The sequence below is a fragment of the Coptis chinensis genome, unplaced genomic scaffold (genome assembly GCF_015680905.1).
Source record: "Coptis chinensis isolate HL-2020 unplaced genomic scaffold, ASM1568090v1 utg6399_pilon_pilon, whole genome shotgun sequence".
NCBI classification, from domain to species: Eukaryota; Viridiplantae; Streptophyta; class Magnoliopsida; order Ranunculales; family Ranunculaceae; genus Coptis; species Coptis chinensis.
The window spans coordinates 35,161-107,249 of NW_028238176.1; the positions used below are offsets into that span (position 1 = coordinate 35,161).

Sequence of the window (72,089 nt, forward strand, 5' to 3'; positions counted from 1 at the left end):
AGCTCTAATAGAACTTGGAAATACACAGTGAGGACATAACTCAGTTCTCTCAGATCGAACTAGCCTAACTGCCGCAGCGGTCCCTTGCTACCATTGAGTGCAACTATTAGACAGTATTGAGCTCAGAGACAAAAATCAATCGCAATTACTATAATACAATTGCAATTACATACTTATCATGTGAATAACAACCCCAAAAGCTATACTCTGACCATCTTTTCACCTATCACTGAAGGTTGAGTCACCCCCTTTGAATTCCTATAATACAATTGCAATTATATATTTATCCATTTTATCGTGTGAATAACAACCCCAAAAGCTATACTCTGACTATCTTTTCACCTATCGCTGAAGGCAAACCCTTAAGGTTTAGTGGACCATGATTTAATATACTAACACCCTATAACATAAAGTTCATAGAAACAGAGATCAATGTGAAACTTAATCGAAATGGTGCCCGCATTGAAGTTGGTTCCTGATATTGAGAAACGCAGTACCTGGATGTCTTGCTTTCTAAACCGAGCTCCTTTACGAACAATCTATTCTAATAAGAAACCGTTTTTGGTTCAACAAGTTAGGATAAAAAAAAATCAACTATATTATCTAAATTCAAGGGGCGCTTAATATTTTCTCTCAAACGACATAGTTGCACCCTTCCAAATAAGCCAAGTTTCTACATTAATCACTACTGCCTATTGAGTGCTTGGTTCAATTCTACTATTATTATTATTATTATTATTATTATTATTATTGTATATTCGAATTTTTCCCGTTCAAATCTTTGTTCTGATAATAGTTGTCCGAAATAGATCTATATATTATGGAGATTGTACTTTGAATTTCAGATCATATTGAATGGCTGCACTAAGAATTGGGAATTATATATCTCTTCTGACACACCTTGATCAGAGATTTATTATGTTTTAAAACGTGTTGCACTACATGGTCGGGCAATTAACGTTTAATTTTTATTTATTTTTTAATTTGTACAGTTTTTAGTTGTTCAGATATTTCCTACTTAATTTCTTTGAGTGCGATCACTTTCAGTTTTTGCAGATTTTTTTTGTTTACCAAAATATTATTAAAACCATTACATTTTTCAAAATAATAATAATAATATGTTCATCTAAATCTTTGTTCCCAAACTATAGTTGTGACAATTTTTTTTTTTTTAAGAACTTTGATTGGTTGTAACAGTAGTTTGACTACCTTTAACTTCTCTGTTGTAATAGTCTCCGAACTCTGAGTTTGTATTTGGCAATCAGGCCCCTAATTTGGACAAAACAATCAGGGTCAAGGCATAAATGTGGTTATTATGCGCGTCTTTCTTCAAATGTGAGAAGAGGAGTCAGTTTTTTTTTAATCTGAAGTTATTCTAGGTGTCTATTTTCTATAGTTTCGTCTCATCTGTTAACCGTTTAATCATCTTGAATGCTACTAAACAACACCAATAGTTTTGCTTGACATAGATGAAACCATGGACCAAAATATCGCCGATATATCCGATATATCGCCGATATATATCGGTATTTTGGTACACCGACATCGATATTTCCGACATATATCTACCGAATATAGAACTCTTTTTTCCCGATATATATCGGAATTTCCGATATGAAACTTTATATCGCCGATATAATCGATATTTCCGATATAATCGATATATCGGTTGACTTTTTGACCATTTTAAAATAAAAATCCGATATTTTCAATATATATCCGATATTTCTGATATTATATTTCCGATATTTCCGATATTTTAAATAGTTTGGACTGGTTACAAAAAAAATAGATATATCCGATATATATCGGTTTTTGGGTACACCGATATATTCATCGATATCGATATTTTGGGGCTTGGATGAAACAAACTCACTCTATGATTAGGTTTTGAAATGATTAGTATGTATCTGTAGAGCATCTGTAATAGTGTCTTAGATTGGTAGGTTGAGGTGAATTGCCTTAATCTAAAGGCTAAATCTATGGTCTTGTAGTCGTATGGTGTCTTTGTCAAACCGGGCCACTCATACCAAGGGGTGCGTGTGTATTGGACGGCAGAAGTACTGATCCAAAGGTCTATATCCTCTGCGCACCATACATCTCGTGCACTGAAGAAGTGCTCTAATCTAAAATAGTCAGTACATGCACCTTGAAATAAAATTTACACAGTAGCTTATGAAATCTAATGTCTATGCCCTGTAATATCATAATAGGGATTTGGTTCATTCAGCAACAAATCAATCCATCTTCTGCATTTCATTTTCATTTTTATACACTATTGATTTCTGTTGTTATGCTTTATTTTGTATCAAATTCATACAATAATATGCTTTACTATAGACATTGTATTGTTGCCTATCAATGCTTTCTTAAAATTCAAGTCAAACATCATCATTATCCTGTGAATGTGTAATGAAGATGTAGTCATCAATGAGGATTTTGGTCATACTATGTACACTATATTCTTCCAAGTTAGACTTCATGTCTGAAATAAAAGGTACTTAAGGAGCTCAAGTGTAAGGGTGGAATTTGAGCCGAGGGCTCGGAGCTCGGCTTGGGCTTGGCTCGTTTAAGCTCGGCTCGAGCTCGCTCGTTTACTATATGAGCCGAGCTCGAGCTCAAATTAAAGCTCATGTAACAAATGAGTTTGATGAAGCTCGGCTCGTTTAGCTCAAATAGCATATTTATGGTGTAAAATAACCGAGGGCTCGGAGCTCGGCTTGGGCTTGGCTCATTTAAGCTCGGCTCGAGTTCACTCATTTAATATATGAGCTGAGCTCGAGCTCAATTTAAAGCTCGTGTAATTAGCGAGCCGAGCTTGAGCAAGGTAAAGCTCGGCTTGTTTAGCTCGAATTCCACCCTTACTCAAGTGCAGCCATTATCATCACTTTCTTTTTTTTCCCAAAGAAAATTGTATCTTTTTTAAATCTATTATTTGTGATATTCAATCTTGGTCTTCTTCGTCTAATCACTATGAATTTCGATTTAGGATTAAAACTCAGTATGTTTAGTGGAATAAGCACATTTCCTAATTCCTTAGTAGGGATCCTAATTCCTTATCTCAGTCGTTAGTGCTTAACTCTTGAATCCTGATCTCACCAGTGGTTGGTTTACATTGTTTTCCCAACCATTGGTTCATCACAATGTTTAATTTGGATTTCATTACTAAGTATGAGCAAATTGATGTATGATTTAAATGATGTCTTACTGGAATCAGACTTTGCTATTTGTAAGAATGAAGGAGTACAACGCAGGTAACTACAAAGTTGATTTACTATGTTGAATTGTGTTAAATTCTATGTTAGTGGTGATGCTAGGAGAGTTGTAACATTGATATATTAGAGAAACCATAAATAAGAACAGAGAAGACTAGAGATTGATTAGGGTTGGAGTTTAGAGTCTGAGAGAGAGTTTGTTCTCTATCCAGAGTTATATACTTATACTAACCTAAAATATGATAATAGCAACTACTAGATATGGATGTCCGCACTTATAGAAACATGGGACTTTCCATATTGGACACATACTAATACTAACATATTCTAATATTCCCCCTCAAGCTGTAATTACGCAAACTATGCAAATTACAAGTTGGATTACAAAAAAACAAAAGATAATAATACTGCTCTTTCTTGTGCATAGAACTGTCTTTAATTGAAGAACTTGAACAACTGTTGAGACGTTCTGGAGGTGAAACTATCGGTGTAGGCAATGGCCTAACCTGAATACTGAAGGTGTACCACAGTCACAAACTGAAATCTATAACACCGGTTTAGTGGCGCGCTGTTTGGCTACTACTTACTCCATTATTTGTTATGGTCAGTCATAATATAAAATGAAAACAATAACACCGACTTGATGTGCTTCTTGGGCTACTATCAATGTCACCATTAATGTTAACAAAAATACTATTATGGGTACTCCGAAACATACTTGCGGTTGAGGTTTGATCGCTACCTAAAACATAATGGCAATTGAGGCTTGATCAAGCACGAATATCAAGAAAGACCGAATAGTGGAGATGTCATCTTGAAAGACCGAATAGTGGATATGCCTTGTCATGAAGAGTTCGCTCAAGGCTTGCGGAATATGGAGACATGAGTACTCTTCCTCATAAACGCCTCCATATTCTCCTTCCTCATATACCTTGAATGTCTTCATATCTCCCTATTCCCCCTTTCAAGTTGGAATATACAAGTATGTTGAAACATACAAAGGCTTGTCTATTCCGACTTGAACTTGAAACTTAGAAAACTAAATACCAACTTATACAACCAACCAATGCCCACTTCAAAAATCTATACCTCATACTCCAATTCACAAAAAAAAAATTCTAACAGAACATGCATCAAACAATACTCACTATAGAGGATGAAGGGTGGGTCGCACCTTTTTATGACTGCGAACTTCGGGAACAGTGGAAGATGGAAAGAATAATTCCTCGTGAGATAGAGGTCATGTGCCCTTATAATACTTCAAACAAACAACTTGATCATGTTCTAGAAACTGAGACAAAAGACGACATCAATACCAACTGCGCGGAAGCTAGAAACCCAAACATCCATAACCGCATACAAACAATACTACCCCTCCAATCCTGGATGAGAGTGTAAACTACCTTCCAAAGGCTTGATACTTCTAAAATCTCCAAAACTGAATAGTGGAGGCTAGAGCTAGGCCATCTTGCAAAGGTATATTGAGATGCTGCGTGCCCCTCGATCTTGTTAGTTCGCGAAAACTTTTTTTTCTTTTCTTACGGCATGGTGCCGTCGCCTCTTCTCTCTGGATGAAAAACGAACTATACTGAAAACAACATTTGGCGAAACTGTCCAATACTAACTTCGGAGACTGTGAGATACAAAGAGGTTGTGCCCCTCTTATCAATACTAAGACAAAGAGATTGCGGAAGACGTAGACTGAGGAAGCGAAACAATACTAAGAAACTAATACTGAGAAACTTCGGATCTCTCTCCTAGCATTCTTCAAACAAACTTTAAACACCAGCGGAATCTTAAAAACTTACTTCGAACCATAGAGAATAATGAGACGAGAGATTCCGGAACTCATAATACTTAAACATGACGATGAACAGTACCGTGAGCAGTGCTTGTGAATAGTCACGGTGAATAGTAACTATGAACAGTACCGTAAATAGTGTCGGCAAATAGTAACTATAAATATCAGTACCGATGAATAGTGCTAGTGAACAGTAAATCTATCCAGAGAAAGATTGAAACTTCAATTGAGATATAAGAACTTCGAGAAAGCTCGAAACTTGACTTGAATACTATACTGAAAAACTTAAAAAGACTTTTTTTTTTCTTTTGTTTGTGAGAGATTTCTCTCCTAACATACCACTGAACCTCGGTCTGATACCATGTTAAAATTCTATGTTAGTGGTGATGCTAGGAGAGTTGTAACATTGATATATTAGATAAACCAAGAATAAGAACAGAGAAGACTAGAGATTGATTAGGGTTGGAGTTTAGAGTCTGAAAGAGAGTTTGTTCTCTATCCAGAGTTATATACTTATACTAACCTAAAATATGATAATAGCAACTACTATATATGGATGTCCACACTTATAGAAACATGGGACTTTCCATATTGGACATATACTAAGCTAATACTAACATATTCTAATATATTGAAACGAAAGTAGAGTGCAATGTCAGGATACAACTGACAAAATCATGCAAGAGAACTCTTTTCTGACAAAACTTTTCAAAAATGTCTTCTGTAGCAAACAAAAACCCTCCACCTAGCAAGACTATATGGATTAGTTTCAATGATCGTGTGCAAGCACTTCCTAGATAACTGCAACTTAATATATGGACACATATTCCGAAAATCATTCCTGGTTTAAGTAAGAGTTCATACGCACATAAGAGACGAGCTATGAGAGAAGGTAGGTGATCGAATTGTCAAACATCAACTTGCCCTAGTCTTCAACGTCATAGTGAAAATTCAGTTTTTACGGTTTTCATGTACCAGCCACCTGCTCATCGAGCACAGCTGAGGAGAGTAATCCAGCCATCTGGTTGGGACTCAAAAATTTCCAAGTCTTAGGGATCTAACTTAAAATGACTCACCTTTCTAAAATTTTAGTAAAACTTATTCAAAACCTAAAAAAATTAATTAAATTTTTTCTTCTGATATCTGTACATATTTCCCTACAGCTCCTGTACAGTTCTTTCCATCATCTGTTTTCATCCATTGTTGGATGTGAGTGTATCTTATACCGTTACGTTGCATTTTTTATGTTGATCGTTTTGGTACCTCACGGGTCAAGATCGGACGAGTAATGAAGTGCAGATCGTCTCTTGAAGTTGGCAAGGCACTGAGGACAAGATCGGAATTTCCTGATTACATTTGGGCTTGGGCCAAAATTTCAATTTCATTAAAGAGGCACATGTGAGGCACGTGCCATCAATCTACTTAACCCACGCGACTGCCCAACACCTCATCTTCTTCCTCACAAAATCCCCAACCCTAGCTGCCCACACCAACTCGCGACCATGACCTCACCTCAACACACCACCACTCCAAATTTTTACAGCCTGCTCCATTTTCAACCCCCATTTCAACTTAAAACCCCAATTTTATCAATCCCTACTCTAAATGGCTCGAGTTCTTAAAATAGCGCCTGAGCAAAATTTTCAAAACCTCTTCAATTCCGATCTATTTGAAGTGCACTTCAAAGTTAAGATTAGAAGAAGATGATGGAAACCCTTGGTTTAGTTGAAAGGTGCAGCTTATTCTCCATCTCTTACTCTTTCATTTTATAACTGCATGCTTAGAGGGGAGGATGACCGCATCACGGTTGTCAAGGATGGCCGCTCACTGGAGCTCACCAAGGAGGTGGTGAGTGGAGTTCTGGGGATTCCTCTGAAGACTTATGTTCAGACAAAATAGTCCCCAGACGGTAAGACCATTGACGTGATGATGGTAGAGACACTTTTTAAGGGGGTTAAAAACCCCAAGTCTCACTGCACTTTTTAGAGTTCACTACGAAGAAACCAGCTAGCAGTATCTCAGTGGACAGCCTACAACCTACTAGGCTCAGCCAAGCCTTTGAATATAGGTAAGGCGATGCTTCATCTTTTATGAATTCTTCAAGAGCAGAAGAACAGCTTCTGCATCATCTCCTTTATCTTCGAGCAACTCTACAAGCCAAAGAAGTCAACCGCCCCTCTACCAATGCTGGTCACCAGGATCATGCAGTACATCCGGAAGTTATGGCTTTCGGAAGTTTATGCCCACTGCATCCGGAAGTTATGGCTTCCACCTTAAGCTAGAGCCGCTGAGTAAGCACGCCCGACTGAGAAAGTAATCCACTCGACAGTTCACTCAGCCTATGGGTGGAATTCACTTCCTCCATGGAGGCCAGAGGATTCTACATACGTATCTCCACCAACTCAAGGTAACTTAAGGGAACATTATAGTAGAACAACAGACCATCGAGAGAGCGGCGTTCTTCCAAATGGAGCAAATGACACTTTCAAGATCTGATGTCACTAGAACACTGCAGAGCATCAAAAAGCGCTCCCGCATAGTGATAGACATGCTAGGTCCCGACTTCAGCAAGGAGAAGGATATTCTAGACGTCGAGACGAGTCACACATGGATTCTTACTAGGATTCTCCCTAGTGTCTGTATAGTTGGATTTATTTATTTTTCTATTTCTTTCTTACGTGTATGTCGTAGTATAAGTTTAATTATATGCTTAATATTATTTGTTTGTTTTATTTTGCTTTTCTTGTGGAATTTGGTATATGAGTAGAAGGTAAAACATATACATCATGCCAAAATTTTCCATTTTTCTTTCATGCATTACATATATGTTTTCAAAAAATACAAAAATCCAAAAAGATTTTACAGTAGAATAATTAAATATCACTGGTATAATAAACCATGTATTTCTCGTTCTATATCAAACAACCCACGCCCCAAACTTATTTGGGGGTGGTGTATTTTCATCATGAAGAACATAATACAGGTGTATCGCCGTTTTTGCTCATGTTTCTATAGTAATCTCTTTTCTTATCTCTTCATACTTTGAGGACAAAACATAGTTCTATTTGGTGGTGGTATAATAACATTTTGCAAAAACTAGGCATTTTCTATATAATAGTATATTTATTCATTTCTAAATTTTTTTCGAAAAAGACCAAAAATATTTTTCCATTTAGTATTAAAAAATCTTGTTTCCTTTTTCTATGATGAATAAAAAGTTTGGAAGTTTCATTATAGCAATAGTGTAAAGATTCGTTTTTCGTACTTAGACTAATATATGTACAATAGTTTCTACATCTTTTCATGAATGGCATGCATCAGCATTTGTTTGTATATAGCAGTGAATTTCCGAAGCCAAGGTTAGAACAATTAAGTTCCATATCCTGTGAGAATCTAGCCAAAAGCCTCATCTGAATAATTATTGAGTGATGTCACAAAGGATATGATGTCCGGATAGAAAGACCACACGACCACTTGCTTGATCACCACACCATATCCTAAGAGAGAATTTAGGCCCTTTTTGGATCGATATAGCCAAATAAACATTAAAAACCCAATAAGATGGTTTTCCTCTAGTTATCCCTCTTGAGCCTTCACCCTTTCTAAAAGCCTTTTTATTCTTCACCAAAAATTCCTAACCTGTTACAACACACAATAAAAAGCTTACCCAGCTGACAACTTGAGAACTAGATGAATATCATAAAAAGATAAGAGAAGACCTTGTACAAAAACAGAACAATTATTTTCTTCAAAAAGAAAAGAAAAGAAAGACCAATCAAAAACCAAAACTCCCAAAAAAAATATCATTGGAGTAAAAAAAAATCGAATCTCCCAAAAGTTCAAAATCAAAAGAAGACGATATCAGAAACAAAAGCAAAGTTAAAACTCCCAAAATTCAAAATTGTATGGAGTCACAAAGCCAAAGAGCTAAAAGAATGTATCACAATTCGGAAGCAAAAGAACAAAACAAGGTTCTTCTCTGGTTACAAGTATCTTGAAGACCTAGTTTCTTGATTTATCAGATTTTGTTTTCTCTTCCTTTTTCTTTCTAAACCATCACCCTAGCCCTGTAACTCCTAATAAAAGACCTCTAGCTCTATTAGGAATATGATGGTATGGCAGTAAGTGGCAAGCGTGATCAATCGACCCCGATTTCTTTGGACGTCATTTGAGTATGCGAGGAATATAAATGCCCATTGCACTTGAGAGAACGAACCTTGAGGGAATCTATCAAAGAGTTGTGATTGCAACACACCCCTATGAGAACCCACCTTAAAGACGCTCTCCAAAAGCCTCAAAACAACTCTACTTTTGCATTTCATTGCTCATGTTTTGCACATTTATCTTTATATGACTAAATTATTGTATACATGTTATTCTAAGTTCAAAGGAGGTTGTCCTTATTCACCGCTAATGAGATGTATGAACTTCTGAGAATAAATAAGGAAACAAGACCCTTTGTACTAAATAGAAGAAGTTTGTGAGTACCTTCACTGGAAAACTCTCACGAGGCTTAAAGCTCGTCCACTAGAGAATTCCTAGTGGTTTAAGGCCTTGTTGCATATGGTCGATCAATGCAATCGCACTCTGCGAAACGAGATTAGTATAACTTATAATAAATCACTCATTTGTAGTTTTTTTCTCTCATCCTTGCTTGAGGACAAGCAAGATGCTATTCGGGGGTGGTAATCAACTCCCAAATGTGCATTTTATTACCTATATATTACTGCATTACAACCCTTACGAAAAAAACAACTCATAGCTTTTATTGCCTTTTTCAGGTTTTAGAGTATTTCAGATCACTTATCATAAAAGTTGTGACTTAGCACAAAAAATAGCCTTAATCACGCTTATTATGAAGACCAGAAGCTGCTATGGAAAAGTGTTAAAAAAGTTAAAGTCAAAGGTCAATGGTCAATGGTCAAAGCCCTCAACTTAGAAGACCAGAGATGGAGGCCCTTATCTCAAAATATGACATTCTCCCAAAACCTACCTTGGTTAAAAAGAAATCAAAAAGCAAAAGAAAAAGCAAAAGCAAAAGTGAAGTGTGAGGTGTCTCATTTGTAATGGAGAAGGGCAAATCTGTAAAAGATAAAAGTAAGGGTATATAATCCAAAAGTTAGGGAGAGAGAAAACATCCATTGCCTTAGGATCCAAACCATTTGGTTTGTTTAATTTCTTGTCTAGTTTTTCAATTTAAGTTTTTACTTTATTGTTCTTCATTTCCTTTTAATTAAAACTTGTTATTTTCCTTTAATTTGTTCTTATTTCAATCTTCAATCTTATCTTGTTGTTCTTATTTCAATCTTCAATCAATATTTCTTTCAATGTTTTTATGTCATTTCAATACCAACAACTAAAGCTTTTATATTTTCATTAGCTTAAAACCAATCTAATCTATACCAAGAGTCTACCTTTCTTCTTCACAACTCCCACACTCAAACTCTAAACAATTTATGATGAACCTCACTTCTAAACAAACTCTTTTGAAGTTACACACCACATACACGTACAACTTCAGACCTTCATATAACATGCTTCTAATGAACTTGGATGATCTATCTCTTTCCACCGCCTACACCCAATCCAAATATATATATAGATATAAAACTAAACCTTCCCCCAATAGTTAAGCACATTAGCATAAACAATCCATTACCGAATCAACTACTTCTTAAGGGAAGCTATAACACCTTTTGCTCTTTTGGAGGATAACATATAACTTATTATAGTAAACAAGGATACACTTCAATAAGTAGTCTTGACTTTTAATTGCCTTCCAAATAGCTATATTTTCTAGCAAAATGATATAAATATGACATACACATCTATTTTAATGCACACTAATTTTTCGTTACCTATAGGAACTACTGCAAATGGCACTTCTTCAACACCACTGCATAGCAGACATTAACTCCTTTGATAAAGATTGGAAAATAATTGTTAAGGTTAATAGAATATGGGAAGCTATTAACTACACCTCATATGAAGTAAAAAGTCTAGACATTTTGCTCATTGACAAACATATATGCGTATATAAATCATCTTTTTTTCCCTTAATCGAATTCGATTTATATCACATGATTTGCACTTTTCTCAGGGACATCAAATACATGCCAGAGTTCATAAATCATTGATTAGCAAGTTCAAGCATCACATAGTTGAAAAGAAAATTTACTCTATGGATCGCTTTTCTCTGTTCAAAAGCAGCAACACATATAATGTCACATCTGTAGAATATATTATTAGTTTCAAATGGTACACCAGCATAAAACCAATGAAAACTGAAATTACAGACTTCCCAGAGCATGCATTTTCATATGTCGATTTTGATCAAATGTCATTGAAAATCGACAACAAACATCTCATTGGTAAGTAACTATAAAAATATTTTATTAACTTTTTCTAAAAGGATTCTAATATTTGACAATTTTTTCTTTCTTTACAGATGTAGTTGGGTGCATGGAGCAAACTAAAAAACATAACAAAAACAAAATGGACATGAGACTATAATGAGACACATAGAGCTCTAAAACGAACAGTGAGTTATCTCATTCCAACCAAATGAACAAATTCATATATGCTACCTAATTATTACATTTTTTATGTAGGGGATATGTGTTGAAAATAATATTGTGGAGCTCCTCAGCAACACAGCTCAATGATCAAACAATCAACAATAACTGGAATACAGTAACCCTAATCGTCACTTCTACAAGCGTTAAATATAATGGTATGTTTATTCACACCAAACTTAACATTAATCATATTGTATCATATTGTATTATCATTTAACTTACCCAATGCTTAACATATTATAGATGACTATGTTGAATTTGTTTTGTCATCAACAGCTGCAACAAAACTATATCTTAATTTGGAAATTCCACATGTTGCAAATATCATAAACAGGTACTTTCAACTACAAATGTCCATTTAACACAATGCCCGATTTGCATTTACATGTTATTTTTTTAATCTAAGGAATCATGTGACCTTAAGATGGAGCTCTTCAAAAGTCTTACTGTTAGTTTTTTTTTCTAAAACACTAACAAGTTCTTAAATTCCTTACAAAAATATTGTTATACTTATGCCTATATCATTTGTTCAATAAGAAGGTATATGCAACAATACTCATTGATTGTTTTTTGTGCTCAATTATTCCACCGACTATTCTGTCGCTCTCTAGTCCAGTACATGAGCCTCCTCAAAAATTGTCAAGAATCATTGAACACACATTGTCGCAGAACATAAAAACATTGTCAGATATCATTGCTTCAGTTAATGATCTTTCATCAAGGGTATATCAATCAAATTATATTAATCTACAGCTTTTAGCTCTTACCTATTCCATGTCCTATATATATAACAAACCATGCTACTTGTAGCAAATACATTTTACCTGTGAAGCAACTATTTCCAAAATACTTCATGATTGGGGATGGTCTTACAATGCATGCCCATAGTGCCGAAAAAGAGTTGATAACACTAATAGCAGTTACAAATGCACAAACCATGGCATTGTTAACCTAGAAGAAAAGTAAGTTTTAATCTTAACAACTTCTCTATTGATATGCTATAATTAACTTATATTGCGTAGGTACCATCTAAGAATTAATGGAGATCAAAGACGATACATCTAACGCAAAAGTTATAACATTTGATCGTGAAGCAACAAGAATCCTACAAAAAACTGAACAAGAACTATCTCATATTCATTCATAGGTGGCCGGAAAAAAAAAACTATAGTTTCTCCTACTTTTAACACATGTCTTTAACTGCAATTTAAATTGTGCACATTTGCTAGGTCCAGGAAAATGGCACAGATATTATACTACAACTGTTCCAAGATTTAGTTGGATATAGAGCTATATTTCAAATAAAAATAACCAGCTTCAACAAGCAGCAGAAAAACAACTTCTTCACTCTTTCAAAAGTTGTCTCTCCTATTACGAATGAGTAAACAAGTCATCATGCATGCTCCAAGCCTACTAGGGAACTTCAGTGGCTCTAGCTTTACCTTATCTGTAAACAAGTCATCATGCTCCAAGCTAGCCTGCTAGAGAACTTCAGTGGCTCTAACTTTACTTGCTCTTTATATGTATATATATATATATGATAGTACTCTTTTGTTCAACAACAATCCACTCATTTGCTATTTTGTATCTGTGTCTCTATCTATATATGGTATTTACTCTTTTCTTAGGGCGTGCTTTATGCCTTCTACCTCTGTACTCTGTCTCAATAGCTTTTGTATATAAACTTTTTTTTTTGCATATACTCTTTACTCTAACATTTCCACGTGCTTTTGCACGTGCATATATGCCAGTATTATTAATTAATGTGGGGGCATATATAGTAACACAGGGCTATCAAGAGTGCATACAGTTGTATAAATAACAAAAAGAATTGTATTACATCAAACGAATTTAGTGGAGGCTCCACACTAGAAAAAAATTGGGCCTACTGGGCTATAGAATGAGCCTCCCCACTTCCCCAGTACATGTAGATACCGCCACTTCTTACACCAAGGACGAAATATCGCTAAAATATCGATCATAAATTTTGTCTATTACCCAAAACCCCCCTCTGTCTCTCTTAAACCCTGAAAGAAAAAAAAAAAAACTTTTTCTTCAGCCAAAAAACTCGAAAATGGGAAGCAGAAAGCTAGTTAGAGATATCTTTCTCTCAAAGCAAACAAAAAAGGTTCGTGTTTTTTTATGTGAATGAAATAAAGGTTGGTTCTTGGTGTGAAATACAAGTTTGAGTAATGGGTGTTGTTTGTTTTAGGTTGTGCAATCGAGATTTTCTTCCATTTTGGCCAATAGGGTATTTGTTATTCGTCGTTTTTGTGCTCAGAATGAGTTGCCCAACAAGGTTGAACAAGGGTATGTGGCATTCTGTTCAAATGTCCTTCTTCGTTTTCCTTATATAGTTTTGTATATTGTCTGAGTTTACCTGTTGATTAATGCAGGACAAAGGCGGTTACTGAGAACCTGAGCGAACGTGTAAATGGGGCGTCGAAAGAGTCTGAGGCTTCAGTGAAGAAGGTTAGGCTCTAATCTTTTCAGATTATTTTAATTACTCTTTGAATCATTGTCTGGGTTGCATTTCTACTCTTATGTAAGTTCCATGCGAGAATTATGGTTAGGTTGAACTGTACAAGTCATGCATCGTATTCTGAAGATAAATAAAGGATGAGTCTGAATAGGAAACTGTATGACTATGCTAACACCATTTATATATACTTATAGGGAAGGTTACTGACAGGAGCTACCATAGGATTACTTATAGCTGGAGGAGCTTATGCAAGTATTGTGGATGAAGGAACTTTCTGGTACATTATCTTATATCTTAAGTAATGGGTTTATCTAGGATGAGTTTAGCATTTGTATATCTTAAGTAATGAGTATAGTATATGTAACACCATTTGTAAACTCTTAATAGGTGACTTTCTCTGGACTCTATGGATCTCTTAAATCTAGAAGTTCATGGAACACCTATCCACGTGTACTTTTTCGTATCAATTGAAACTTAACTAGCGGGAAAAAAATGTATTAAGTTTAGCAGTTATCCTAGATCTTGTAATCTTTGAAGCCGCAAATGGGTTTTCTTAGTCCAGTTAATTTGGCGAGGTTGGACATTTAGCAGTATGCCTTACCTTACAGGATAATCGGATCTGTTCCATTTTGCCTTCCCATTTAGAACATGGAGTTCTTGTATATATGTATTTTGTTAAAGATGGGAACAAGGTATTTTGTTTTGTAAAAAAGAATGAAGGTCTGAGTGTTGGTGTTGTTGTAATTAACAAAATTATCTGTATTATGGTATTTTTTTAATTGATAAAAAAGAATATTATTCTTCCATGCTGGCAGTAATTTATAGCTCATATGTATTGCATTCTGCTCATAAATTTAAGGGGGTTATAGCTAGATTGTGAAACATATAGTGGATATGTATGTGAAGATTTTCCTCACTGAAAATCTGCTCAATTGAATATGTCTAACCTTGTCAAAAGAGACAAAAAATTGTAATTAGTTTGATGCAATCCCAAAATTTGAACACAGCATTTTACACGCTTAGACATGTAATTGAGCTAACGTTTTTCCGAGGATGGTCTCCATAGTAGGGAGATCATCTTCTCAAAAATAAAACAGTTCTGAGCCAATACTGTAGGCCCCCTTTTGGGGTGTAGTGTATAATTGACATACATTTTCAATTTTAGCTCTTCTCTATTATTCATTTGTTATTTAAATGTTGTGTTTACTCATTTTGATAAGATTTTCTGTACACATACTGTACGCAGTGGATGGCTATTTTCAGCAACAAAAGTTGTGAACCCTTTCTTTGCCTTTCTTGATGCGGAAAGAGCACACCGTCTAGCTATTAAAGCAGCAGCCCTTGGGTTGGTTCCCAAGGAGAAAAGGCTAGATCCATCAATATTGGGGCTGGAAGTATGGGGTCGGAAGTTCTCAAACCCAATAGGTCTTGCTGCTGGTTTTGATAAAAATGCTGAGGCTATTGAAGGGCTGCTAGGTTTAGGTTTTGGTTTTCTTGAGGTTGGCTCCGTAACTCCAATGCCACAGGGTGGTAATCCAAAGCCTCATTATCTTCAGATTGCCACAAGAGGGGTAAGCATGTTTGTTGTTTTGTTTTTATTTTTTATTTATTTCTTTATTTGTTTCTTTTAATCTTTGCACTGTAGCCCATCATTTTTCATACTATTGAATATCATAGGTTAATTCTGTTTTCTGCATCTCAAATTCTCTATTGTGGAGAGTTGATTATGGATAATTATGTCTCTGTCTATCTGTATACTTACATCAAATGAGATTATGGTTCTTGTCTTGTGAACATTGGTCTTTTCCAGCTTCTGTATCCTAATCCGACAATTTCATGTTCCATTGCAGTGCTATCATCAATCGCTGTGGTTTTAATAGTGAGGGCATCACATCTGTTGCTAAGCGATTAGGTGCCCAGCATGGAAAGCGAAAGCTGTATGAAAGCGCTAACCCACCACCTGCTTCTGATGATGAAGACGAACAACCAGTCAAAGTCCCTGGCGTTCTTGGAATAAATCTTGCCAAGAATAAGACTACTGAAGATGCTGCTGGTGATTTTGTCCAAGGAGTTTATACCTTATCCCCGTATGCCGATTACTTGGTATTTACTCACGTCCTGCTCATAAATGCATTGGTTTTGTCATTTATTATCAGATAGATATGTATGGATCTTATTTTCTTCTAGTCAGTTTTATGCAATACTTATATGTGTCTGCAGGCTATAGGCCTACTGTTATATTGATCTTTAACGGAAAACCATGTACATACTTATATCTTATATGCAGGTTATAAACGTTTCGTCACCTAACACCCCTGGACTTCGGAAACTTCAGGGAAGAAAACAACTGAAGGATCTTATTAGGAAGGTAAATTATTCCAATCAGTTTTCATTTCTGTTTTATTTTTTGGATCGGTAAAGGGTAAATTGTATTAGATCAAAGAAACGTAGGTCGAGATAACCTACACTTACATAATTACATAGTACAAAGAAACAAAAACAACCCAAAAGTAAATCAACCACCCTACTCAAGACTCTATGCATCATATCTTCCTTCTAGCTACAAATTGTTCAAAACGAATGTCTCTTAGGTCCATATAAATTTTACTCCAATAACAAAGAAGCCCCTGATGGCTAGTACAACTTTCTGGATCGCCATAGCTTTGCCCTCAAAGATGCGTCTATTACGTTCCAACCAAATACCCCACATAATTGGGTAGCATGTTCCATGTCCTCTGCCCTCCAGATGAAAATGGTCATGTGTGCCACTGAGTAAGGAGATAAACTACCCGACCGGGACAGACCCAAACCAATACAGACTCCCAATGAAAGCAAGACCAAACCATATAAGAAAAAGGACAATAGAAAAGCACATGATTAACCAACTGTGTGCCATTTTCTTTATTACTATTACTATTACTATTATTATAATTTTTTGTGTTATTATCATTAATATTTTTACTATTCTATGTTTGTCCCTTCGTGTGCAATGATTGAGCAGTTGTCATTCCTTTTATCGCTAACTTTGTGTTTTCCCTAAAGGTACTATATGCTCGTGATCAAATGCAATGGGGTGAGGAAGGCCCTCCCCCACTTCTTGTGAAAATTGCTCCTGACTTGTCGAAGCAGGATCTCGAAGATATTGCAGCTGTATGAGCTTGCTTGATTCGTTTTTAGTTATTTCTAGGCTTTTATTTTTTCTTTGTCCTTATTCTTTGTTTATTTATGGTATTTCAGGTTGCTCTTACCCTCCGCTTGGATGGATTGGTATATAAATTTTATCTCTTTAAATTAGTTTGCTTGTTTTTGTTGCTTCCTTTCTCTTTAAGTATCCTTTTTGCATGTAAATTAAGCTTGAAAAATGGATGTTTGGTATAGCTTGTGGGTGGTTTTATCACTAAATAGTATATACCTAACAAAAAAGATGGAAATTGGGTGAAATCTTTGCTGCCATTTTATAACTGTAAAACCTTCACCCATATTTGCATCCTTTTTGGAGGTATTTTGTAGAAGAAACGTAATGTAGTTCTGACTGGCAGAAGCTTCAGTTTAATAGAATCTACACTTTAATTTAAACACAATTCAAAGAAGACCTAAAATCACTCTTTTATTGAATCTCTCAATTACATAAACTTCAACACTGAGGAACCCTAATTACAAACCCTTATTTAAACTAAACCTATAAAGCATAAACCAATAGTAACACGACATGTGTCACAACTAATTAATGGACTCGAACCATGGGCTTGGACTCAATTAAGGGGCTCACGCCCATAACATGTAGAGGGAACATAGGCGCACGCCTATGACACTGACGGACTCGACTAATGTTCTACATCAAAATGCCTCTTAACTATATACAAGATACAACATCCTTATTTCAGGTTCAAATCATCTCTACTTCTTCTAATGTTCTTCATGTTTACATTCAAGCAAGCACAACCATAAATGGGTAGTCTTGCATTCTTCTGAGGCTACTAAATGTGTAACTTCTTCTGACTTGTATGAGTTATTTTCTGATTGGGAGCTCTTGAGAGCGGGCATAGTGACACTTTTAAAGTTTTACTCTAATATCTTACCATTGCAACCATTGCACGCCGAGCATTTGATGCGCGATGGTATGGCGAATGAGGTACAATTAACTGATAAAAATATAAAATTAAGGAGGGTATGGATTGAAACATCTTAGTTACTATATTATAATGTAATGTGTACTGTAAATATCGTTTCTTTCATTCATCTACATATATCCAATATAGGAAAGAGTTTGAAATTGCAGATTTTCATGTAGTAAGATTTGTTGTGAACTTCAAAGTCGTTCCTTGCTTCTAAAGCTTGCATACCTCATCATTCCCCAAATTGTTGGCCTTATATGGATTAGGAGAGCACTCCATGTCCTCTTTCATTTCAAGTAGTCACACTATGTGTCTCTTTATTTCTAGTAGTGGCGTACCAAGATGGACATGCTGAGAGAAGTATAGGACCATCGGAGATTCAAAGACCAGCCCATATGTTAATTGACACCTCCCATAATCCTCCCCATCTAAAGTTCAAACGACTTTACTCTTTGCTGAGTTTATTAAGAATGACAATGCCATCCGAGGCTGCACACCATGCACAAGCAGAAACCTTAGAAGTAAGTTCGAAGGCTAAGTTTTAGAAGAAGGGAAGGATAGGTTTGGAAATAGCTGATCCCCAGGAGTGGAGAGAAGCAATAAGCAGGGAAGCCATCTATTTTGACGTAACAAATCTGCAACTCAGTATTTTATCTATAGGAATTCTCTGAAAATTTTCCATTATGGTATCCAGATTTTCTAAGGCTGAGTCCAATGGCTCTCTATCCCCTTAAAAGTAGAGCTAAAGTCAACAGATTTTACTCTCTATCATTAATTTCCTCTGTATATATACAAAGGATTTTACTCTCTATCTTTATTTTACTCTCTATATATACAGAGTAAAATAAAGATAGAAAATAAATCCTTTTATATATACAGAGGAATTAATGATAGAGAGTAAAATCTGCTACTTTTTAAGGGGAGGGAGCCATTGGACTCAACCTAAGATCATCCTCATCCTCTTTGTCCGTAAGATTCCAAAAAAACCGAATTCCACAATAATTTGCAATGTATTTGTTTCATGTACTAGTTAATAGTACTGACCTTTACAGATTGATATGATAAGATGCCTTTGATGCTTCTATATCTGGAATTAGTAATGATATGCATATTTACGATAAATTATAGTCGAACTGTTTGATTGTATATGGATGTGGTTAAATGTTACGTTTAAATTAAAAATTGTAGCGTAATCTAAATTCAGAAATCTGAATAAATTGAACTTTAAAAACCGAAAGCAATCTTGAATCTTCAGTCATTTACTCATTTTATACTCTTCATCTTACGGTTATTTATATATCTTTTTGGCAAATTTTGTGTACATAAATTCTTCTGCTCTGAAAGCATATACTATTGGATTAACCTGAAATTCTTGTACTCTTCTATAGCTTGCACATTACGTGTGAATGTACTTATTGGTTGTTCTATGATGCTTCCTCAGATTATATCGAATACAACCATCTTAAGACCTGATCCTGTAAGTAGCTATCCAGTTGCTGAAGAACTTGGTGGTCTTAGTGGCAAGCCTCTCTTTACTCCATCCACAAATATTCTTAAGGAGATGTATATTTTGACTAGGGTAAGTTCGGAGTATCTTTGTAATTTTCTTGAAATGCTACTTCTTTGTGCATGCAGTAAGAAGGTTGACAAAATTTCTCCATCACACAATTCCTCTCATTTATTATGGACTAAAGTAACCGCTTCAGATATTGAGCATGCAGTAAGAAGCTTGACATTTAGTATGCTTTGTCATACATCAATAAAGTCTACTTTTCTGAACCCATGGGATGTCCTATGATCCTATCTTGTCAAATATATTTCTTCTGATCGGTAGATAAGTTACAATGTGTCGAGCCATTGGACGCAATACCTTTTGGGGACCATTCCTCAATTTGGTTGTTTATCCTTGCACTGGAACTATGCCAGTCTTCTCTGTCAGATGTTTCCAAAGAAACAGTTGGCTGCAGTGTTATAGAAACTGTATTTTGGATCATCATTTCCCCCGAACAAGGACTAGCTCCACATTGTTAACTATGAGATGACCTGTGAAGCACTCCTCATAAACCGATAAAAGGGGTTGGGTTTAGCTGTGATCTAAGTATAACAATTAGGAAAAAGCGGTGAGTGTGGAAATATATAGTTTGATCTTAAAATACCTGTTTGAATAAAACTAGTTTAATCTTCATTTTTCTCACCCTTTATTTGTAAATGGAAATTATATGGACATTACATGGATGAACTCTAGATAAAAATCCCTTGCTTAAAAAGTTCCTTTCCGACTTTCTGTAAGATTGATTAATGCCATAGGTGGCATGTGAGGCATTGTAAAGAAACTTCTGAGAAAGAAGGCGATAGTTCTAATTCTTGAAACTGATGGTTACATAAACCTGACCTCTAAAAGATCTTTGAGCATAAAGAAAGAGAAATGCACAAGTTGGTGTCAGAAGTCAAGGAGATTCTATTTGATTGGGCTTGTGTTAATCCATTGTTTAAGGATGTAAAGTTTCTAGACTTTATGTGTAATTGGGATGGGATTGTGAGATGAGTGGGTCTTTGTCCATTTGTAAATTTACTTTAAATCTATATTTATAGTGAATTATACAGATCTAAAAAAAAGGAAGGAGATTGAACTTTTCTTTTTCAATCCAAAAACAACATCTCCATTCATTTTGTTTTGATTTAAGGGGCTGTCTCTGCGAACCAATCAGATTGTTTCTGCTACTGGAATATTTCATCCATGCATTCTGTCATCTAATGGTTACTACAAACTCCCAGCTCTTAAGATGGAAGAACGGTGAACTTTTTATCAAAATGAAAGGGGGAAAAATGTTCAATTGATTCTGATTTAAGGGACCCAGGTTACGTTGACTGAACAGATTAATTCTGCTAGAGGATTGTTTCGTCCGTGCCTTCTGTCCTATAATGGTGGGTCCTATTATGATGTGTATATATCCCTGCAGGCAATGCAATGCCCTTGATTTTGTTTGTTATTAAGGACATGTAGTTTGATGATATAAACATGTTGTTTGGCAGGGTAAGATACCTCTTATTGGATGTGGAGGTGTCAGCAGGTACATAAACTAGCTTGCTTCATCTTATCGTGCTCATTGATCATGACCTCTGTTTTCTGTAACTAATATGTGTTGCTTTACAATCTGATCCAGCGGTGAGGATGCATATAAAAAGATAAGAGCTGGAGCAAGCCTTGTGCAGATTTATACAGCTTTCGCCTATGGAGGACCTGCTCTTATTCCCCAGATGAAGGTACTTTCTCAAAATTCTTGAAGTTAGTGCTGAAGGTGTCATGAACTATTTGAGCCTAATTGTTAACTCACATTTGTACAAGAGAAAGAAGAAGGTTATTTTGGTTTCTCCAAATATAAATTTTTCTTGTGATACTTCCTACAAATGTATGCCTAAGGTTCAGATCGTATTAATATTGATGTTGTGTCAGTAAACTAGGTTAGTTTGCTTCTTTGTAATTGATTACAATTCTTCATTTTTATTAAACTTGCTATGCTTAGTTCACAATCTCACATATATTAAAGATAAACTTAAACCTTGTTGTAAACTGAATAATACAAGTATCTATTCGTTTCAAGTCCAAATATTTCTAGATCAATTTGGATTGCAACATCAAAGTTATACAGTTTGGCTATTTGTCTTAAAAAGGATTCTTCATATGCATTTAAAGTGGACGTATCCATCCATCAACCCTCTGCACGCATTTCAAGTGCTACAACCCAAATAAGCTTATTCCTGCCATTTCCTGTTGCATGGTTTTCTTCTCTTTTTCTTTGCTCAGTAAAGTAAAATATCACTGTTAAAGTAGGCTGAGAAGGTCTACATTACAAGTGGGAAAAAAATTTAAAAAAAAAATAGAAAATAACCTATAGAAGGAATAAAACGACCCAAAAAATCCAGAGAAATGCAACCCATTACCCTGTGCCTAAGAACATAACACGATCCCACCTAGCTACAAAAGACTCAAAAAAACATTATATAAGCTCTTTAAAAACTTTGGCATTTGATTCATACTTTCATTACAATTATCCCTAAGAGTGAAGGAATGGAGAGGATCAAAGACTTTCAGCCTATTAGTTTATTGGGTTAATGGGTTCTATGTACAAGATTCTCACCAAGGTGCTTGCTACTAGGTTGAAAGGAGTAATAGGATGTACCATATTTCAATTTCTAAGAGTGAAGGAATGGAGAGGATCAAAGACTTTCGGCCTATTAGTTTATTGGGTTAATGGGTTCTATGTACAAGATTCTCGCCAAGGTGCTTGCTACTAGGTTGAAAGGAGTAATGGGATGTACCATATTTCAATATCTAAACACTTTTTGTTAAAGGAAGGCAACATTCTTGATTGTTGCCTCATTGCAAATGAGATTGTAGATTCCAAGGTGAGGAAGGGGGTGGAGGAATGGTGGTTCAAGTTGATATGATGAAGGCGTACGACCATGTTTCGTGGAATTTTCTTGATCATGTTATGGATAAGATGGGGTTTGGGATCAAATGGAGGAGATGGGTTCTGATTTGTATCTCATATTCCCAATTCCTCTATTCTTGTAATTGGTTCTCCAAGGCTTTTTTAAAAGCTCAAGGGGGATTCGACAAGGTGACCTGCTATCTTCAATTCTTTTTATCATGGTGACGGAGTTTCTTAGCAAGATGACTTCAAGATTGGGGAGAATGGTCTAATAGATGATTTTAAAGCTTCTTCAAGAGAAATGCTATCTCCGAGTCTCACTTGCAATTCGCCGATGTTACCATGTATTTCGTAGGTGCTACGATGGGGAAAGCTCACGCATTGAAGAATCTTCTTCTTTGGTTTGAGATAGATTTCAGACTAAAGATTAAAATGGGGAGGTCTAAAATCTATGGTGTAAGAGAAGTGGAGATTTTTCCGTCGATACTTGGGGCTTCCTTGGGGGAAGTAAGTCGAAACCTATATGGGATAAGATATGTGAGAAGGTGGAAGCCAAGTTGGCGGGGTGGAAAGTTAAATTCTTGTCCGAAGGGAGGAGAGTCACCTTAATGCCATTCTTAACCAAATTCCCAATTATTATTTTTTCTCTTTTCCTATTCCTAAAGGGAATGATTGATCAATTAGAAATGGTGATTAGAAGATTTGTGTGGAGAAGTAGTGAGGATAAGAGGAAGATTCATTGGGTTAGATGAGATAGGCTTTGCCTCAATAAGGAAGAAGGGGGGCATGGGTTTAAGTATTTATTTTTCATGGGGAAAGTATTGCTAGCAAAATGGTTGTGGAGATATGGAGAGCAATAGTGATTAAATACGGGGAAAGGGAAGTGAATGGAAACCAAAGCAAATTCGGCGGCCGTATGGTATTACACTATGGAGGAGCATCATGACAGAGTGGGTCATTTTTTTCCAAAGGGGTTACTCTAATACCAGGTGAGAATAGTTTCATATCTTTTTGGCATGACACATGGCTGGGAGAGAAACCACTTTGTAAGCAATTTGCCACTTTCTATGATCTTGTGGCAAAACAATAATGCTAGTGTAGGAGATTATGCTAGAAGAAGTGTGAATAGGATGGAATGGGAAGCTAAAGGAGGTTAAATGATTGGGAGGTATTTAGTTTCATTAGCTTGTTGGGCAGTATTTATCTAGAGGGGGATAAGTTTTGCGAAGAAGATGGGTGCTTTTGGAAGTGGGATAAAAACAAAGTATTCATGGTGAAAGCTATGTGTGGGGTTCTCGCCGAGAATCATGTGAGAGTATTGAAACCTCAAGAGATTATAGTAGATTTTTCATATAGGAGGATTTGGGTGCCTTCTATTCCTTTTAAAGTGGCATTCTTCACTTGGATGACGTTTCTAAGGAAGGTTCAAACAGTAGACAAGCTAATAATTAAAGGAATGAATATTGATAATAAAGGCTCTTATTGTGGAGGGATTTGGGATACGGGTCATATCTTCATTTGGGTGTTGTTTTGTTGAGAGGATGTGGGAGGTACTTTTTGCTTCATTCAACAAGCCTTGGGACACTGCCGACTATAATTGAGGGTGCACTTGGTGCGGATATCATAAAACATGCTCTATCACCAAAGACAAGGTGGATTGGGGAACGCCTTCCTAGAGCACCTGTTTGGGTTCTATGGATTAAAAGAAATTGGAGAATAATTGAGCAAAAGACCAAGGAAGCATTTAATGTCTTGTTGGAGGATCAAGGAAGTACTTTACAATTGGTCTAGGGTTGTGGCGGATTTGAGGCCTTCAGATTTCTAGACTGTGTAATTGCGAACATTGTAATGGGAACTTGAATGGTGACTTATGTTTGGGGTGTACGTAATCTCATGACTTAGTATCTTGCTAAGTTGGGATTAACCTTTTGTAATTTTTATCATGTCTTCGAATAAATGAATACCTTGTACCGCTAAAAAATATATATATATATAAAAAATAAAACCTTGGATCATCGAAACGAAAAAAATCTATATTGAGGGAATACTCTCCTTATGCATAGTTGAGATGCTTTGCATACATATCCGTGTTTCAAGTACTGGCATTTTTTTTTTTTTTTTTTTGCTCTATCTTCCTGAGATTTTTTTTTAATTGATATTTTCAGTAGGCCATTTTGATGGTTCAAATTCATAGGGTTTGCCTTTTGCTAGTGAAATTGCTATATTCTTACCAGTGGACTATTGAACTACTGGATTACCAATTTCCTATGTTATTTGCAGGCTGAGTTGGCGAAGTGCTTAGAAAGGGATGGTTTCAAGTCTGTCCGTGAAGCAGTTGGTGCAGATTGCAGATAGCTTTATTACATTCATTCAAAATTTATGATCGAAAGAGCCTAATATGCTCCTCATACAACGAAATTGAAAGAGCCTAATGCGCCTTACTTTAAACTTTAAACATAGATGTTAGAGCCGTTTTTGCCTTTTGGTTCCATTGTAATTTATTTTCATCTCATCTTGGCTATAGGGTACCGTTTAGTTAACTTTCAAAAGAGAGAAAAAAATATGAAAATTTAGATCTGAGGTTCCTAATTTCCTTCCTTTTATCTTCAGCCATAGCAAAAACAAAGGATTGAAGTTCCTAATTTCCTTCCTTTTTTATATATATTTTCTGTTATGTTTCTTAGTGATGAAGGATTGAAGCACAAGACATTCTGTTTCCTTTGTTTTTGCTCTTCCCTTCTTTTTGTGGTCTCTGCAGCAGTAACCGTGTAATTCTTCACTTTTCACCTGCTCCCTTATTCTAAAATCTAAACGGGTTGCGGCCCTTCCATTCTAGGTTCTGAGTATGTGGATTACTTTCTGATTCGTTAACCTCAAGGACTAAATACCCCTCCTCAATGTTGGAATGTTGGATAGGAAAAGTTAGTCTTATCTTGTATCACTGCGAGCTGAATTCAGAATACGAAAAATGGTAACATGCTATGTAAACTACATGAGCCTTTACTGAAGACTGGAAGTAACACGGAATTTCACACCGTTTATTGTTCATGCAATGTACATTGTTTTGTGGCGATTCGCCTTACTAGAATATCTGCTCCAAAGTTTAAAATAATTAGAGTATTAATGATTAGGCCAATGAAATTACTCAGTGATCGTCTCAAGCTCATTATAGTTGCAATTTGCATTGGACTTTCACGATTGGTCTGCTACTCTGAATTTGAAATTCGCTGGTACAGCTGATAGCCTGATACATTGCCACTGATACAGCTGTTCTGCAGCGACAGTTTATATATAGCACGATGTTACCTACATAAGTACAAATAGCACACACACTTAACATACACGATACACACGGACACACCATATACTCCACAGAATTACTATAGGTAACATTCCCTTGCGATGAAAATTGAAAAATGGTAAACTTAAATAGATATGTGCTGGCGTGCGGCATATCCAACAATATATCTCTGGGGAGTTAGCAATATTATACCCTGCCATCACTGTTTTCGTCGCTAGATTTACCAGAATGGTTGCCACTTCGTGAAGTTCCGGTTACCTTTTTCTTCCCTTTCTTCCCGTCCTTCGCTTCTTTATGCTGATTAGGTTCAAAATAGTCCATGCTGGTTTCAATATGAACACCAGGATCTTTGCAAGTGTAGCTACCACCAAACATGATTGAATTATTGATAGCTTGAAAGTTGCTGTTCGTATAGGTAGTAAATGCTTTATCCTCTTCAGCATCCGATATCTCTTCCAACTCACCTTGCATGGTAGCGCCAATATTGTTTCCTGCAAGTGTGATGACTGTTACATCCTGTTCATCTTCACTCTCACCGTGACGGGTCGAACTCGACTTGCCAATATGGTGAAGATCATTGAGGTGATGAGTTAATGCTGTGGTCATTTCTCTGATTTCATTGTGAAGTTGTTTTCGGTTGCCACCTTGTGTTGTAGATTGATCATGTTTTTTTAGAACCATGGTTATGACGAGGAGAGGCTCTTTGCTGAAAGAGTGGTTCTTTGTTCTTGCATATGTAGCTCTCTAGGAATGGTTTCATCTTATGAAGGAAATGGAAACGTTACTATTTGAACTTTGGGGAACAAAGGCAATGACTTGCATGCAAAACAAGGTATTTGATGCTGAAAGCAAACAAAAATAAAGAACTATATTCTTTAATTTGCTCTTTGGTATTAAGGGTTGCTTGATGGTTTTCTCTCAGGTTCCTTTTGTCTAGTTAGGGACATATTTTGAGCTGTATAATTTCCCAAGCCTGGAAGATAAGTTTAACGTACATAGCCCTATAAAAATAGAACAAGCCCTTAACCTCGAAAAAGTTGTTACTTAGATGATAGATCCAATGACTAAACAGTGACGTACTTGAGCCTTACACTTGATTTACACTTGATGATTTGTATGTATTTGTGAACTAGTCTATAAATTTAGAGAATCTTCTCGAATAAATTGGATTGCATAGAGCAGTATTTTTATGTACTAATTTGAAACTCGCCGCCATAAATTATGCTTGATTGAATGAGGTTGAGCGATGAAAAATCGACCCGGTGTTTCGTTTCCCGCCGCACTAAGAAATCACACACTATTTAGACTTTCTAAATAATTAGAGAATCAAAATTGAGAGCTTTGGATTGCAGGATTTGCAGGTGTGCTCAGAGTCTCATACCGCCTGAGTGAATTCTTTAAGCATCAAATTCACTGTTCATTACTTCAGTGTTGAGCACCTAATCTGGGCATCTGGCAGCATTATTATGGGTATGACCCGATTATGTACAAATCTGGTCCCTCTTTGTACGTGCTATAAAATGACCATTATACTGGTACTTCTTTCCTGTGTTCAAGGTGCATTTGTGTGCGGATGGTCTGATAAATGATGTTCCAAAGCATTTATTGAGAAATATACGTTTATCCAACCAAAAACAATTCTTAGGGGAGCATGTATTGTCGTGCTAAGGAGTTGCCATTGTTACAGTTAATGATCCTTTGAGACAAGTTTTTAAATATTCCCTTGAGAAACAGGCATTGATAATAACAACTTTGGAAATGCACGTGGCACATTGGTACCATGCCATAAGCGAAGAATAAAAAAAACTGAGCACATAAATAATCACTTCATAAAAGTTTAATTTATTTGCCTAGTTAAAATGCACAACAAGTACAAGAAGTTGCGGGGAACAATTTTGCCTAGTTTTTGCTAGAATGCTTGATGCCACAAGGAGGCAGAGACCAAGATTCTCATTCTCCTGCTACTAACTCGTCCTCTCCTGCCAATCCGGCCTACTCGTAGTTAGGTTGCATTACGCGTGCGTGTCTAACTAGCAATTTGTATTAAGAAGGAAGAATAGAATTACAAGAGATAGATTCTCAATTGTACTGATACTTTAATTCTCATAAACTTGTTACTATCCTCACAAGACACGAAATGCAATCAGCAGGCTCCAAAAAGGCCCACCATCACTGGAGCAACATTTACTCACTTGTGTACCGGACACAACAACCCACATGACTACCCACAACCTTCTTATCTCTAGTGTTCACAGATGCGTACAACTCGTATTAAAAACACCTAACAATAGGAGCCATTCCAGCACTATATATACAGTTATGCGCACAAACACACACCATATTATATATTCAGTGCCATAGAATTATGTCTAAAAGAATATCACTGTAAACACTTCTTTAATTTTAACTTGTACAAGCAATGGAAGCTAAGAAACTCACTGAGAAGAGAATGAAGAAGCATTCGAGACACTACACAGCTACACTAAGCTTTTCAGCGAGTTTGCCCAATGACGTTCAAGGGGTGTATGCTGATAGTATATGTGCAGTGAAGTACACTATGGACCCATTTGTAGATTTGAGAGAATCAATACTAGAGATGATCAAGAATGTGGGCGTTCGGAACTGGGAGGAGATGGAGGAGTTAATTTATTGTTACGTGGTTCTCAATTCGTCCGAAATCCATGGATTTATTGTACAAGCTTTCCTTAGTTTATGTTGTTCTTAATAATTCTTTTAATTTCTTTTCGTGAAATGAATAAGATGTTCTATTAAGTTAACACAGAACTCATTCTAGACTTCTAGTATACGCAGCTGGAAGTTTTTGAATGATTTTTTTTCTTATTCTTTCTGTCCTACACTAATCAAGTAATCATAGTAAACCTTTTGTGCTTCTCTAGCTCTGGCAATTCACTGACAAGAAAGATGTAATTTGAAGCTAGGTTCATTACAGTATTACACCAGGTAGAAAACAACAACCAAAGAGACAAAACACAAGATTTATAGTAGTTCGGTGCTATTGCGGCAACCTAGGTCCACTGGAGAAGAAAGAGATTTATTGCTTGATTGATTTTTAGGGTTCTATTACATAGATATATATAGGCACAACACAAGTGCACAATCGTCTGTGTTGTTTCTAAAAAGAGTGGAGTCTTCCCTTTATAGAAACACACAAATCTATTGAACCATCCGCGAACCGACTAGAGGCGTGCAGCGGCTTCATCTTGCACTGGCCCGAAGGGCACACGCTGTCTCTTTCTTCTCCCACACTCCCCTCAAGTTGGTGCGAAGATATCTAGCGAGCCCAATTTGGAGGAGTATATCATGGAACTTGGAAGCTGGAAGTCCTTGGTAAAATGTTTGCAAGCTGTTGGTCACTACAAACAAAGGAGGTAGTAACAATGTTAGACTATACTTTTCACGCGACAAAATGACAGTCCAACTTCAATATGCTTAGTTCTCTCATGGAACACCAGATTTTTTTTGCGAATGTGCATTGTAACTTGATTATCCGCGGTAAAAGTGTAGTTGGCATATGCAAACCAAAGTATAAATCCTTTAGAAGGGCTCGCTACCATATAATTTCAGCGGTGGTGGAAGCCATAGCCCTAAAGCGAGCCACCACATTCTATTTCTTGCTCTTCCAAGTGACCAAATTACCTCCCACAAAGGTACAATAACCAGAAGTAGACCACCAATCAACTGGACATCATGCCCAATCAACATCTGTATATGTAGTAATAGATGTATGCCCATTTTCTCGCATCCAAATACCTCTACCTGACGACCCTTTCAGATATTGCAATATTCTAGAAACTACATTCATATGTTGAGTCCTTTGAGCTGTGCATAAAGCGACTAACCAAACTTTTATGCATAAAAATATCTGGTCGGGTAATAGTTAAATATATTAGTTTACCAACTAATCGTTGATATTGATCAATGTCAGTAAGAAGATCACCGATGTTGTCCAACTTGGCTCCACTATCAGTTGGAGAATCAGATGGTTTTACCCCCAGCTTTCATACTTCACACAAAAAAATCCAACCGCATACTTTCTTTGATTAAGAAATATGCCCCTCTTTAAATAGGCAATTTTGATCCCAAGAAAGTACTTCATAATACCAAAATCCTTGATGGTGAATTTCTTGTGTAGTATAGGTCCTTGAGCTTAGAGATTTTGATATGGTCATTACATAACTAACTATGTCATCAACATAAATAAAAAACAACAACCAAGCATGACCTCGCTAGACTTAACAAATAATGAAGGATCAACATCACTCCGCTTAAGACTGGTCATGACTATAACAGAACTGAGCTTGGCATACCATGCTCGTGGAGATTGTTTAAGTCCATAGATAGCCTTTTTTAACTTGTATACTAATCCAACCTTAGCCTCCTTTGGATGTCCAGGTGGGATGCTCATATACACTTCTTCTTTAAGATCACCTTATAAGAATGCATTTTTAACATCCATCTGAAATAATTTCCAGTCTTGATTTACAGCTAGAGATACAAGAACTCTAAATGTGTTCATCTTTGCAACTGGTGCAAAAGTCTCCTTGTAGTCCTGACTATATGTTTGGGCGAATCCCCTTGCAATGAGTCGAGCTTTAGGCCTCTCTAAAGAACCATCACTGTTGAACTTGTTTCTGAACACCCAACGACAATCAACTGTCTTCTTTCCGTAAGGTAGCATAACAATCTCCCAAGTTTTTTTCTTGTCTAGAGCCGCGAAGTTCTTCTTGCATTGCCTTTCTCCATCTTGGGCCGAGAATTAGCTTCTCTAAAGTTCTTTGGTTGTTTGCACATCATCGACTAAACTTAAGAAAACATGATGAGATGAAGTGATATTGGCATAGATTATATACTCCTGTAGAGGATATGAAACGTCAAGCAATGAATAAAAATTCTGATGAGTCACTGGAGGATGTCATTCTCTATAGGATTTATAGTAATCCTTGAGAGTTACTGGAGGTCATCTCTCTCCTTCAGATTGTCGAGGAACTGGATGGGCTTGAGAATCAGGTGTAGCGCGCACGTGCCTTAGTTCTTCAGTGGGTGAGGGCGCACGCGCCTTTGTCTGAATAGGCCCAACTATAATAGGCCTAACACGAGAATCAGAATCAAGAACTTTTGCAGTGAGAGGGTGCACGCGCCTTAGTTCTCGATGGGTGAAAGAAGCGCTGCACCTCTATATATGTGCAATGTCTTCTTCAAGACAAAAGCCAATAACTTCAAGGTAGGAACCATACCTTCACCAATCTTTTTGGGAGGTGCCAAATCTGCAAACACTCCCGACCAATTCCCAAACACGCTAGAGCTTGAAAGAAAGCTTGATTCTACAAATCATACATCCGCGAGACAACCAGGTTTTCCTATGGCGGATTGTAACATATGTAACCTTTACGTGTGGTAGAATAACCAAAAAAATACATCGAGTTGCTTTAGCATCAAATTTATCTCAATGAATAGTTTCTGTCGATGTACATAACAAACACACCGAAAACCCACGGATGAGGAGATCCAACGACCTAGACTTGAGAGCACTTCCAATGGTGACTTAAAACCAAGAACCCGACTAGGAAGGCGATTAATCGGATAGGCAGCCAGCTTAAGGCGCCATGAGACCAATATTGCCTAGGAACATTCATGCCTAACATAAGAGCCGCGAGTAGTCTCAAGAAGATGTTTGTTTTTCTTTACCACACCATTCTATTGAGGTGTGCCAACCACGCCTAGTTTGATGAATTATCTCCGGCTATGAAGGTACTCAGAAATGCACCCTTTGCAAAATTCATGCCATCTTCGGATCTAAACATCTTGATTTTTAGCACCAAACTGATTAGTAACCATATTGTGAAAATCTTTGAAAACAATCACAACCTCGTCTCTTGATTTCAACAAATATAACCATGTAGCACGAGATTTATCATCAATAAACAACACAAAATACTTATAGTCATCATAAGAATTAAAGGGAGCAAGTCCCCATTAATCAAAGTTGATTAACTCAAACAAATTATTAGACATAGTATCACGAGTTTGGAAAAGTTAAACGAGTTTGTTTAGAAAATTGACAAACATCACAAACATCATCGAGTTTATAGAAACATCGCGGAAACAAATTTGATAGGATACAAACTAGATGGATGCCCACATCTTTTATGCAAAATTGCAAAGTCGACTTTCAACTAAACCACTAGCTTGACCGCCTTCTTATGAGACTTCAACAAATAGAGCCTTATTGGAATAAATTCCTTCACCAATCGTCCTCTTGACTTTCGATCCTAAAAGACGATAGAGTTAGGAAAAAAATGACATCACAATTTAAAAAAATTTATAATTTTTCCAACGATAGAAGTTGGACAAGGAAGGAAGGAACAACAAAGCGTCACTCTTGAGACTTAAATAAAAAAATCCACTGACCCATTACTTATAATGGGAACGGTGGATCCATTGGCTATGGAAATATTATGTTTTTTGGTTTTGGACACAAAATTATGGACAGAGGTAGGGCAATTAGCCATATGATCAGTAGCCCCCGAATCAATTATCTATGAGTTACTATTTTTTGGCATAGTGAAATAAGTATGTAAATTACCTGACACATGAGTTGAGACATATTGACCTTTGCTAGATGGCATGGACTTAGTGAGTTGTTGGAGAATTTGACTCAACTTATGACTAATATCTGCGTTGGAAATTGATGTCTCAGTTACTGCATCATGATCTTTTTTGGACAGTTCCCTTTTAAGATACGGATGTAATTTCCAATAACGGTCCTTGGTGTGCTAGTTTTTTTCACAATGATCACAGTGAGTCGGTTCCCTTTTTCCCTTACTTTTTTTTGAATCCCTGCGACTTCTTTCGAAAATCGTTTTCTGCCAGTAGTATAGTAGATTCAGAGATTGAAGACTTCAACTCAGAGTTCATGGTTTTCTTCCTTGTTTCCTCTCTCTGAATAGTTGCACAAACAGCAGCACTTGAAGGAAGAGTGCTTTCAATTAGAATATTATTTTCCATATTTTCATATTCTGGTTTAAGACTACAAAATATTGCAAAGATTTTATCCTCTTCAGCCCGTTTCAAAAAGTCTTTAGCATCTCCTGGTGTATGGGCGATATATGTTTAACTCATCCCACAATTTCTTCAGATTCCCAAGGTGTTCTGTAAAAGTCTTCTCATCTTGTTGCAAAACACTGATTGTAAGTTGAAGTTAAAAAACACAGGCAGAATTATTATGGTTTCCGTATAAATCTTCAATTGAATCCTACATCTCTTTTGCAGAATCAGAGAAAGTAAAAATTCCAGCAGTAGTTGACTCCATCGAATTGAGTAACCAAGATCGAACAAGCTGATCATTGGAAATCCAATTCTTATATTCGGCATCATCAATGGCGGGACACACTTTTGCACCAGCAATGAACCCTAGTTTTTCTTTTGCCACCTAGAGATAATGAAATAGCCCTAAGACCAAAATATATAGTTTGTTCCATTCAAAAGAATTGATGGCGTTTTCAACCGGGATTTGATTCGATCTCTGTTATTCTGACAAACTTTGGGTTTGGTTTTGGATTTGTCATAGTTTTTTTTTTTAAGTAAGTTGAGGTTGATTGAGAGAAGAGATTAAACGCTCCGCTCGATACAATATGAAAACAACAACCAATCAAAAAGACAAAACACAAGATTTATAGTGGTTCGGTGCTATTGCGACAACCTACGTCTACTGGAAAATAAAGAAATTTATTGCTTGATTGATTTTTAGGGTTATATTACAGAGATATATATAAACACAACACAAGTGCATTAATTGTCTATGTTGTTTCTAAAAGAGTGGAGTCTTCCTTTTATAACACACAAACCTATCGAAATCTATCGAACTCTCTTTCTTCTCCCCACACACCCAAACATCCACTAATAAGGATGAATAACGAAATGCAAGCACGTACTATGTCAAATTGTCAATTACAAAATGATGGTAAAAGTAAGCTAACTTCTAGTAATTAATGATACTAGTCGTACTTGCTCAGACCACCCAGACCCAATGAGCTACCAGTTACAAAAGCAAATGTTTTCTGCCAGATGTGTTTACGCCTAGATGGCTTAAGTACCAGTTCAGAGTCCGTGACGTGCACAAAAAGACACCGAAAATTTTGACACTGGTACTTTCCTGGCAATTTCAGGGAAAATTGTGGTTTCAGCCCATTGAAACTTCAGCCATTTTCAAGACGTAAATCATTTTTCTCGTTCTTAGTTTGAAAATGCAGGTAACAAATTGGACTCCTCACTCCTCAGCCACTATGGCCAATTGGGCATTGCGTTTTTTTGTCATTGACTGTATTTTCTTCATAAATCCCTTTCGATTGCTTTGCTCTTAGTACAAAGCAGAACACAAGTTTGCTTTAGACCTTTTTAGTCTCTTTTTTTCTCACTATCCACTTTAGACCTTTAGTCACCAAAAGAAGAAACAAACATTTTTCTCAACAAGCAACTTGAATTGGTTTCCTGGGGACAGGTTAGGGAAAATTCATAGACTTGGTCAATTAGAGTCATAAACGAAACTGCTAAAAATATGTGATGCCGCTAATTAGAACTCAATTTAGACACTTCTAACACTTCTAAATAACTATTAGAATTCAATTATATACCGCTAGACCTACTAATCCGACTTACTAATTCATGCCTATTGATTTACATCAAAACACGAGTTCTGCCGTGCATGTCAATGCAAACCGGCCAACATTGCCAGAATGAGATGATTTTAATTTACATAAATAAATAAATTATATAATTAAAGATGGAGAGAAAAATATTTTGTTTTTAACCCACTTTTTCCCTGAATATACTTCTCATTAATTTTTTTTTTTTTCCCCAAACCCTTATACAAATCTCTAAAATCTTCTGTTACACCCACCAGATCACTCATTCTGCAAGTTTGCAACAACTAAAATTACAACTTCCATTTGTATCTTCTATTTTACCCATGAATTGAGATTAAGTACATTTGCCAACAAGGCTTTCGTTGTACCCAAACTTTGTATAAGTTTCTCATCCAAGTATAAAGAAATGTCATCTCTCATCATCGTCTTATAACAAGATATCCACTATTTTTTTTTTTAAATGACAATTAATAGTTCTATAATGATTTTGTTTTTAAAAAATAAGTCATAAAAAATAAGAGTTAAAATGAACAATGATAGAGGAAGAGGAAAAATCATAGTTTTTTTTTTGTTTGGTAAAGATGAAAAAAAGTAGAGAAATATGAGAAGAAAGAAAAACTTACTTAATTGGTTTTACATTTTTCACTTAAGAGAAAATGTAATACCAAGAATCTTACTACTTGGCTCAACAAGCATCAAAAAGTATAAGTTCATAGTTAATTTGATAGATTTGTTACTTGGCACTAGTCATTCCTAAGAATATTAAAATCTAATTTATCACTTAGTTAAAATGTTATAGTTTTTTTTTTTTTTTTTTTAAAAAATAAAAATGTTATTGTTGTTGCACATATAATATTGGCTTGCAAACATGTTCATATTACTTCAAGTTTAACTTACATAATTTATCTAATAGTATACACATCATCATACTTGCCTTAACTTGGTCCACTATGAATGAGTGGCTTGCTGCAGAAAGTGATGATATCAGGTTTCACAAATATAAAACTTAAGAACATTTTTTTTAGCTGAATCACCAACTAACATTAATACAATCTTATATAACTCCGGCTCATTCATAATTATCATTGAACCATGCACATAGCCCTCCCTCTCCTCTCCCCCACACACACACACACACACACACACACACAAAATAATATGGTCAATCCAAGTTGACTTTTCTATTGTATGTACTTGAAAAGAGATCCTAATTTCCCCATCTAGTGGGGAAAAATTCTAATTGGCTCATCTAGATGGGGGTAATACTAGTTAACCCAACAACTTATTGAGTCTTAGTTGAAGAGAAACTGTGAATTATGATCATATTATCTATGGTCATTAGATCTTTATTCAAGAGTGGAATTCAATTAAAGATGGAAACTAACCTAGAATCTCTAATAATTACATAAACAATAAAAAAATGAGAGAAATGATCAATGCTTTTATTTTTAATCTTACTTCTTATTTATTAATTTATTTTAGGAAAATATTGACGGGCCTATAGTGATTCTTCTACCGCCATTAATTGATTCTGATTTATTTCCATTTTGTTTTCTTTCTTTCTTAAATGCCTTTTGTTATTTTCACTTAATTTCTTAAACATTATTGAAGTAATATTGCTATACTAAAGTCTACACCCAAAACGTTATAGATGCCAACTCTCGATGACATGCTCTCCATGATCCCCAATTTCATCTTTTAGCTTCTACTTAAAACACTTTTAGGTAATTTATATATTTTTTTTTTCCGTTACTCACCACATTCGCATATCACCATTTCACCTCTTCCCTAAGCAAATTGAGTTGATTGCAAGTTAAGTCATGTTCCATTAGACAACATATATTCGTTAGAGAAAAAAAACTGTAACTTACGTACCATCTAGTGTTCCAAAAGAGATGAATTAATAAATAAAGGAATTTAGGGGAGTTTTGAGGGGACATATAGTTATTATACAATTTCAATCAATTTTAATAAAACATTCAAATATGTTGAGACTTGAGAGCACCTTAGCTTGAAAGAAAAAGAACAAATTGAATATGAGAATAGAGTAAATTTTTACAATTGGACTATGGAACAAGTTATTGATAGTAAATTGCACAAGAGGCGGCGTTACCTTTTTCATCTCATTGATTGATTAGAACGAATTTGTGGACAAGCTTGTCCACAAACATCAATTTTTCATTGGTCCAATCAATTTTTAGGCAGAAAAACACACTTTTCGGGGCAGCTAAATAGTTTTTTCAGGAAGCAAAACCACCAATCAGCACTTGATGTTTTTGTGGACAACAAACAGTTGCCTTTCCACAAATTTGTTCGGTTGATTGATTGACAAATGTGTATTTGATTCATTAATAATAGAATAGTGGTAGACAATTTTTTTAGTTTATTTATTTTATTTGATTAAAAAAATATCATAATCAACATTATTTCAGCATCACCTAAATTGATAATAATATCTCAAATGAAAAATAATAAAAACATACAAAATATCTTAACCTCGATCAATACGCCCCAAGTAACGTATCACTCTCACGTCTCAACAAGAAATTAAATAAAGTGGTCACCAAAGCAAGATTAGCCGTAAGTAAAAAAAATTAGCGAGATGACATATTTTGTTTTTCTTTGACATGTTTCATAGTAAAACAATGACCTAATAAACAACTTAGGGTTAGTTAGTGATGCCCCCTAGATTAGCCAATTAGGATTCTCTCTCTCTCTCTCTCCCCCACACACACACACACAAAACCTGGTCAATCCAAGTTGACTTTTTTTTTTTGTGTGTCTTGAAGTAGATCCTAATTTCCCATCTAGTGGGGAAAATCCTAATTAGCTCATCTAGTTGGGCGTATCTTAGTTAACCCAACAACTTATTGAGTCTTAGTTGAAAGAGAACTGTGAATTATGATCATTTTATGTATGGTCATTAGATATTTATTCAAGAGTGAAATTCAATTAAAGATGGAAACTAACCCTAGAATCTCTAATAATTACATAAACAATAAAAAAAAAAAAAAGAGAAAATGATCAATGCTTTTACTTTTAATCTTACTTCTTATTTATTAATTTATTTTAGGAAAATATTGACGGGCCTATAGTGATTCTTCTACCGCCATTAATTGATTCTGATTTATTTCTATTTTGTTTTCTTTCTTTCTTAAATGCCTTTTGTTATTTTTCACTTAATCTCTTAAACATTATTGAAGTAATATTGCTATACTAAAGTCTACACCCAAAACGATATAGATGCCAACTCTCGATGACATGCTCTCCATGATCCCCAATTTCATCTTTTAGCTTCTACTTAAAGACACTTTTAGGTAATTTATATTTTTTTTCCGTACTCACCACATTCACATATCACCATTTCACCTCTTCCCTAAGCAAATTGAGTTGATTGCAAGTTAAGTCATGTTCCATTAGACAACATATATTCGTTAGAGAAAAAGAACTGTAACTTACGTACCATCTAGTGTTCCAAAAGAGATGAATAAAGGAATAAAAAGGAATTTAGGAGTTTTGAGGGGACATATAGTTATTATACAATTTCAATCAATTTTAATAAAACATTCAAATATGTTGAGACTTGAGAGCATCTTAGCTTGAAAGAAAAATAACAAATCGAATATGAGAATAGAGTAAATTTTTACAATTGGACTATGGAACAAGTGATTGATAGTAAATTGCACAAGAGGTAATATGAGAATAGAGTAAATTTTTACAATTGGACTATGGAACAAGTGATTGATAGTAAATTGCACAAGAGGTGGCGTTACCTTTTTCATCTCATTGATTGATTAGAACGAATTTGTGGACAAGCTTGTCTACAAACATCAATTTTTAGGCAGAAAAACACACTTTTCGGGGCAGCTAAATAGTTTTTTCAGGAAGCAAAACCACCAATCAGCACTTGATGTTTTTGTGGACAACAAACAGTTGCCTTTCCACAAATTTGTTCGGTTGATTGATTGACAAATGTGTATTTGATTCATTAATAATAGAATAGTGGTAGACAATTTTTTTAGTTTATTTATTTTATTTGATTAAAAAAAATGTCATAATCAACATTATTTCAGCATCACCTAAATTGATAACAATATCTCAAATGAAAAATAATAAAAACACACAAAATATCTTAACCTCGATCAATACGCCCCAAGTAACGTATCACTCTCACGTCTCAACAAGAAATTAAATAAAGTGGTCACCAAAGCAAGATTAGCCGTAAGTAAGCCACTAAAATTTCTTATTGATCAAAATTTATAGAAGTTGTCGGTGGAAATTACTAAAATATCAAAAACAAACCCACCTTAAAAATTTTAAAAGGAAGACAAGACAGAGGTCATATACTCATATCATCATATGCATGAATCAAATAATTTCATAATCACAAAACGAGTACATGTTTCACATTAGCTTAGCTGGACCCAGTCACAATCCAGCCCAACCCGGCCCAGCTCACTTGATTCTCATTCTTCTATCATCTCAAAAACCATACAACAACAAACGTTTCTCTCTTCTCTTCTTCTTCAAAACTTCTCACATTTCAGCTTCTTCCTTAAAAAACCATAAACACATTCATAGGAATCTTTCTCTTTTCTATTCTTATCTATTCTTTCAACAACAACAACACAACAAGTGCTTTGTTCATGGTGAGTTTCTCTTCTTTTTTATATATTTTCATTCCTTGCCTTGTAACATAGACTCTTGTATTGGTTCATTCCTTCATTTGGCATCAAAGTTATTATCTTTCATCGTTTTTAAATGATGGTCATCTATTGTTTTCAATCATATTGTTCTCAAATTTGGTTTTCTGTTTTATAAATAGGCTGTAGATTCAAATTTTGTGAAGAGTACTTCGGGTTCTATTGTTCAAGAGAGTAGAAGGAAGGGAAGGATTTCCAGAATTGTGAGCCATGCATTAGTGGCTGAACCTTGTATTTCTTGTACTACATTTAACATTCTGGCTCCCATTTACAAAAGACTTGACAAGGAGGTAAAAAAAAAAAGAATGGTCATTTAGTTTTTGTTGAATTATCTGTGTATTTGGAACTTTGGATTGATGCATTGGTGTTTGATGTAAAAAAACAGAACCAAAGTTGTCGCGAGAGCGAGTATAAGGTGTATTGGTTAAGCAGGAATCAAAGCATATTGGATAGGTTGTTATACGATAGATCGTCCATTATATGCCTTCAGGTGAGACTTTGTATTCCTCGTGTTTTGTTGTTTATTTGTGTCTTTTATTGGCGTGTATAGTTTACGGTCTTTGGATGCTGAATTGGCTTTTTGTTGGTAGGAATTTTGGGTTGGAAATGAAGAGCTGGTTGACATTTATGAGAAAAGATTGGGGATGCTGGTTATATAAATTTCAAGCTTGCAAGGACGAACAATCGGGGAGATGGTATGGTCTTTCACCATTTCTAATTGGTTTGTATTGGTTGGCTATCATGTTGAAATTCTCTGTCAAAGTTGGAATACTCCATGTTGGAGCTTAATCAAGGATGTGGTACTGATTATTTTTTTTTTTATTACGTGAGCAAATTCATAAGGAGTTCAATTCAAAAATCGTGTCATCGTCAAAGTTAGGAGACTTGGTCTAATCACCTTGATAACATCTTTAAAACTTAGAAGACATGAAAACTTGACAAAGATGTTTTGTGTTTGATATTAATGTTTTGTTTACTAAACAAAGATGTATGCATACATTATCTTGGTGGAAAGAAGTCATTTTCAAGCTATATTACTTTCCTCCTACCTAAAATAGATACTATATCACTTGTTTGTGTTAGGTGAAGTATGTGACCAGAATGGCACTGCCAATCACCTCCCATGGTTTGGGTGGATAATTATTTCTAATATGCTTTGAAAGTTCATTAAATGGAGTAAAAGAAAGTCAGGACTTAAATAGTAATCTTCAAATCTAATGATAATACCCGTCTGTCTCTGTACTTACAACTCTTGCTACTGCTTCTTACCTGGAATTTTGGTGCAGTTGGATGTCCGACTTACCTTCACATGTACAATTTTAAAAGTTGAATGTGGCTGGGATCGAGCTATGCCAGACAAAGTTGATCTAGGATTCACTGATTCATGATCCACCATTATGCATTAAGGTTTTCATATGTGTATGCAGAGAAATTATATGTATTTTTGGTGTTGTTCAAAACACTAGATCTCTTTGAGGCCTCTCAAAACATTCTTTAGTCCATTATCTGACGAATATTGTTTGACGTTATCTTAGGACTTTGAAAACAGAAAGTCTGGTCTATTTATACCTAGCCACTGGGCTAGTAAGTACTTTTTTTTTATATATATGACTTCCACGAATAGAGTCTGTTGCTGGTTAGGTTCTCTAGAAAAGACCCAACCCGTTTAAATTTAATCTGCATACAGACACTTTTTGGGGATTCAAACCGAAATATGTGGTGAATTAGAAAGTCTTATATCTGTACATCCTCAAGCATTCCCATTCCACACACTACCCACTGTCAGTAATTCTTTGTACTATACGTTCTTCTTCAGTTTGTCAATAACAAAGAAAGGTACATGAAGATGAAGAGGAATATCAGTAAAAGTGTGACTGTTGATACGTCATTTTGTGTCTTTACCAAAGAATAAGAAAAATAGAAAAAAGGAAAGGATCTAGTTTACCATTGTTATTTAGTCCAAGCTTGTGCTGTAGTGTCTCCTCACTCCTTTTTTCTGAAGAAATATATCTTTTTTATTGCAGGTTTGCTTACTGCTGTACACAAGGATTACTTTCGGATTGTAGATTATAGAGATTTGCTCTTCAATGACTTTGGAGACCGCGTTGCCCAGATTTTACACGTGGAATCAGTCATACCGTTTTGGCAATGTTTGAATGGAGACGTTCAGCAAGAAATCCTCATTGTGAATACCCATTTGCTATTTCCTCATAACTCTAGCCTGTCTATTGTACGACTGCATCAGGTAGATAAACTTACCTTTATATATTATATTATTATTCTATCTCATTTGTTTTAGTTCCATTTTTCTTTCCCTAGTCAAGAAAGCAGAGTTCTTAGCTTAACGCCTACTATTTTGTGTAATAGGTATATAAAATTTTGCAATATGTGGAAACATATAAAAAAGAGAACAAGCTTAATTCCATGCCCACCATACTCTGCGGGTGAGTTTTTCATTTATACTTCTGCAGTTGCTGTCTTGTAGATATTGTGAAACAAAGGTGTCTAATATTTTCCCGTTACATGTTGTTCTGAAGTGACTTGAATGGGAGCAAGCGTGGGCACGTTTACAAGTTCCTTAGGTCGCAAGGATTTGTTTCATCATATGATACTGCACATCAGTACACTGACAGCGATGCAGATGCACACAAGGTCATTATATTCGGTTTCACATTTGTATGGTCGTTGAAGAACATCCCTTCATTTAGTCTCATGACCTATCAATTTGTATTTTAACTATTGTGGTTTCTTCTGACTACAGTGGGTTAGTCACCGCAATCATCGAGGAAACATCTGTGGTGTAGATTTTATATGGCTTCTAAATCCTACAAAGTACAAAAAACCGTTAAAGACAAGTTGGAGTGAAGCTGTGTTTAGTATCATTAAGGTAAGCAATTGGTTCTACATATATTGCACTTTCTTCGAACACGTTTATCAGTTATAGTTGATGTGTGTGTCAGGATGTTGCCTTTCCTACGATTCATTTGAATTGAGGTATGTCAACTATTAGAAAGTTGGCATATTGAAAAGGAAAAAGAGAAATAGCATTTATATAGTCTTAAAACATGCTATACCATTGTTAAAATGATCGTGTAGCCAACTTATTTGCTTATTTAATTGGCAATATGACATTGAAAGTTCTGACTCCTTCACTAGCAAAGGCTCTGTGAAATGAAAACCAGCTAGGGGAAATGTCAAGCACTTGTTCTTTTGCAATATTTGGTAGAAAGAGACACTTAGGCACACACACCTCTGGTCTCGGAAGGGTGCTTCTTCCCGTCCAGAGCATTCAAGACTTTTGATCTTTTTTCAAAAAAATTATTTTATTTTTATGTCTTCTATAGAGGTTTAGCTCAAAGCATGAATATCTGTAGTAGGCAGTGGATTTCCCATATTATTGGATTTGATTAGTTTCAGCCATCCTCAAATATTTACATTGTTCATTAGTTGGTCTTGGCTCCCTCAGCCGCCAGCACAAAGAAAAATGAAAATAAGTTAAGAGTCCATTCTTGATTCTTCTCCCCAGTCATACATTTTCTTCAATTATATATGGATCATAGCCATGCACCCTTGTGTGTCAAATTCAGAGATATCAATTGTATTTTTATTTTTAATCTTGACCCTTTTGGAAGTAGCAATCGACTGCACATTCAATTTTCTATTCCTCATCCTAAAGTTCTCTTCTCTCTTCTTTCAGTACCAACTTATTGAGGCTTCTCTGTTGGAAACTGATGCTTTTGCCTTTCTCAAGGCTGATAGCCCTGGCAGTATATTACCTTCTCAGGTTTCAGTGAAGCACTTCATCAGGTACTGTACATTCCACTATAGTGATTTACTTTATCGATTCCTATAAAAAAGTAACTCTAACATTACAAATTTACAGCTATGCTTGACTGGTCATCCTCATGGACTTAGTGCTGAAGAAACAAAGGACTTGTGGAATAAAGCCGACATAGATGGGAATGGTGTTGTGAATTACAAAAATTTCAAGTAACTTACTTTTAAATATCCTTCTTTTTTTTGGGTAACACTACACTACATGATGTTTTCTCCAATCATTTTACTGGTGAACTATCATTCAATTTCGAGTACAATATTCTTGTATGGTATACTGTACTCAATGAGTAATGAGCTGTATCTCCTTTATTTTCTGCTTAATGAATTAATCAGTGTTTGTTAGCCAAAAATAAAATAAAATAAAAATTACTGTAGGCAATAGGTAGAAGCTCTAAGCCTCTTGAAATGAAAATGTTTCAGTGGATGTGTTATGATTAGTGCACTTGAGCTAATTAGTTATGCACTTAGGCAACATGGTTAGTATTAATCGTAAAATACTGTAAACCTTAATGAACAAAGATTCCTTCCAGGATTTTTGTTTAGCTTTTATGCATTAAATGGAGCATGTAGTAGCTATATTTACTTATGTACTTTATGAATATGATTGTCAATCAAGTTGAATTTGGCATTGCAGAAGCGAATCTGGAATCCAGCAAGGTTTGAGCTGACAGAAAAAGGTTTTGAAGACGGAGGAGCTGAGGAGACAGAGGAGCACTCAGTTGGTTTTAATGTTAAGAATGCAGATCTTTTCCCCAGTGAAGTGGAGAAAGGAACTTGGCCTGAAGATTACTTATTATCTGATCATGCACGGCTGACAGTGGTGTTCTCACCTGCAAGGGTGCCATGTTCTCCTACAGTCTGCTAGTCAACACACAAGCACTCAGGAAAGGTCCTGATTTTGAAAACATAAAGAAAAAAAAAAGAGAAAAAGTAAAAGAACTAAAAAGAAGAAAAAACGATTTTGTAGTTCAAAGATAAATGTATTTACATAGGAAGATGATCCTCATTGTAAAAGCATGTGTAACACTTACCTCCCAGTATACTGTGTATATAGTACTAGGGTATGCCCGTGCCGTACGGCACTGATAGAGTCGCCTACTTGGCGCTTAACTCAGAAGCGACTGAACTTGAACACACCCCTCTCCCCCGTTTTGATTCTATTATACTGGCTATTGTTCTATTTATGGTCAAGAATGATTATTAGGCTGAGAAACTCGACATCACACTAACTTGAACCACCTGAAGGGTGATTTGGATAGAACCTCCCCATTATTTGATGATTTTCCAATGTTTTGGATCATGTTAAAAGGCTGCAAAGACAATTCTCATTCAATAAATCGGGTAGTGATTTGCACATATGTTCTAGACTCATTCATCTAAATGGACTTAAACATAGAAGAACATCAATTAAGCCAAATGAAATAAGAACAATATGAGAAACAAATACATAATCAGACTCCAACAAGTGGTTTGAATGAGGACATCAAAACAGTACCAAAAAGAGCACCCACAAAAGTACGCCAAGAACAAAAAAGTAGCAAAAAGTACAGATAACATTGTTGACAATCATAACTCTTCCAAAACCCCAAATCGTTAAGCCAATGTCAATGTCATTATCATAAATCCCAAGCCTTGAGGAAACTTCATCGAAGAAGTATGTAATTATCCTGCTTTAAATTAGTTAAATTGGTGAGTAGGGAAATACTATATATACTAAAGAGAAGAAGAAATTTACAATTTAGAAGTGAAACAATGAACGATTGTATTCACCTCTAGACTCTTTTCTAGTTTTGGAACAAGCAAATATGTAACATTCCCAAAACTCAAACAATTACAAACCTATGACACGTGGTTTTATAGTCAAATTTCGGCAAAGATCTCCTCTCAGATTTTTAACATTTCATAAATATAAACCCGCATAACCTGAAAATCACAATCATATATTTCTCATTGGTTAATCCATTTTACTTAACCATCTCGACAGATGCCGGCCAAATAACCCGCTTACAAAAAATGAGACCACTTCAACATTATGACTTAGTACACCAAAGTATTTGACCTAATGCGGATCATCAAAGCACCTCATTACAAAGTCATTACGAAAACACAAGTAAAATACATACATCGAGTCCCATAACTATCAAAAGGTCTACACCCATAACAAATGATATTTACAATGTATACATATACCATATTTTCTAAAATTTTCATTGGGGTAGTTCCATAAACGCGACTTTGTGTAACGCTAATAAATCAAAGAACAAACAATAGCCACCGAAATGCTACCTACACTAAAATACCTATAAAAGCAACAGAACCAAATCAAAGCTCAAATCAATCAAAATTAATACTTTTTGACAAACCCAAAACCAAAAAATAGAACCCTTAATAAATAAGCAAATAAATACCTGTAACAACACCAGAAGAAGCTCAGAGTAAACCTTTACATAGAAGAAAACAAATAATTCATCTCTGGCTAAACGATTTTAAAATGAATTGAATCTTTACATGGAAAATCAAAGAGATTGAGTTATAAGAGAAGAGATGTTACTGTTTCACTTGATTTGAGAATCGTGAGAGATCACTAAGTTATAGTGATTGGCCAAGGTCCCATCGTCCGCTCATGGATGAAAAAATTAAACAACACAATAAGTAGAGAGACCAGGGAAGGAAAAATGAAAAATGAAAAGGAACATACACGAGAATCGTGCCAGAGATCACTAAGTTTGAAGATATGAGAATTGAAATTTCTTCGTTCGAATAAATACCATATAAACAGACGTCACCATTTAGTAGGAATTGAAATAGATTTGTATAGAACTATAAATTCAAGTGTTGTAAGATCAAAAAAGAAAAATTAGGGGGAAAAATAACTAACCAAGGTTAAAAAAGTTCTTTAACTATCTTACGACAAAATGTAATTACACACCAACTTCATAAAACCTACATAATTTGAACGAAACAAATTAACCAAGTAAGAGCAAATACAAATGTATCAATTTGATGACTATAAATTCAATGAGAAACTACTCAACACGGACTATAAATGAAAAGAACTTACGGATTATAGTAAGACTTACGGGTAAACAAAGTTTGGGGTGTGACTTTCTCTAATTTGGAGGAGGAGAATAATCGATTAATGAGAAGAAGTGCACCTTGATAGTCGCGACATATAATTGACCGTGGCTGAAAACTTGGTCACGAAGGTCAATCCCCACATCTTCACCGATTGTCCTTGTGACTTATTTATAGTCATTGCATAAGCAACACGCCGCAGAAAACCGTCTTCTTGTCATATGAAAAGGAAAATCGAAGACGATGGTGACAAAGATATTCTTGGAATAAATGCATGATTACCCGCTTTTTCACCAAAAATTCTTGTGAAAAGAACGTGAGGGTCGACGGTGGACCACCATCAATCGGGTTCCATTGCATAATCCATCTTTGGGAGCAATATTTCGCAACAACATTATAGGACAACCGACTTTTAGGTTGAGACGAAACGGGTGGTAGACAATTTGGATCAAGTGAGTTTAGGTACTCATTTGGGTATTGATTAATATTGGTTGGATTCGTTGCATCCTCGTCACCATCTTGTCTGCAGCTAGAAAGAGAGTACTTTCCCCCAGGAACATATTTAAAAGCTGCTGCATTAATATCATTGACATCATCATTGCGTCTGGATAGAATTGTCGTATTTCGGTTAAATATTCTCGTGTAACCGTGGTAGGTTGATTTAGCCGAGGATATGTAGTAGAAATGAGATCCTCGAAGATTTGCACATCGATGAATTGTTGATGGTAGTTCAACCTGTCTCGCTTGGGTCACTTCCTATCTAATTAACCAGAAAATAGTAATGAATATTAGTACGAATAAAAATAGTACAAAGAATGATGCAAATGAATATCAATATTAAGCAAAATAGTACAAAGAAAAATACACGTTTGGTACCTCCATTAAGAAATTTGCGAGCGCTTGATATTTGCAGAGTTTCCATTTTCCAATCGCATGTTTTGGGCAAGAGTTAGAACATGAATGTGACTCGGAGGAAGGAAGACCGCAGGAAGCACACAATCGTGCTCGAACCCCTTTGGGTATAACCGGAAGGCATTGTGAAGTCACCACCAAGTACAACCTATTATTCCACCAAAAGGTTTATTATTGTCGCGAGTATCCTTAGTGTCGCGATCAATCGCCTCCACACAAAACTTATTTTGCATTGGGACTTCATCCCAAATAATAAGTTTAGCTTCCACTGAATAATTCGGCATGCATTGAATTCTTACTAAACCCACAAACACGAGGTATCAAGAATATCTAGTGGGATCACGAAAGTCGAGTGAAGCGATCGACCACCAGCCAATAGTAATGAAGCTATTCGGATGAAGCGACCATAATAACAATATGCCCCTCAAAGACGACCGTAGCGGCGATTGTGTTGTAAACAAAAGTTTTGCCTGTTCCTGCCGCTCCATTCAAAAGAAGAGTTTCCCTAAATTTTGGGAAACGGAATCTATCAACATGTTGATATGAAAAGTTGCTCTGCATTTAGGAGAACCACGTTGCCATGTGCTTTTGCATTTTGAGGATCAAACTGAAATTGTCGCTGGTCCCATATGAGTCGGTTTGCAACAACTAAGTTCCATCTTGTAGTTAACAAAGGCAACGCATTAGCATTAGAGGGAAATTAGCCGATGATTTACGACTCTATCAAAATCTCATTTAAGAGAAATAAACCATAATCTTGCACTTCAGCAGGGGTAGGTTCTGGAATGTTGAACATTGTGTGAAGCTTATGTGGAAGGTCATCACATATATTTTCCCAAAAATCATTCCACAATGTTTGGGGTTGCAAAGGATTGCACTCTGCGAGAATAACACAAAATAGTCGGCGAAGATGATATCCAGTCTGCATGATTGAAGCTTCCTGTAGACATTGCACCCATTCGCTGTCATCTTCCAGAAGTCCACGTGCAACACATGCATCTTTAAAAGTTGGAAGTGGAGGACCATTATCAATCCTTTTCAGATCATCAAATGATTGAGGTCCTTTTAAAACGGTTAGAAGTAAGCGCAAGTAAAATCGCTCACCGGAGTTAGGAATTTGGCGAAATACATTCTACCAATAGCAAATTTTTCCCTCGTATCCTTCTTGTCCAAGTCTGAGATTGTTTGTTCCAGACATAGTATTCGGGGAACTCTTGATAAGTGAGGCTTCTTGCTCTTAAATCTGATGCACAACAATCAAAGAAGGCAGTCAAAGTTGACTTTTGGTGCTCCGCCCTTGATAGTATATCATGTATTGGTTCATCAGCTTTATAAACTACGCGGTGCATTCCAGGGAGATGAAGTGCCAAGCGCACAACTGTGGGAATCTCCTCATGAAGATGAAAACTTAATAATCTCCAAACTGCTTCCGGTGGGCCAATGTATCTCGCATCCAAGTATTGTTGGATCTCATCCAACTCATTCAACACTATTGTTGTCATGTCATGCCCTTTAAATATATACTTATGAATGTATTTAACACAACGGATCCCAGCACAAACTTCGACATTAATATGGCAGTTGAACATCTTAGAAAGATAAGGATTATAAGGAACAACATCCCTGTTATCAACTGTATGCCCCCTCACAATATATGATCTACCATTGTCACGACGACGGTAGATAGGATATCCATCTTTATCCATGGTGGTAGCATCTGCAAAAGTCCGGGGATAGTGATGCTTGCATCTACCATTTACCATGCATGGAGAGTTAGGATTATTTAGTCCACATGGACCATGAACCATACATGTGAGGACAGTCCGAAATAACTTCGGTTCGGTTTACGGATCGAAACTCGCACATACAATCGCGATCAACTTGAGCGCGGTATCACGGATCTTGTCGAATGTCGGAGATATATAAGTGCATGCATATGGGGCAACCCGCGTTTCGGAACTCAATGGTGTAGACATGTGCAACGGCGATTACCAAGCACACCTTTCTTTTAATTTCATTCATCAAGGCCCTTCGCTTTAGTTCAAAGACCGCGGGCCCGACCTCTGGTCGATGAGTTGCGGTTTGGTGCTTTCGGACAATGCCTCAACAACCGTCCCCAGTCGCGGATTTGCGGTCATTGTGAGAAATATATCGGGATGCTTATTGTAACGCAGGATGACCATTGAATCCTGAAAATTTCGAACATGTTGCCTAGGTCTGCCGACCAAGATCTTTGGTAAGACCACTCGTCTTCCAATCTGGTTTGGGTCGAAAGCTTCAATTGTAACATCGATGATACCTTGATAAAGTTCATTTCGAAGCTTGTCTTCTTGAGCCTATAATATCTCATTTTGTTCTCGTTTCGATCCACGCCCATCCATCCACCGAAACTCTTGAAATAGTTTGTGCCAGCGTAAGATTGCGGGAATATTCTCCGTATGCAAATATCCGATAAGAGTAGAAATCCATCTGTGTCAATCGGTCATTAGTATTTGAACGCCTCATATCAGGTGACCACCCAAGCTCTCCATAAGGAAACATTAGCACATAATGCAAAGGCAAGTAAGCTGGATGACATTCACTGATCTGCATGAATTCTTGCCCTCCTTTAAGATATATCACAATATCCCTCATATTATCCCGCTCGCTGCCATCCCCAGGTAAAATGACAGCAATCTCATCTGCGGTTGGCAAGTTATAACGACGTCTGTCTCTAGTAGCATTGTAATGCAAATAAGCAGGTACATTGAAGTTCTCACCATGTTGAAGAGAGGCAGATCTAAGAACATCATATGCATGGCGAAAAGTAGCGAGAAAGCAATTATCTTTGGAGCATAGTTGCATGAATTATCTTGGAACATCGTGTTCAAACGGGGATTCTGGTTGGCGATATCCAATGCGAAGACTGGGATCATATATGTAAAAGCCGAGAGTAAGTTGGCTGCCGCCCGATTAATCGAATTAGAGATCCAGTTCTATGGCGACGAATCCCATGTATAGTAAAAGGCCTTGGACCTCGTCCAATAAAGACACGCTCATTTCCTCCAAGGCTCGTAAATCACGAAAGCTTGGTTGTATTGTCTCATGTACTTCGAAATGACTTTGACTTGCGATCATTTCCATCATATAAAGCTTTAAAATGGAGGTAATGGCGTAGTGGAGGCAATTTGACTTTCCCTTGCAAACAACAAGTCCCGAATCGAGGACGTGATAATGATGAATCTTTTAGTCGTTCATCCATCCAATGGAGTGCATTACAAAATGGACACTGAACATCCATTCTCCCCAAGGAGTGTCTTCCTTGTTCAATCGGGGCGGTTAGAAACAATATTGTCAACTTCGTCTTCATCATCACTTATGTCGGCATTATTAGCGAGAAATTGGGCCGGTCAAAATCATTATGGTGAAACTCCTCACAATATTGTGCAGGATCCCCAAATGGTTGTTGTCTGCAAGATAAATAATTGTATATATTTTGACAAAGGTGCTATTTTATTGGTATTCCAATTTCAATAAGTGTGAAGAAGTATACCGCAAATTTCGGTTAGTTGATGATGATGTAGAAGCTGCATTTGTCGAATGTGATGTTGGATGGACAAAGGATGAGGTAGAAAACCTACGATTCGCAGCGTCTTTGCCAAGAAACTTGTGATGTTAGGTCGGATCTTATGGTTTTCTTTGAAACTATAAACCAAACCACAAAGAACCAAGAGAAAGATGTAATAAACCACGTACTAACCTTGCATTTTGGTGAGATGGTGTTGGTACAAAGTTCTCATTGGTTGAATGTGGAATTGCATGAGGAGGTAATCATACGGAAGGAAGAGATACATGTACTACAATGAAACTTGCACAGGTGAGTTATATATAGATTTTGATTAAAGAAAATCGCTAAGTGAAGTACTCACGTGTTGTTTTGATCCGATGAATCAGCATGGGCACTTGATGTGACACGTTCTTCGGGGAGCGTAAATAGCCTTACAGGATTAAGGAATGATAGAGATTTCCGAAGAGACTCTGAAGAAGAAAGACGTCGGTATGGTGTTGCATGAGGTGTAACTGGACTATTATGTGTTTGATGCTTATCAGCTTGAAGTGGAGTTTGTGGAAGTGAATGAGAGTCATTCAATGTTGAACTCATCAGTTGGTGGTCAATGACATGATGGGTGACTACTTGTGCACTTTGGATGGTGAAGTTTGTGCTGCCAATTAGGTTAGTGCTCCTTTCTCTTTCCCTTCGAGCACGTTGTCCTAGTATTCTATTTGTTATCTGCACCTAATTATAAGTATAATCAACCGAATAGATTGGGAGAAAGAGGAATGCATGGATGATAGCAAAGATGGTAGTTAGTATTAAAATTAGAAAACGTGAAATGTAAAGATGGATGACCACATGCAACACAGTTGGTGGGTAAATATTATACATATAAGCAGGCATTAAATGGAAGTTATTAAATAGCGATGAATTTACTACAATTATAGTGTACAAAACACCTTTTGACAATGCATGAGCAATTATAGTATTATTTTAATTAAAGCTTTTCTTACATGAGAACCGGATGGCGGGAGAAGTGCTTGATGCTTGTCAGCTTGAAGTGGAGTTTGTGGAAGTGAAGGAGAGCCATTCAATGTTGAACCCATCAGTTGGTGGTCAATGACATGACAGTTGCCAATTAGTTTAGTGCTCCTTTCTCTTTCCCTTCGAAAGCACTTTGTCCCTAGCATTCTATTTGTTATCCGCACCTAATTATAAGTATAATCAAGCCGAATAGTAAAGATATGAATGCATAGATAATAGCAAATATGGCAGTTAGTATTAAAATTAGAAAACGTGAAATGTAAAGATATGAATAAAGTAGTCAAGGATAATAAGTGATCGAAGACCCAAAAATTAATAAAAGCAAATTGTAAATGAATAGATGGATGACCACATGCAACACAGTTAGTGGGTAAATATTATACATTTATACATATAAGCTAGCATTAAATGGCAGTGAATTTACTACGATTATAGTGTACAAAAACACCTTTTGGATAATGCATGAGCAATTATAGTATTACATTTTAATTAAAGTTCATCTTACATGAGAATCGGATGGCGGGAGATGAGATAGAGGAACACTATCTGATGGGCGCTGCACATTTATAAAGCAAAAGAAAAAATAAGACAATGCAATATATATATAAATTGGTGTAGAAAAATAATTCAAGTAGGGAAATGAGATTCATAAAGTCGATATATTAAATGGCGTTGAAACACCTTATGGACCACGATACATCGCCATTACATTTTTTTTTTTAACCGATGGCGGAGATTAGATAGAGGACATTTATAAAACAAAAGAATAAATAAGGCAATGCAAGAGAGAAATACACGGAAGCCAAGAGGTTGAAGATTGAGCTATATCTTGGGGAACAAAGACATGTTTGTTTTGGTTTGAAGGTTCCTTAAAGGAGTCCATAGGGCATTTTCCTTTGTCAAGAATTGGTCGTAGGAAGCTATAAATATTTGAAAGAGAGTTCAAAAATGTGATGTAAAACCAATAAGAGGGTAACTCAAAGTATGTTAATAGAAGTTATCAATACACGGGGCGAAAGGTGTCGTTGAGGAGTAGGTGGTCAAGGTAGAGTCCATCTTGAACTGGAACATAAATATTGTTTTTTCTTGTTCAAGGATCCTTATAAGGGTCTATTGGACGTTTGCCCTTATCTATGGGATCTGTAGAAAACAAATAGAAATAGATACTCAATAAAACCTACGTAAAACAAACATAAAAAGATAGGTGGGGATAACATACCATTGAAAGTCGAATCTACAATGAAAAAGGGTGCCTAAAAAAAAGACAAAGCAGTAGTGATTATTTTGCATGTAAAGGTAGTAGTACTTAGGCGTAAACACAGATAAAAATTAGGTGGCAATAAATAAAACAAAAGGGATTTAAAAAAGTAGAGGGTAGCTGACGGTAGTAAACCACGAGCAGTGATTATTTCACATGTAAAGGTAGTAGTAGGGTTTCGCATGTAAACACAGATAAAAATTAGGTGGCAGTAAATAAACAAAAGGGATTAAAAAAATTAGACGGTAGTAAACCACGCCGAAATTTTAAAAAAAAAAAACAAATGAGAAATAAAAATCAGACGATTTAGTTACATGCTTTAATTTTAACCAAAAGGGAGAGGTAAGACTTGGCACTTAATTCATTTGGGTGAACTCCCACTTCTCTTGAAGTAATTTACAGTATGGAATTGTGAACCTCCAGAGCATGACAAACAGATGATCCTTCTTGCGACTATCCATATTCTCTCTTATTTATTTTGTGAAACAATGACAGAGGAAGCTGATTATGTTGTAGTACCTAGTACCCAATATCCCTTAGTATATTTTCTTATCAATTCTATAAGTCCTGACCAACTAATTAATTGCGTAATTGTTTACTTGCGACTTAACACAGTCTTCATTTCTTCGAATATCCATCACAACAGGTAGCAGCCTACTACCCACCGAAAGTACTCCTGCCCTTCCAAATATCTATCTAATGGCTTCAACACACTGCTCTCGAGTCTCAAACTGTCAGGGCCTTTTTACTGTCTCTCGAGTCTCAAACTGTCCTTCTGGGTTGGAGTGAGAGCTGCAACTTTGGATTGATCAGCAGGCTTAACATCCCTAAATTATGATCTAAATCTGCTCCACTCAACAATCTCAGTTAGCGTCTGTGCGAACAATCGTTGATCTAAATCTTTTCCACTCAACAATCTCGGATAGCTGCTGGGTGCCAAACGACACATTTATACCATTGATCCACATATTTTCCACTAAACCTTGGATATCGAGGTTAAATTAACCATTCATCCTTGTAACCCGCTTACAATAAATCTAAGTGGACTACTTAGAACAACAAGATATAGGATATGAAACTGAATTTTAATATTGAAAAGATCCAAACCAGAAAAATCAAATTGCAGAGTAAAATTCAGGAAGATAAAGACTTTTATTGAACAATTGCTGTTATATATACCGTCAAAATACTACACCTATTAGTGTTCTAGAAAACGGCCTATTAGTGTTATTATTAAAACGGCCTATTTATGTGTCTGAACATTCTTGGATTGCTGTTTTAGTGTTATAGGATTAAGTTATTTAATTACATTCTTGGATTGCTGTTATATATACCGCCAAAATACTACACCTATCTTCCTGAATATTAATGTGTCTTATTATTAATTAATGTGTGGAACATTGTTTTAAAACGGCCTATCAATGTCTGAACATTAAAACGGCCTATCAATGGTATAAATGTCTATAACAGAAGCTATTAACACCTTGGCTCCAATGTCTGAACGTTGATAACATAAGCTATTAAAACGGCCTATCAAGATATTAATGTGTCTAACATTGCTTTTGAACTTCAACACACTTGATAACAGAAGCAACAGATGACCACCACTTAAGCAAATAAAATGTTAGAATCATCGAAAAGATATATCCCATCTTAAAAATTATATATATTCCCTGTGTGTAAACAAAGATATATATATATCTTTGTGCTTTATATATCCCATCTTAAAAATTATTTTCCCTGCTAATTGGAGAAAACAGTGAACCTTTCAGTGGGGAATATTTATCTTTATTGGCAAGTGATGGAGCCATTTAGTAGATTACCTAGATTGTCACTAAGTGATGGAAATATTGCAAAGGTAAGTTCAGCAGACCTTGCTAATCAAGTAAGGGAAGAAATGATTATATTCACTCCCATTTACTCTGTATATGTTTTTTTTTTTGTTATGATGGCTGATTCTCTGATAGACAATGACCTTCCTTGATCCAACTATAGAAGCCATGTTGCAACTGATCCAAGTGTTTCGACTAACAACTCACTATTTCTAATGAAGTCTCCAAATGTTGGGAGTTATCCACATTTTGATTTCCTCAAAATGCCAAATGGACTCACCATCATTTGATACTATCTTTGTCATAATAAGTCTAGAAGTCAAGAATTCTCATAGTAGCCTTCTCATAGTTTCTGGCTACTTGACTGGAAAACCGTTTGAGTACTCTTCCACCAAGTCTAATCCTCATTTCTCTCTTTTCTTATTCCTACGCACGTTCCCTCCTTTATATTTCTTTACTATATTCAAAAGCAAGAAAACATCATCCTCTTTTTCAAAAGCTTCCCCCCTTCTCTTTCCTTTTCATAATACCAAGCACCCTCTCCATGCTTTCTCACTACCTCTTCACACTTCACTCCTTGTTAAGTTGTTTCAGCTTTCATGCTGTGTCTTTCTGATGGGGAAAGCTTTGTTTCAGCCAGTTTTTCCAGTTATACTAACACTTCTTTTCATGCTGCTATCTCCTTATGATGTTGTTGCTATTGAACCAAGTGCTAGAACTGATGGGGAGGCTTTAATACTGTTTAAAAAGATGATTCAAAGAGATCCCAGTGGAGTTTTGTCAACATGGGAGCTAAAGAATGATCCCTGCACTTGGAATGGGGTTTCTTGTAATCTTGGAAGAGTAACACAGCTTGATCTTAGCAACTCCAATCTCGCTGGTACTATTACTTTCCATCCATTTACATCACTTGACTCACTATCAGTACTTAAACTATCCTCGAACTCATTTACTTTAAATTCATCATCTTCATTGTTACAACTTCCATTTGGAATTGAACAGCTTGATCTATCTTTCACAAGAATGGCTGGTACGATTCCAAGTAGTTTTTTCTCCAAGTACTCAAATCTTGTTTACGTCAATCAGAGTTCTCCTGGTTCATGTCTACAATGTCTAGATTGTCAATCCGGTAAGAAGCTACAGTATGTCTGTTGTACTACTATATCTTCTCATAGATAAACAAAAATTATCTTTTTTAGAGTTACTAATAAAAATTAGTGGATTTCAAACGCCTCAAATTCAAGGGTATAAATTTCAAGAAATTAGCAATCATTCAATCTAGGGGTTCGATCAATCCACATAATTTGAGGCGTGTTTTTTCTGACATCAGTAAGAGAGTTCGATCAATCCACATAATTTGTCGGTTGAAGGCTTGGAGAAATCAACAACAATTGGGAAAATAATTGGGGGTGCAAAAAAAAGCAAATAAAAAAGAAAACAAGTCGTGCATCTGAAAATTATGTGTTGACGTGAACATACACAAACCTTCATATTATAATCTAACGTAAGACTTAGATTTCAGCATCTCCTCTTCATATTCAACGTGGTTTTTCTTTGTAAGTTTGAAACTTTCATGAACAAAAGATACACACATTTTTTGCAGTTTTTAAGTCTTGATTGAAAACTACTAATCCAAAAGATAATTGGTCTTCCACTGATGTACATGTGGGTTTATTTAATTTCATAACATTTCTAGATCAATCATCACATGTGTTTCCAAACAGCTTGATATGGAAGTGGGAAAAAAACAGCTTGAAAAAAACAGATTAAATATCGTACAAACCTCAACAAATCACTGATAACCACGTCCAAACAGCTTGATATAGAAGTGGGAAAAAAATCGTCTTGAATTGAAAAATAGTGTGGAAAAAGGGGTACATTGCGAAAATGGGAAGATGTTTTAGCATTTCTTTTGAAGCAAAGTAGTGCTAAAGATCACAGAACATCATATAATATACAAATGAACAACTAAATCTGGTGTATCTCAGATCTAAACATCTGCAAGTAAGGTCTTCGTTACTCACCAGGGGGTTGTGGTTGTTGTGGAAAGAAAAGCACAGTGAGGCGTGGATACCGTGCTCACCGCGAAGTTCTTCGAACCGAGGTGTATACCGCTGGTTCTCGACAAGATGAGAAAATGGGTGGGAGTGATGGGGTTAGAGGCGGATATTGGAAGGAAATGATTATTTTTTTTTTTTTACCTAAATTAGAGAAGAAGAGATATCATAGAGCTGCTATTAGCTTAAAAATCAAAGACACTACCTAGATGAATTTGAAAGTCTTGAAGTATAAAACTTAAAAAAATTACAATTCTGACCATTAGATGGAGGCCCCACACCACCATTGTTTTTATTAGATAGATATTGTAGGTCACACATTAAATAGGTTCGAAATGGCCAACTTACTCATGGGCGTCATGGCAGGTGTACGGGAATATATTGTAACTACCATAATTCAATACCTCCAATCCTAGATGTCCCTGAAGGTGTAGAGGCAACTGCCTTGGGCAGGTAACACATAAGATGACTAGACAACTTCAAGTGGTTGTAAACTACAAAGCATAGTGAAGTTAGGAGGCCATCATTGAGTTGTTAAATGATTGCCACAAGATATATCGCATCAGAGGTAAAGTACTTGCAGTTTTTTGTTGGGTTAACTAGTATTACCCACCTCCACCTCTAGATGAGCTAATTAGAATTTCCACCTTACTAAATGGGGAAATTAGGGTCTCCTCTCTAAAAAGTGAACTTGGGGAAATAGGATCTCCTTCCTAAGTACACACAAAAAAAAAAATAATTTGGATTGACTGTATATTTTGTGTGTATTTGGTGTGTGTGTGTGTGGGGGGATCCCAATCTAGTGGGTGACCCTTTTTTGTTTAATGTGCTTGTTGTTTTTGTTTCTTGAACAATTTTCATTCAACAATAACTTGTCCCGTTTACAAGTCTTTCAGTTGTTTTAGAAGGTAGTGCATGATTTAACATGTCTGAAGTCCTTGCCAGGTAATCTCAATCTTTTTTCACGTTTAGAATCGTGTTGAGATCATTTCTGTAACCTTATTCTTTTTAACGTTTCATTTAACATGTCTGAATTTTTTTTGAGGTAGGTTTTGTTAGTATTAAATATTGTAATCATCAGCATTTAAACTAGGAAGGTTATTCACTTCCTATCGTGCTGCAATTTGAACATGCTATTTCTGTAAGATTAATATATAAATTTGCACTTGTATTGATTGTCACTTTGTGTACGGTGTTACATCAATAGTGTTTCGTGGTATCAATACTTCTAGAACTAAACCTGACGTCTCTATGCATTGTGTTCGAATGCCTTTGTTCGTATTTTACATCGTGTGGTCATTCTTTTATGGCTTTTGTCGGTTACTAATTGAAGCTGTCCGTTATATTAGACTCTGAGCCGCCTGGTAAACAATTTATGAAATTGTTCTTATGCAGCTTATATTTTGAGCTGATGTATTACTGGCTCTGTGTATCTGCACACGTATAGGAGTATAGGACTAGCGTATTTGAACATCATATGTAACCTTTAGAACCCATAATCAGTTTGCTTTACATTTCGTTTAATATGCCTAAAATTCTTGTCTGGTAGATTTTATTTTATTAATATTAATTATCACAATTGTTAGCATTTAGTTTGGAAAAGTTATTAACTTATTATCATGTTGCAATTAAAACATGCCATTTTCGTAAGGTTTATATGTGCTTGCATTTGTATCGTTTTTTACTATTGACTGTGTCAATAGTATATTATAGTATCAATACTTCTTGAACTAGAACTAACGTCTTTATGCATTGAGTTGAAATGTTCTAGTTATTTTACCTTGTGTGACCATTCTTTAATGGGGTTAGTCTTTTATATCAATAGAAGATGTCCATTATATTAAACTTTGAAATGCCTGCTAACCTTAAAGATTTACGCAATTGTTATTTTGCGGCCTTATTTTTATGAGCTGTGTAGAGAAAACGAGATTTTTTTTTTCTCTTCCACGTTTAGGGCGCACTCCGCGGGAATAAAGCGACTTTGCGGCATTCCAGTGTTTTAGGCGCGACTCCAAGGCCAGAGTAAGCCCCGACTGGCCGGCATTCCAGTGTTTTAGGCGCACTGCATCGTCAGAGTAAGCGCACTGCGCTAAGTCTCTTTTTTTCGTGGGCCTCACTACAAGAATCAAAATTTGTTTTGGTATAAAAAACAAAATCAAGGTTTTGGAAAACCTAACTTTTCCAAAACAAAAAAGAAAAGAGATTATAAGAGAGCAATTCTTTGTGAGTTGAGTGTTCATTCTTTGTGAGTGAATTGAGAGACTTATGTCTGCTATCTCGACATCTAGTAAAGCTTGGAACTCGCGGTGTGGGACGTAGGCAAATTGCCGAACCACGATATATCCTTGTCTTGTGGTTGGTTCTCTTTTGCATTAATTGTTTTACTTTATATGTTTGTTATTTGATATTGAGAAATGTTGGGATATTGCTTGGAGGGTGTTGAAGTCTTGTCTATTGAGAATGATCGATCCTTGTGTTGGATTGATCCGTTTGTTGTGGGTAACGTTGTTTCCGCACTCATAAACTCACAACAATTGGTATTAGAGCATAAGTATACGACCTAGGATTTTGAGTTTAGTGCTCGAAATTTGTGTAGACAAGGTGTTCGATTAAATTCCGAGGTGAAACTGTTTTTTTTTTTGGGTTATTGTGTGTAACTTGAAAGATGGCTCCTAAGATGTCAAACGCAAGGTTTGAAGTAGAGAAGTTTAATGGGAAGAATAACTTTGGGATTTGGCAAGTCCAAGCAAAGGACATCCTCATCCAACAAAGGTTTGCCTGAAGGCTTTAAAGGGGATTAAATCTAAAGTGAAAGTATGAGTAATGATGATTGGGAAGAGTTCGATCTTGGGGCTTGTTCATCAATCCGGTTATGTCTTGCTAATGAGGTCATGTATAGTGTGATGGGAGAAAATACCACCAATCGGTATTTGGCTCAAACTAGAGTCTATGTATATGACCAAGAGCATGACGAACAAAATGTACCTTAAGAAGCGTCTTTATCGGTACATGATGGTGATGGATGGTTCAACGATGCAAAAGCACGCGTGAGTTCCGTCGGCGTCTAGCGGATTATTTGAATGTTGGTATGAAGATGGATGATGAGGATCAAAGCGGCATGTTTAATATTCTCCTTGCCGAAAGCTATGAGCATCTAATGACTACATTTATGAATAGATAAGGCGTCGATCTTGACGAAGTTCGAGTGTACTTCTTTCTTATGAGTTAATGAAGAAGACACGCGTAGAGAATAACATTGATGCGAGGTCGGGGGCTAGTGGCAAGAGGAAGGTCGTATGAAAAGGCTTCTACAAGCAATGAGAAGTCTAGGTCCAAGTCAAAGAAGCCTTTGACACATGTGAAGTTGCTACAATTCGCGATGAAAAGGGACATTACGCAAGTAATTGTCCCCACCAAGAAAAGAGAACAAGAGATATGGTAAGAAGAAAGGTAAGCCAAAAAATTGAGGCAAGTTATGCTTCTCCCGGCGGGGATGAGTTGAGTCTCCGTGTGTTCACACAAGACTATATGGCGAAAGGTGGATTCTTGATTCGATGTTCCTACCATATGTGTCCGAATAGAAAGTGGTTTACTTCTTATGAGAGCATTAATGGTGGTTCCGTTTTGATGGGTAATGACGTTGCTTTGTAAGATCGGTAGGAATTGGGCGATATCTGAGGTTAAGATGCATGATGGTATAGTGAGGACTTTAACTGATGTGAGGCATGTTCCTGAGCTAAAGAAAAATCTTATTTCTCTTGGTACCTTGGATTCCAAAGGCCACAAGTTTGTGGGCGAAGGTGGAGTCCTAAAGATTGTCAGTGGTTCTTTAACAGTTATGAAGGGTCAAAGACACGAAACCTTGTATACTTTGATGGGTAGTACAGTGATAGGCGATTTAGCAGTGGGTGCATGTAGTGATAATTCTGAATGCACTAAGATGTGGCATATGCGACTAGGGCATATGAGTGAAAAGGGTTTGTCCGAGTTGTGCAAGCGGTGGTTCTTGAAAGACTTGAAGAAGCCAAGTATGGGTTTCGTGAGCATTAAGGCCTATGGGAAGCGGTGTAGAGTCAAGTTCAAGTCAAGCAAGCACACGACCACATGCATCCTTGACTATGTGCATCACGGATGTTTGGGGACCCTCTAGAGTGGCTTCAAAAGGAGGTAAATCCGCTATTATGTCTCATTCATTGATGATCATACCCGCTATGTGTGGGTGTATATGATGAAAACAAAAGATGAAATGTTTGAGACATTTAAGAAGTGGAAGGCAAGGGTTGAGAATCGCGTCTGCGATAGGAAGGTAAAGACACTACGGTCCGACAATGATGGTACGTAATATACCTATGAGACCTTCCAAGAGTTTTGTCGCGAACATGGAATTGCCGGACAACGACAATCGAGGGGGCACGCCCAATGAGAATGGAATGGCGAGAGGATGAATAGAACCTTGCTTGAAAGAGCGAGATGTTTGTTGTCTAATGCCGTCCCCAGGCAAAGAGTATTGGGCGGAATCTCCATGTCCATGGCGTGTTACCAGTATAATAGGTCACCGCCCAAATTATAGATTGCAAGACACCTTATGAGGTGTGGTCGTAACCCCACCGTGATTATAGTATTTTTGGCGAAGAGTGTTTGGATCGACCGCTACTACCATGTGAGGGAGAGCAAGCTAGATCCTAGAACTAAGAAAGCCATATTCTTAGGGCTTCGCAAAATGGGGTAAAGAGATACTGATTGTGGTGTCTAGAAGACCACAAGTTCCCCGGGTCGCCAGAGATGTTACGTTTGATGAGACTTCCGTATTATCTTCGAGTTTGCGGAAAAGAGTCGGCGAATGGTGAGTCTATAGAAGTTCAAGCCACCGAGCTTGAGTTGTCGATGCGCCAGATGACCGGTTCATGATGAGGTACCAAATCATGGAACCACACAAAAACAGAAGAAGAGCAAAAGCATCCACAACTTGTATTGGGTGACCCTAGGCCAAAGAGACAAGTTAAAGAAGTGCACAAGTATGGGCACGGAGAAGCCGAAGAAAACACTATGGTCGATGGATTTAGTGGCATATGCACCAATATCAAGATGATGAGCGGATAGTTTCAAGGAAGTCGTTAGAGATGCTCATTATAGAGATTGGTTGGTTGCTATGCAACAATAGATGGAGTCTCTTGATAAAAATCACACATGGGACCTAGTTTTATTGCCAAAGGGCAAAAGGACTATCGGCAGTAAATGGGTGTTCAGAAAGAAAGAGGTCCTTCCTGAGTCCGACAGAATGGACAGTAACACCTGGCTGAAAAAACACCGTCTGCACAAAATATTGGCGAAAAAGTACAAATAAATAAAATAGTTCTGAAGAGAAAACATGTTGCAGTGCGAGGAAAAATTTCTGGAGGACTAAAAGCTGCAATTGTGAAAGCTTACACACAATCCTTCATTTCATTTACTGAAGGTCTAAAGCCATTGTTTTTGATACATCAATTTTCTATATGCCTTTGTCCAGATCTCTATATGCCTGTGTCTGGCTATTCTAAATGACCCACTGGAGATGCTCCTAGTAGTCTATGTGAGCACATGTGATCTCCATAGGGTTTCCCTTAATTATCTAGACTAGTACTACGCTATCCTAAATGCAGTTGTCCCAAATATGAACCTCTAAACACCCCCTCCTTTCTATACCAAGCCTTTGGCATGTTTATGTATCGTCCAATATTGCAATGAATGAGGCTGGTCTACCTTCTGTTTGGCAACTTCCTCAAAATAGTTGGTCAGCTCTTACTTAAGAACTCAACACTGGATCTATTCGCAACAACTACCTTGATCTCCATAAGAACTAAAAAAACCAAGATCCAAAAGCAGTTTGTCCAACAACAGTTTTTTTTTCCTATTATCATTTTTTTGTTTTTGATAGTTAGAACTTTATTCACTTAAAACCTCATTTCCCCGGTGAAGGTGGCAATCGAACCTAAGACCTTGGGCACAACCTCCCAAGTTTTAACCAGCACGCCACTTGACACCTTCCTATCATCAATAAAAGTTAATATATTGATGTATCTTTGGAAGATCAATAGCCAAATGCTATTTTTTCAAGGACCAGAACCCCCAACCGCAGTACACCCACACGCGAGAAATACTTAAATGCGAAAAAGCCAAAACAGAAAAAGGGGCAAACGGGCTAACACCACCACCAATGTGGTAAAATCAGCACTGCAGCTAGCAAGTCAGATCACCCCCACCCTCTCCCTCCCACCCCACTTCCATGCTGCCTCTCACGTACATAATCAGTCCTCGTCCACTCCCCCTCCTCTTCTCCATCATACTGAATAACCTTCATGTTTAGCAAAGCTTTATAAGTGTTGCGGTCATCCACAAACGCCATCGCTTTCTCTGCCGCAAAAGCATAAAGCTTTAGTTCCCGAGAAAACAGGAAGAATATGAGCAGAAAATCCACAACCTATGTCCAGCCATTCAACTATGAAGAGATAGAACAATGTATAGCCTTTTTTTCAAAAACTAGCTGAAACAGGTGTTTCAACTTCCCATATCTTTTTTCAAGGAAGACCCCTCATTGTTGTCCTCTTCCCTAGTTGGTTATGGACATGCCTCCCCACATCCACTAAACTACTCCTGATATTGTTCCTTCCTTCTTCCCCCCACCTGATCTCAACCAAGTTCTAGATCCAAGTCCAGAAGTCCCACAGCCACTATACAAAAGCAAGCCAAAGTTTACCCCTATCCTCTCAGGTACACACAAAGCTTCTGATTTCCTAGCGAAGCCGCACCAATTAAGACCAAAGAACGTCTTACTGATGGGAATCCTCATAACTCCTAGATCTTGTTCTAACGTTTGTAAGGTTAATAAATGGACAAAACTACATTTTGGTAAAATTATGACATACTTTACGTGCTGCTCAAACCTTTTGAAACTTAACCTCTTGTACTCTAAGAAAATTTAGTTAGTTTATTTTGGTCACATCACCTATGTATATAACAAACACAATACACCCTTTCTTATATGTGAGTAGAGTGATCCTGGTGTCTCATATTGTAATTAGAAAACAAAAATGGAGGAGAAGCGTGCTATATAGTAAAAGTTACAAAGAAAAAGATCTAATGAAACCCAATAAAACCAGCAGAAAACAGCTAACCTTGCAGCCTTCTCCACTGTGCGGCTTCACGCATCACTTTTAGCTCAGCCTAGAGCATCCAAGAAATTGTCAAACAAAATAATTAAACTAAAGAACGGAATAACATAACAATATATACTTTGAAGGGATCTTGCATTTGATGATAAGGTGCTATAGGCCCTACTTCCATCGCTTTAGTTTTAATTTTTAAAGAATATTTAATATAAGTAACACCACTTCCCTCACAGACCAGTAATACCTCTATGTAGCGGAAGAACTATGAGAATACTCATAAGACCTAGTAAACAGCCGGGGCTTGGCTAAATTAATAGAAAAGATTCAGCTACAAAACTAAGTCATATACATATGCTCAGTAACAATAGAGATCCCATGGAACGACACAGAGTGCACAAACACATCGGTTTTCTATGGGGATTGTCACAGCTTTAGTAATGCTGATATCTTGTAACTGATGATGGAGAAAAGTGGAAGACAAAATGTCTCACAAATTGAGTACAACCACAAGCAAGATCTGCATACAAGTTTGACGACTGATATCACCTACATTGTTTTTCTTTATGTCAAAGATGTTTCTCTTACCAAAAATTCATGCCACATGGATCTGCTGCCTGAAAGGTTCCCAATTTTTTTAGCCCAAAATCTGATCCCTGCACGTCATATCAACTTTCTGCAGAAAATGATGGCGAGAGCGGAGGACGTCAAGTTGGTCTCTTTACTCCAGACCACAGTTTACTGCAAGAGATTTTATTTTTCAATCTTAACAAGGCGACTAAGCTAGAGAACCGGCAATTTGACTAGCCGAGATAATCAGGATCAAGCACTTCCGAAACAGCCCATATTTTGGACGCAAGGTTCCTCACTAGATGGAAACTTACACAAATGATTTACAATGACGTGAAGCCGATAACTCCAAAACAGCTCTAGTATTTTTTTTTTTTTTTCAACTGCCAGAAATTTGTAGCTATTTACACGAGCAAAATGCCAAGAAGCATGGTGCAAGGCCACGATTAAAACCTTGCAGTTGTCGTCTGGATGCTTGTCATGGAGGAATTTGAACTACTCCAGCCTCACCATTTCCACTGTAAGCAGAAACATTTACTGATAAAGCACCTGGCACGTTTCCTCCAAGAAGTTTGGGAAAACAATTTATCACGTATATAATGCTCATTTAGATGGGACTTGCTCTTGATGCCTGCAAAATGTCAAGTTAGGTCAGTTTGTGCTTCAAACATAACTAATTAACTAGAATAACTAAGTCGGGGCCGCGCGCTAAAGCTAACATGTAAAACCTGATTCTGGGAGGAAGTCGCAGAAGTCCAGCGCTGAGAATTATGCATCGCCACTGTTGTGTCACTCATGAAGGTCACTATGTTCGATTGTCTTTCACTATCAACTGCAACTGCAGGAGGCAATTCCCTCATAATCCATAACACATAAGCTGAGGGTACGGATGAACCTGGTGAACATCACAAAGATGGAACCTTAGATTCATAGAAATTTCTAAAAGTTTTTTGTTATCAGGTACACGTTCTTTGCTGAAGGAATTTTGATCATTCATTTAAACAAAAATGAAGACGTGAAAGAAAAACAACGTACCTATGAAGTAATACAAAAAAACCAGAATCGACGTTAGTATTCCATTCACATCACTTGGATGCCAATGGTACAGAAGCTGCAATTAAGAAAACAACTTAGAGAGGGTATATGCATGCCAAGCTTAAAAACTGTAAGATAATCAAGATTGTCAGACCTCCAAAAGGCTTGTAACATTCAAGGGTCAACAAAGAACTTAAAATAAAAGACAGTAACGGACCAAGGGTGAAGGAATTAGGAGATAACAATAATGAAGGGATTCATTCACTTTGGTCGCTGTGGGGAGGAGTTGAGAGATATCCCACTCAAGCACTTCCTATTCAGATGGGAGATTATTATAGGTGGCTGAATGGAATCGAGGTATTATCGTATAAATGGTTGTTTTAGTTGCCATTTTCTTTCTCCTTTCAATCTTTATACTGTAGGTCACCTCATCGGATAAATTTTTCAAACGAAAAAAGATTTGGTCACACAAACAGCTCCAGCAAATAAACGAAACTAAAAGTTAAATGTACAGAAGACGACATTTGCTCACCATAAACGGCTAAGGCTCCAGACATCGCTCAGCAGCACATTGGGCATACAAGCTGTTGGAGTTATCCCTCACATGAGGAGAGAAACCGAGCCGACAGAAACGGCTTAATTCGGCATCGCTGACAAGTCGAGCGGCGCCAGCCTTTCGAGATAGAAGCGCGACTTCGGCCGAGTTCCAAGAACATAGGGCGACCAGCTCAAAGTGGCGCCAGCGCTCGGCTTCCAGGCCTTCGACTTCGGCGCTTCAGTGGCCGCCCGCTTCGAGCATATTTTTGTGGGCCTTGCTTCAAGATTACCCATGAAATTTGGTTTTGGAGATAAAACCAAAAATCAAGGTTTTGGAAAACCTAACCTAACGAGAACCAAACAAGTCGGAAAGGATTGGAATCCGGACTAAAAACAAAGAGAGAACCTTTTACTGAGATACAACCCGTAAAAGAGATAAGAGTGATCTAGTAAGGAGAGACCGAAAGGAGAGATTGTAATCTTCCTTCCCATTTTATTAAGAACTGGCTCTTGTGGAAGTAGGCATCATTGGCGAACCACGGTAAATCTTTGTGTTGTGGTTTGTTGTTTAACCGCTTTTACATTATTATATGTTGTTGATAGTTGTTTAGTGAGTTGGGCATGTTAGTATAGGTTGTAGTTGATATTTAGATTTTGTCCCGAGCAAAAGTGTGTTCATACAAGTTATCCGCGGTAGTGGGGAACCGATTGGTATTGGTGTAATCCCCAACAAGTGGTATCGAGCCTTGGTTAGAATAGCCTTAGGGTGTTATCCCAATCTTTGTCGGCGTGGTGTTTGACGAAATTCCCGAGAAAGATTTGAGGTTAAATAACTTGTAGAGATGGACCATTCCGCGAACACTCGTATGATGAGTCCGAATAGGAAGAACTACACCATCCGGAAAGCCAAGATGGAAGACTTGCTATACCGCAAGGACTTGGCACTTCCCATCGAGAATGAGGGAGTAAGACCGAAAAAGGCGATGAAATTTGAGTGGAAAAAGCTTGACGTAAAAGCTATTGGGTACATTCGACAATGGATAGACGACGATTGTCTTTCACCATGTGGCCCAAGAGACTACGACGCCCGATCATGGAAGAAACTTCGAAGACCTTTATGAGAGGAAGTCGGTGGAAACAAAGTGCTAGTCGTTAAGAAGTTTGCGGAACCGGCAAGTACCAAGAAGGTTCTTCAATGTCCGAGCATCTTAATGAAGTACGTAATATCATCAATCGATGCATTTGATGAAGATCAATTTGGGAGACGAAGTTGAGGCTTTGTTTCTATTAGGCTCTCTACCCGAAAGTTGGGAGACATTAGCGGTTTCTCTACATGGAGCGGCCAAGGATGGAATTGTTACCATGGAGATGGCTACCACGCCTTTGTTGAATGAGGAGACTAGAAGGAGTGCAAGAAGCGACTCTTCTAACTTCGAGGTCCTTTTCACGAGAAACGGGGAGAGGTCGGGCGAAAAACCATCTCGCTCTAGAGGTGATGACGTATAAATCTAGGGGTGAAGCTAGAACTCCTAAGGCGCAGAGGCAATGTTACTATTGTGCCACCAAAGGCCACTTCGATATGAGTGCGTAACACACAAGAGGGATGAGAAGAATAACCGTGGTACATGAAGACATGGTGCGCAGGAACGGAAACACGCAGAGATACTACCGCACTAGTCGGCGACCTAGTGGGAATTGTGTCGGTTGTGGTGTGTCTTTGTCTTAGTACCTCATGTCGATACGAGTGGGTGATAGATCTGAGGAGCATCCTATCACGTCACACCGCGACGAGGGATTCTTCACTACCTACAACCGTGGTGAATATGGTGAAATAAGGATGGGTAAATGATGGAGTCTCAAAGATTATAGGCATTGGAGATGTTCATGTAGAAACCAATGTCGGCTACACCTTGACACTCAAGGATGTAAGACATGTCCCCGACATCACGGCTAAGCTAAGCCTAATTTCGGGGAAATTAGATGATGATGGCTTTGTAAACTCGTTTGGTAACGGGGTATGGAAACCGAAAGCGGGTTCCATTGTAGCGACCGAGGAAAGAAAACTTGCTCTCTTTACAAAACACGGCTAGTTTGTGTAAAGCGTAAGCGAATCGTGCGTAAGAAGCTTCATCGAGCGTGGCACAAGAGACCGCGGTCACATGGGCATAAAAGGGATGGAAGTTCTTGCTAAGCAAAAGGCCATGCCGGACATTAAAGGTACACATTTAAATACATGTACTCATTGTTTGGTAGGAAAGCAACACGGTGTCTTTCCAAAGATTCCCGCCTCACGAAAGGACAATCGTCCCTGAACTAGTGCACACGGACTTATGTGGTCCTATGAGAGTGAAGTCCCACCGGGGAGCTTCATACTTCTTGACATTCATTGATGATCGTCCAAGAAAGATATGGGCCTATAGTCCGAAGACCAAGGATGAAGTACTTGGCGTGTTTGAGAAATTCCACAAAGGTGGAAAGAGAGACCGGAAGTTGTTGAAGTGTATTCGCCGGATAATGGGGGTGAGTACATTGGGCCATTTGAAGAGTATTGCGAGTCATGGGATTCGTCCATGAGCGCACCGTTCCCAAGACACCGCAACGAATGGAATAGCGAGAGAATGAATGAACCGTACCATTGTAGAGAGGATAAGATGCATGCTATCTCACTCTAAGCTACCTAGAAGCTCTTGGGTAGAAGCAATGCGTCTGTGGCTGCATGTGATCATGTGATCAACTGTCACCGAAGAAAGCCTCTCATAGTGATTATCCGGAGAGAGTATGGTCGGCGCAGATGTTGATTATGGATACTTGAGGGTATTTGGGTGCGGGGCATTTGTGCATATTCCGAAGGATGAGAGATTCAAGCTTGATGACAAAGCCAAGCGGTGCATTTTTCCGGGTTATGGAGATGAAAAGTTTGGTTACAAACTCTATGATCCGATTAACAAGAAGGTAATCCGAAGTCGAGATGTTGTGTTCTGGAAGACCAAACCATAGCGGACTTTGAGGAGGGTGAAGAAGCCAAGCTTTCACCAATGATCTTGTTGATTCGAGAACCGAAGTTCCTACCGTGGAACGTCGCGAAGGCATTGAGAATCACAGAGAACCATGAGTTTGAAGCTCATGATGAGAATCCTATTGCTCATGATGGGATAGAACCTATTGGGTATAGAAGATGCGATGAGATGCATGAACCACCACCGAGCAAGCGAAGTGTATCCTCCCGAGGCACCGGCGGAGATGGGGCAAGGAGGTCCGACGAGAGGGAGAATAGCTTCAACCGGTATCCACCACATACGTGCGTCTTCTACTATCGGATGGTGGAGAACCTATGTACTATCAAGAGGCACTTGAAGGTACGACAAAGAAAAGTGGTTGAAGGCCATGCATGACGAGATGGATTCTTTGCATAAGAATCACACTTATGAAGTTAGTTGAGAAACCCACGGGGGAGAAAAGTTCTCAAGAATAAGTGGATATACAAAGTCAAGCATGAGGAGAACAATCCTCACCCAAGGCACAAAGCTCGCCTTTGTTGTGAAGGGATTCGGTCAAAGGAAAGGGATTGACTTTGATGAGATTTTCTCTCTCCTGTAGTGAAGATGACTTCTATCCGGGTGGTATTGGGTATGGCCGCAAGTATGAACCTAGAGGTTGAGCGGCTAGATGTTAAGACGGCTTTTCTTCATGGAGACCTTGAAGAAGATGTCTACATGGACCCGGCCGGGGGTTTGAGGTCAAAGGCAAAGGAGCACCTAGTATGCAAGCCGATAAAGAGCTTGTATGGGTTGAAAGCAAGCACCGGTGACGATGGTACATAAAGTTTGATTCCTTTATGGCGAAAGCAAGGATACAAGAAGTCCGCTTCCGATCATTGTGTGTTTGTTCGGAGATTTCCGGATGGGGATTTCATTGTGCTATTCTTTGTATGTGGATGATATGTTGATAGTTGGCCCAAACATCAACAAGATATCCAAGCTGAAGAAAGACTTGAGTAAGTCCTTTGAGATGAAGGATTTGGGTCAAGCAAAGCGGAGATACTTGGGATCGCGGATCACTCGTGACGAAAGAGTGGGAAGTTGTGGCTTTCTCGAAAGCTACATTGAAGGTGTTGAAGAGATTCAACATGGATCAAAGCGAAACCCGGTCGGTTATCCGCTTGGTGGCCAGTTCCGCATGACCAAAGAGATGTGTCCTAAGGGGTGAGCATGAGCAGAGTCGGATGGAAAAGATTCCTTATGCATCCAGCTGGGCGGTTGATGTATGCCATGGTGTGTACTAGGCCGGATATTGCTTTTCGCCGTTGGGGTTGTAAAGCAGATTTACATCAAATCGGGTAAAGAGCATTGGGAAGGTGTTAAGTGGATATTGAGATATCTCAAAGGCACTTCCAAATCATGTTTGTGCTTTGGTGGAAGTAAGCCCTTACTTGAAGAAGGCTACACCGATGCGCATATGGCGGGTGATGTTGACTTCGATGAAGTCCACCTCCGGTTATCCGGTTTACTTTTGCGGGGGAGCGGTTTCTTGGCAATCTAAGTTGCAAAAGTGTGTTGCCCTCTCCACTACTGAAGCCGAGTATATTGCAGCCACCGAAAGGTTGCAAAGAGTTGCTATGGATGAAAAGGTTCTTCGACGAACTAGGGCTAAAGCGTAAAACAGTTTTGTAGTTCTATGTGACGGTCGGAGGCGCCATCCACTTGAGCAAGAATCCGAAGTTTTCATTCTAGATCCAAGCACATACACGTCGCGTTATCATTGGATTAGAGAAGTACTTCGAGGACAAGCATTTGTGTATCGAGAAGATCCATACCGACAAGAACGGGTCGGATATGATGACCAAAGTCTTACCGAAAGGTAAGTTTGATGTTTGTTGTGCTATTGCGGAATGGCGACACTCCTCTGATTTGGCAATTGCATGGAGGTATCCCCCTCACCGCTCGGGAGGGAGATTGTTGAGTTATCCCTCACATGAGGAGAGAAACCGAGCCGATAAACGGGCTTAATTCGCATCGCGACAAGTCGAGTCGCCTTGCTCGAAGGCCAGATAGCGACTTCGCGACTTCGAGTTCCAAGAAACATAGGGCGACCAGCTCAAAGTGGCCAAGGCCAGCTCGGCTTCCAGGCCTTCAGTAGCGACTTCCAGAGTAAGTGCGCCAGGCGAGCATATTTTTGTGGGCCTTGCTACAAGATTCCAAAGCGAAATTTGGTTTTGGAGATAAAACCAAAAATCAAGGTTTTGGAAAACCTAACCTAATGTAACCAAACAAGTCGGAAGGATTGGAATCCGGACTAAAAACAAAGAGAGAACCTTTTACGAGATACAACCCCTCAGAAAAGAGATAAGAGTGATCTAGTAAGGTGAGAGACTGAAAGGAGAGATTGTAATCTTCCTTCCCATTTTATTAAGAACTGGCTCTTGTGGAAGTAGGCATCATTGGCCGAACCACGGTAAATCTTTGTGTTGTGGTTTGTTGTTTAACTGCTTTACATTATTATATGTTGTTGATAGTTGTTTAGTGAGTTGGGCATGTTAGTATAGGTTGTAGTTGATATTTAGATTTTGTCCGGAGCAAAAGTGTGTTCATACAAGTTATCTGTGTAGTGGGGGAACCGATTGGTATTGGTGTAATCCCCAACACAAGCAACCCATTCTCATTGCACTGTGGGCACTGAACTGACAAGCCATCATCACTCCCATCTGGACTAATTTTACGACTTCCATTGCAATTATAATATAATATGAAGCACATTCCTCCACACCCGTCCACACGGATTTGGTGATCAGTGGATCGATCCTCGGCAATCCTTCTAATAACTGCATGCTCATGCAATGTCACAACAAATCTGCACCACCAATATATCTCCCCTTAATGAAAAGCCTTGGAGGTACTACTCTACTATCAAGGATTCTCCACATTTCTTCCCCTCAGTACTCCAAATGCATCGATACATCTCTTTCGT

General features: G+C 37.2%; 5 protein-coding genes and 1 long non-coding RNA gene across 7 annotated transcripts; 2 read left to right on the plus strand and 4 right to left on the minus strand.

Annotated features, from left to right (window-relative positions):
• Window positions 1-13,574: 13,574 nt before the first annotated feature.
• LOC147472908 (dihydroorotate dehydrogenase (quinone), mitochondrial-like) lies at window positions 13,575-25,329 on the plus strand. The gene is given in 14 exon segments (XM_086588056.1): window positions 13,575-13,722; window positions 13,807-13,904; window positions 13,991-14,066; window positions 14,271-14,353; window positions 15,323-15,623; window positions 15,625-15,647; window positions 15,927-16,179; window positions 16,364-16,444; window positions 17,119-17,226; window positions 17,314-17,343; window positions 19,633-19,770; window positions 21,225-21,262; window positions 21,356-21,455; window positions 24,905-25,329. Coding segments are annotated over 14 exon segments (1,458 nt in total). The 5' UTR covers window positions 13,575-13,668; the 3' UTR covers window positions 24,980-25,329.
• A 782-nt stretch (window positions 25,330-26,111) lies between these two features.
• LOC147472909 (uncharacterized) lies at window positions 26,112-26,606 on the minus strand. Its single transcript, XM_086588066.1, has one exon. The coding sequence runs from the start codon at window positions 26,604-26,606 to the stop codon at window positions 26,112-26,114; it is 495 nt and encodes a 164-aa protein (XP_086444192.1).
• A 12,490-nt stretch (window positions 26,607-39,096) lies between these two features.
• LOC147472910 (putative calcium-binding protein At1g02270) lies at window positions 39,097-44,077 on the plus strand. Its single transcript, XM_086588053.1, is given in 13 exon segments — window positions 39,097-39,237; window positions 39,414-39,581; window positions 39,677-39,781; window positions 39,882-39,927; window positions 39,930-39,986; window positions 41,316-41,536; window positions 41,659-41,735; window positions 41,829-41,943; window positions 42,053-42,178; window positions 42,989-43,058; window positions 43,061-43,098; window positions 43,175-43,281; window positions 43,732-44,077. Coding segments are annotated over 13 exon segments (1,395 nt in total). The 5' UTR covers window positions 39,097-39,234; the 3' UTR covers window positions 43,994-44,077.
• A 4,147-nt stretch (window positions 44,078-48,224) lies between these two features.
• LOC147472911 (uncharacterized) lies at window positions 48,225-48,821 on the minus strand. Its single transcript, XM_086588054.1, has one exon. The coding sequence runs from the start codon at window positions 48,819-48,821 to the stop codon at window positions 48,225-48,227; it is 597 nt and encodes a 198-aa protein (XP_086444180.1).
• A 640-nt stretch (window positions 48,822-49,461) lies between these two features.
• On the minus strand, window positions 49,462-49,959 carry LOC147472912 (uncharacterized). The gene has a single exon (XM_086588055.1). It carries the CDS (start codon window positions 49,957-49,959, stop codon window positions 49,462-49,464), a length of 498 nt encoding a protein of 165 aa, XP_086444181.1.
• Window positions 49,960-64,785: 14,826 nt separating this feature from the next.
• LOC147472913 (uncharacterized) lies at window positions 64,786-66,165 on the minus strand. 2 transcript variants are annotated; one of them, XR_015210647.1, is made up of 4 exons: window positions 66,121-66,165; window positions 65,589-65,664; window positions 65,282-65,448; window positions 64,786-65,184 (listed from the first exon to the last, which is right to left on the minus strand). It is a non-coding gene; the product is annotated as an uncharacterized LOC147472913 (long non-coding RNA). The 2 variants fall into 2 exon arrangements; XR_015210648.1 differs by lacking the exon at window positions 66,121-66,165 and adding an exon at window positions 65,743-66,071.
• Between the last annotated feature and the right edge of the window lie 5,924 nt (window positions 66,166-72,089).

Excerpts from the sequence above, each read along its gene's own strand:
- LOC147472911 (XM_086588054.1), bottom strand. The coding sequence starts at position 48,821 with ATGGATAAAGATGGATATCCTATCTACCGTCGTCGTGACAATGGTAGA.
- LOC147472912 (XM_086588055.1), bottom strand. The coding sequence starts at position 49,959 with ATGCAACTATGCTCCAAAGATAATTGCTTTCTCGCTACTTTTCGCCAT.
- LOC147472909 (XM_086588066.1), bottom strand. The coding sequence starts at position 26,606 with ATGGTTCTAAAAAAACATGATCAATCTACAACACAAGGTGGCAACCGA.